At 45.2% G+C, this 72089-nt stretch overlaps 5 pseudogenes; 4 read left to right on the top strand and 1 right to left on the bottom strand.

Moving 5' to 3' along the window:
• Positions 1 to 26396: 26396 nt before the first annotated feature.
• Positions 26397 to 31337, top strand: LOC136531805 (beta-hexosaminidase 3-like; annotated as a pseudogene).
• A 19826-nt stretch (positions 31338 to 51163) lies between these two features.
• LOC136531802 (obtusifoliol 14-alpha demethylase-like) lies at positions 51164 to 54087 on the top strand (annotated as a pseudogene).
• A 1539-nt stretch (positions 54088 to 55626) lies between these two features.
• Positions 55627 to 58648, bottom strand: LOC136531807 (G-type lectin S-receptor-like serine/threonine-protein kinase At2g19130; annotated as a pseudogene).
• Positions 58649 to 60175: 1527 nt separating this feature from the next.
• LOC136531801 (uncharacterized) lies at positions 60176 to 61598 on the top strand (annotated as a pseudogene).
• Positions 61599 to 65388: 3790 nt separating this feature from the next.
• LOC136531804 (beta-hexosaminidase 3-like) lies at positions 65389 to 70329 on the top strand (annotated as a pseudogene).
• Positions 70330 to 72089: the final 1760 nt, after the last annotated feature.

The following is a 72089-nucleotide window of genomic DNA, read 5'->3' as shown; positions in this document are numbered from 1 at the left end:
AAGCAAGTTGCAAATACTCATCCAACAAAAGCTTTCATGTCAACCACAAGAGTGCTAGAACTCCTTCACATGGACTTATTTGGACCAACAACATATAAGAGTTTAGGAGGAAATCTTTATTGTCCTATGATTGTTGATGACTATTCAAGATACACATGGGTATTCTTCCTTCATGACAAATCCGAAGTTGCATCTTGCTTCAAGAAGTTTGCCAAGAGAGCACAAAATGAATTTGAAATGAATCTCAAGAAGATTAGAAGTGACAATGAGAAGGAATTTGACAACACAAACATAGAAGCCTATTGTGATGAAGTTGGGATCAAGCATGAGGTCTCTGCAACATATACTCCTCAACAAAATGGTGTAGTTGAGAGAAAGAACCAGACATTGATCACTCTTGCAAGAACAATGCTAGATGAGTACAACACCCTCGAAGATCTATGAGCGAAAGCTATCAACACCGCATGCTATACATCAAACCACCTATTCCTTCAAAAGTTTCTTGGCAAGACACCTTATGAGTTGCTCAATAGGAAGAAGCCAGACGTCTCCTTCTTTAGGCTGTTTGGTTGCAAATGCTATATCTACAAGAAGCGGCAACACCTAGGGAAGTTTCAAAGACGTTGTGATATTGGTTTTCTTGTTGGTTACTCATCAAAGTCCAAAGCATATAGAGTATTTAATCATGCCACCGGCTTGATTGAAGAAACAAATGATGTGGAATTTGATGAATCTAATGGCTCCCAAGGAGCACATGAGAATCTTGATGATGTATGTGATGAACCATTGAGGGAGGCTATAAAGAACATTCCGGTTGGAGACATCAAGTCTAAAGATGACGAAAATGATATACAAGTGATTGATCCACCTTCTTCATCAAATGTGCCACAAGATGGTGATAAAGATGGGAGAGTAGAAAATGAAGACACTCATGTTTCCCTTGATCAAATGGTGGAACAAGCACAAGATGTTGATGCTCCACAACCTTCTCCTCAAGTGGTCAATAGAAGAAACATACCTTTACTACAAGATCATCCACAAGATCTCATCATAGGGAGTTCATCAAAGGGTGTAATGACTTGCTCATAAAAACTTGCTTCATTTATTGCACATCACTCTTTTGTCTCTTGCTTTGAGCCTACTAAGGTAGAAGAAGCTCTTCAAGATCCAGATTGGATAAATGTCATGCATGAAGAGTTGAACAACTTCACCCACAATGAAGTTTGGACTCTTGAAGAGTGGCCAAAAGGTGCAAGAGTCATTGGAACAAAGTAGGTGTTCCGCAACAAGCAAGATGATCAAGGCGTTGTTGTGAGGAACAAGGCAAGACTAGTTGCAAAGGGGTTCTCTCAAGTTGAAGGTTTGGATTTTGGAGAGACCTTTGCACCGGTTGCAAGACTAGAAGTCATTCGTATCCTCCTTGCATATGCATCACATCATGACATGAAACTATATCAAATGGATGTGAAAAGTGCATTTTTAAATGGCTTTATTAATGAACTAGTCTATATTGATCAACCTCCCGGGTTTGAAGACCCTAGGTATCCTAATCATGTTTATAGGTTGTCCAAGGCATTATATGGACTTAAGCAAGCCCCAAGAGCTTGGTCTGAGCGCCTTCGGGACTTCCTCATTGAGAAGGGCTTCACCATTGGGAAGGTTGACACCACACTATTCACCAAGAAGCTTGATGGGCATATCTTCATTTATCAAGTGTATGTTGATGATATCATCTTTGGATCATCAAATGAAGATTCTTGCAAAGAGTTTGGTGAATTGATGTCAAAAGAGTTTGAGATGTCAATGATTGGAGAGCTTACATTCTTTCTTGGTATTCAAGTCAAGCAAATGAGAGAAGGGATTTTCATCTCTCAAGAGAAATATAAAAATGATCTTCTCAAGAGATTCAAGATGGATGAATGTAAGCCAATCAAGACACCAATGCCAACTAATGGACATCTCGACCTAGATGAGGGAGGTAACACGGTTGATCAAACTCTCTACTGCTCTATGATTTGTAGCTTGTTATATTTAACCGCATCTAGGCCCGACATCATGTTTAGTGTGTGTATGTGTGCTAGATTTCAAGCTAATCCTAAGAAAACTCATTTGATTGTCGTTAAAAGAATCCTTAGGTATCTTAAGCTCACACCAAGCATTGGCCTTTGGTATCCCAAAGGAGCTATATTTGAATTGGTTGGCTATTCCGACTCAGATTATGTTGGTTGCAAAGTGGATAGAAAAAGCACATCCGGAGGGTGCTATTTGCTTGGTAAACCACTTGTGTCTTGGTCCTCCAAGAAACAAAATAGTGTGGCTTTGTCCACCGCCAAAGCGGAATACATTGCCGTGGATGCTTGTTGTGCACAAATACTTTACATGAAACAAACTTTGCTGGACTATGGTGTGGTTCTAGAAAAAGTACCTCTTTTGTGCGATAATGAAAGTGCGGTAAAACTTGCAAATAATCTGGTTCAACACTCTCGCACCAAGCACATAGATATCCATCATCACTTTCTTAGAGATCATGTTGCAAAGAATGATATTTCATTAGAAGGTGTAAGGACCAAGGATCAATTGATGGATATTTTCACTAAACCGCTAGATGAGGCGACTTTTTGTCGATTGCGGAATGAGTTCAATGTTCTTGATTTTAGTAACTTCACTAAAAAATAAGCTTGTGTTGTCCCTTGCATTGCATTGTAATATACAACATGTTTAATCTTTGGTAATGCATATAGGGCTTGTCTAACATGGTTAAGATAACCGCCATAAAGCTAGTGAAGAAGCTTAACCTTGGATCAAACTTGACAAGCAACTAGATTTACTTTCAAGTATTCATTGTATATGCATGAATGTTGCTTGGTTGTTTGCCTTGAATTGCCCTCTTATTGCCTATTTTCTTAAAAAGAATTATAGACTAAGGCAAAATATTTTAAAAAAATTTGAGGGTTTGAGAGAGGTCACTCACATCATTCCCAATTGATGTTTATTTAGATCTTATTGAAGTTGGGACTTGATTGGGAATAGACAGCACGAAGGACTTTAAAGATTTGCTGGAAAAAGAGTGACCGGACGCTGCACCAAACTCTGAAGTCCAGCATCTAGTTAGTTCATAGGAGGTGAACTGCTGCGGAAAATGAGTGACTGGATGCTGAAACATTGCTTTCCCAGCGTCTGGTCAGATGGCGATCCAGCGTCCGATCAAGCGAAGAAGACAAAGTCAGGATCGACCGGACTCTGGCTATGTCCAGTCAGTGGTGATCGGACGCGTCCGGTCACGATTCTAGGGATTTTGGACCTCTCTGGAATCGACCAGATGCTGGGTGGCAGCATCCGATCACTGCCACCGGAGCGTCCAGTCAGTAGAAATCATATGGGATCTGGTTTCTTCTCTGTTTCCTTATCTATTCCATCGGGGGACCCCATATAACCGTAGCACTGCGCCTATTCCGCCGCACCAACTTCGCCGTTCCCGAGCCACCGCACCGTGTGCCCTAGCTCTGCCGCCACCCGCTTGCTGCGTGCCACCACATCTGTGCCGCCACGCCTCTGCACCGCCACGCCTCTGCACCGCTACGCCCACACCGTCGACGACCGCGCCCTGCTCGCACCGAGCGCCTGCTGCACAGCCACTCTTGCTCAAGCCCTAGCTCCATGCCGCCGTAGCAGCGCCGCTTCTCCCCATGCCCGTGCGCCACCTGTCCTCTCGTGTCATCGTGCCACAAGCTCTAGCGCCGCGCCTCCTCGTGCACCAGCGCCACCGCCGTGCTCTCTGCTCCCGTGCCGTGCTCCTACGTCGCCGCCCATGCCGTGCCCTAGCACTGCCTTGGCCCTGCCCTACTTCAACATCGCATCTAGTGCCCTTATTGCATTGCACGGCTGCTGAACTTCATCGCAACCCTAACCCTAGCCTCGCATTGCTGACCCAAGTGGTTCCCCGATTCGTTTCTCTTCTCGTTGATTCGCCAGTTCGTAAGGTAGTAAGCTCTCGTTTCCAAATTCGTATCCATTGCTTGCTTTCTTAGGATTTCATATCTCTAGATATATTGTATTTATTTGTATATCCTATCTATTCTATCGTACAGTGAGTCGATGCCGTTGTGGTCCTATTAGCAGTTGTCAGTTAACTCGGGGCCAAGCTCATGAGTACGGATCGAGGCCAAGCCTTGGAAGTGATAGTTGATCCTTGTCAGCGGTAGTTGTTCTTCTCAGCTTCGTCATATGGCTTGTGTCAAGAATGTCGAAGGTGGTCCCAGCAATGAGGATCCAAGGCCCCCACCTCGTCAGCCTACAGATGCAAAAGGCAAGGCGATGAAGAAGCTAGCAATGAGGAAGCGTAAGTACCCTGATGCAGATATAGCAAGAGCAACCACAGTTGCAGAGGCCACAGAGTGCGCAAAGAGAGGAGGTGCTCGGAGTGGTGTTGTTATTGCAGATCAGCTTTCTCCATCTATGAGGGCTGCACTTGAGCAGGTTGAGCGCCGTCATGGTGGTCCAGCTGGGACTCTCATGGTTGGAAGACGGCGTGTGGCTATTGATGAGAGTCAGTCTTAGGGGGAGCCTCAGCAGCAGCCACAGCCAGTAGAGCAGACTCAGGAGGGAGAGCAGGCCTAGGAGACAGAGCAGGCACCTCAGCCATAGCTTCACCGCTCTGGTCATACCCGTGCTCCAGTCACACCGAGGTCAGAGACATAGCGGAGGGGTTCATGTCCACCGCCTAGACCATAGGGTCCGCCTCCAGTGACTCACTTAGATTTGAGGGCCGCCAGGCTAAGCAGGTTCAGCATCTCAGATTTGTGGACTTTGAGCAGTGGTTCAAGCAGGCTGAGGTGGGATGAGCGTGCTTCAAAGGGTTTCTACACACCTCTATAGGAAGATTTTTATAATGTATATCTTAACAGTGGGACAGTATTTAGATCTCAGAGGGTGTGCAACATTGAGACCATTGTAGCAGCAGCTAGAGAGCATATTCACCCTAACCTATCTTACCTACTAGGGCTGATAGATTTACTTGGACGGACAGGCTTATATGTTTCATCTTAGGTCCGTCAGTTCTATACTACACTTTGGATTGACCCGCAGCATAGATTCATTCACTTTGCTTTCAGAGGCAGAGATTATAGGCTGATGAGCACTAGGGTCAGAGAGATAATCAGGGGCATAGCAGCTATAGAGGAAGAGCAGCTTGATACTCAGCAGGAGGGGATTGTCGTGAGCGAACTCAGTGATAGCTCAGATGATGACTACCAGCCTATTCCTTAGATGTCTCCATGGTGACATGACCATGAGGCTGGTAGCTCCAGTTTAGCTCCACCTGCACCATAGACAAACCTCGCTCTACTTGCCATACTTGAGCGGATGAGGCAGGATTAGGCTCGCTGGCTCAGGAGACAGCTACCACTTTTGTACAGTTTTAGACTAGGCAGGATGAGTTCTAGCGATAGCAGCAGGCGATCCAGCAGCAGCAGCAAGCTATACAGAAGTAGCAGCAGGCCATGCATCAGCAACAGCTTCTCATGCAGCAGCAGCTACTGGGGTTTATGCAGCATGTTGTGACAGCTATTAGGGCTCCACTGCCACAGCCTTCACCTTAGCTTGGTCAGCCTACCACCACTTCTATGACTCTAGCATTACAGTCTAGTGGGCTTTAGAGTCAAGGACAACCACCAGCATAGTTTGTTTCACCTACAGAGCAGGTGTCCTAGTGGTTTGCCTCACTAGTGCTAGCCCCACAGTTCACACCTTTTTAGACGGGCTTCACACCGGCTCGGACTTCTTCACTGCTAGTGCCAGATACCTCAGTCTCTAGGAGCCTTAGAGCGACTTTCAGTGAGTTGACAGGGTAGCCTACTTCACCATATTTACATATCCTAGGTCCTTCTATAGTTGCACCTATTACCGGGACTACAGAGACGCTCCCTTCTTTTGTTGCATCATCAGAGCCGCTTACTTCAGTGATACCTGCATAGTCTATGGCCGCTCTAGTCCCTGAACCAACCCAGACCACTTCAGCATCGCTTCTAGCTACATAGGGTCAGACTGCTCAGAGCTCAGGGTCAGATGATGATGGCACACAGTTCTAGCTCGCTCCTCGTACCTCAGCGCCCGACTCATCTGCTGCGCCCTACCGATTGACCCTTAGGTTTTGGTGTTTGATGCCAAAGGGGGAGAGGGATCGAGTATGTTAGCCTTAGGGGGAGCGACTTAGGGGGAGCTTAGTATTCTATTAGATTTGGTTTTTATGTGTGATACACTATTATGCATTCGTGTGTGTTTATTTTCATGCATCAAACTATATTTATGTGATCATGATATTTGACATGTGTGCTCTCTACTTTGAATCTTTTATATGTCATATCACTAGTGTTATGCTCATTTGCTTTGCTTCCATGTTTTACTCTGATGCAAATGAGCTTTATTACTTGTACTCATGCTTATTTTATATCTTTTGAGTACATCATGTTGGCTTGGGTCATATAAGCTTGCCTAAATCCTTTGTTCTTATTATCAAAAGCTTATATGAACCAAGCATGTTAAAAACCTCAACTCTTTCACATACTCGAGGTGGTATTGTCATCAATCACCAAAAAGGGAGAGATTGAAAGCATCTAGGCCCCTAGTTGGGTTTCGATGATTAATGACAATGCGTGATTACTATGACTAACGTGTGTTTTGTAGAGGCAATTAAGTTAGGTTATGGTAATGGAGATTGATTGGGCTATCATTATGGTCATGCCCCTACGATGGAAATTGTTTTGGTTTTCAAAGGATGAATGACAAGGTTAAGGATGGACTAGTTCTAAGTGTCGATTGGAGTGGAAGAGACACTTAGAGTAGTTTAGGACTTTATTTTTCCTTTGGGCGTACTATTAAGGGGGGTATGGATGGGTAGCTTGACCTAGGTGAGTCTAGTGAGTTAGGTGTGGTGCACACTTGCTAAATCTAGCACTAGGTAGCTCCTAAGAAGCCCTTAGATCCATTGGAGCAAACTTCATTCACACATGATCGAGAGTTGGAAGTGAATGGAGGGTCAAATACTGACCAGACGCTGGCTCCGGGGTGACCGGACGCTGGCGCAGAGTCCGGTCAGTTCATTTGATTAAGGTGAAATTATCTGGTGCGACCGGACCCTGAGAGGTGAAGTGACCAGACGTTGAGTCCTAGCGTCCAATCGACTCCAGTAAGGTTCCAGAGAGGGAAAATCATGATCGGACATGTCCGATCACAACTTTAACACTAGAGTTCGGGGAGAACTGACTGGAGCATCCGGTCACCCCGCAGAGGCATATTGAAAGGTCCTAATGGTTAGAGGGGGGTGAATAGCCTAATAAAAATTTCTACAATAACACTTAACAAAATGGTTAGACAATTATGAGGCGAAGCAAGTGTTGTGCTAGCCTACTCAAAATGCAAGCCACCTACCACAATTATAGTTTAGATAGTATCTATTCACACAATAGCTATGACACTACCCTCTGTTAGTGTGCTCTCAAAGGCTAACTAAAGAGCCACACCAACCAACCAACCAAGCTCTCACAACTAGCTACACTAAAGAGCTTGACAACTAGTTTGCGGTAATATAAAGAGAGTGATCAAGAAGGTTATACTGCCATGTAGATGAAGGAGCCAATCAATCACAAGGATGAATAACAATGAAGACCAATCACCTCGGAATCAATGATGAACACAATGAATTTTTACCGAGATTCACTTGCTTGCCGGCAAGCTAGTCCTTATTGTGGCGATTCACTCACTTGGAGGTTCACACGCTAATTGGCTTCACACGCCAAACCCTCAATAGGGTGCCACACAACCAACACAAGATGATGATCACACAAGCCACGAGCAATCCACTAGAGTACCTTTTGGCTCTCCGCCGGGGAAAGGTCAAGAACCCCTCACAATCACCACGATCGGAGCCGGAGACAATCACCAACCTCCGCTCGACGATCCTCACTGCTCCAAGCCATCTAGGTGGCTGGCAACCACCAAGAGTAACAAGCGAATACCGCAACGAAACACGAACACCAAGTGCCTCTAGATGCAATCACTCAAGCAATGCACTTGGATTCTCTCCCAATCTCACAAAGATGATGAATCAATGATGGAGATGAGTAGGAGGGCTTTGGCTAAGCTCACAAGGTTGCTATGTCAATGTAAATGGCCAAGAGAGTGAGCTTGAGCCGGTCATGGGGCTTAAATAGAAGCCCCCATGAAATAGAGCCGTTGTACCCCTTCACTGGGCTGAACACGGGCCGACCGGACGCACCGGTCAGATCGACTGGACGCTGGACCTCAGCATCTGGTCACGCGATGCACGCCATGTGTCCCTCTCTTCAAATGCTATGCGACCGATCTCAATGGTCAAAAGACCACCGGACACAGCAGCTAACAGTGACCGGACGCTAAACCCCCAGCATCCGGTCATTTCTAGTAAGCATCCAGAAATGATTTTTCCCGACCGGACGCGTCCGGTCATGCTTGACCGGACATAGCCAGCGTCCTGATCACATGGTGTCTTCCTCTGTGCTACCACATCAGCATGGACCGGACAGTAGCCTACCAGCATCCGGTCAGCTGAGCGACCCAGTGTCCGGTCATGTGACCTGAAACGCATGCCCTTTGCTGCCACTGACTCGGACACGTCGGTCCAACCAAGACTAGCTGTTCGGTCACTTATAGTGACCTCTGTCTTTTCTGTTTAGGGCAGCCGGTGGCACCGTCGGACTGTCCATACTCTATGGGCGGACACTCCGCTGGTAAAGTTCCTAACCCTTGCTCAAATGTGCCAACCACCAAGTGTATCACCTTGTGCACATGTGTTAGCATATTTTCACAAACATTTTCAAGGGATATTAGCACTCCACTAGATCCTAAATGCATATGCAATGAGTTAGAGCATCTAGTGGCACTTTGATAACCGCATTTCGATACGAGTTTCACCCCTCTTAATAGTACGGCTATCAAACCTAAATAGTGATCACACTCTCTAAGTGTCTTGATCACCAACACAAAATAGCTCCTACCATTTATACCTTTGCCTTGAGCCTTTTTATTTTCCTCTTTCTTCTTTTCAAGTCCAAGCACTTGATCATCACCATGGCATCACCATCATCATGTCATGATCTTCATTTGCTTCATCACTTAGAATGTGCTACCTATGTTATGATCACTTGATAAACTAGGTTAGCACTTAGGGTTTCATCAATTCACCAAAACCAAACTAGAGCTTTCAATCTCCCCCTTTTTGGTAATTGATGACAACCCTTTCTCAAAGACATGAATTAAAATTCAATTAAATCCATGTTGCTTGCCCAAGCATATTTACCATATGTAAAAGGATATGGACAAGTTTTATGAACCCCAAATGGTAGCAATTGCTCCCCCTACATATGTGCTAAGAGTTTGGATTGTAGCTTGCACATATACTTAGATAGGAAATATAGGATACAATGTCTACCAAATGATGCTAAGGTATAAAAGATGGACCTTTGAAGTGTGATACCTAATCGGAGTGCACCTATTATACCATCTTTAGCATCATGGTTAGCTTGATACCACTTGGAAATGAAAGTTATCTAGTGATTTCATTTCATCATTCAATCTTACAACTAGCATACATCACACAAGCATAGGATATTTTAAATTTAGAACTTATGCCATGCAAGCAAACATATGAAATGCACATTCAAATGCACCATACAAGTTCATGAGCTTGCTCCCCCTACTTGTGTGCTCAAAATTTTAATTGATCCCTTTCCTTTGTCATATCTCTCCCCCTATGTCAAACTCTCCCCCTATTACTTATATCTTTGTTTCTCTCCCCCGTTTGTCATCAATTGACCACAAAGACTTAAATTATAGATAGGTTGAGATTTATCAATGTCAATCAATGGGGTGAGGATCATATTCCTAAATTTGGTCCAATCTAGATCATTTGCCAAAGATATTTAACTCGGTTTGATCCAAGGACAAGCTTCTTCACACCTCCAAATAAGGGTTATCTTGTACCATGTTTAGTTAAACACTTAGAGCTCATTTTCTAGATCAAACACTAGGTTTACAACCCCATAAACATGTCATATGCTACCACTAGATCAAGTCAAGCATAGAAGCAATAGTGATACCATATAAACATCAAAATCATTTGATTTTCATGAATGAGCCTAATAAAATGGAGAGATGACTAGATGCACTAAACATGTCCTTAGCAAGGATGTATGTCATGCCAATCATCTTTTACCTTGGATTGCTTGAAGGAGAGGCATGTCATATGAGTGGGGGTGTATCAACACATATTTGAGAAATCCAATATGTTCAACTCATTCCTTAGCTTGCAAAACCTTTTCTCATCCAATGGCTTGGTAAATATATTGGCAAGTTGATCTTCGGTGCCTACACTCTCAATGCAAATATCCCCTTTTTGTTGGTGATCTCTTATGAAATGGTGGCTGGACATCAATATGCTTTGTTCTTGCATGTTGAACCGAATTGTTGGTCAACTTGATTGCACTCTCATTGTCACATAGCAATGGCACTTTCTTGAACTTGATTCTAAAATCACTCAAAGTGGCCTTCATCCAAAGTACTTGTGCACAACAACTACTAGCGGATATGTATTCGGCTTCGGTGGTTGATAATGCGACACTATTTTGCTTCTTTGATGACCATGAAACAAGTGATCTTCCCAACAATTGATATGTGCCTTAGGTGCTCTTCCTTTCAACCATGCATCCTGCATAATCTGAGTCAGAGTAACCAACTAGCTCAAACTTTGCTCCTTTGGGATACCACAAACCAACATTTGGTGTATGCTTCAAGTACCTCAATATCCTCTTTATAGCCTTCAAATGACTTTCTCTTGGTGATGCTTGAAATCTTGCACACATGCATACACTAAATATGACATCCGGCCTTGATGCGGTCACATAAAGTAGGCTTCCAATCATAGACCGATACAATTTTTGATCCACCATGTTGCCACTTGCATCACTATCCAAGTTACCATTTGTTCCCATTGGTGTGCTAATGACTTTGCTATCACTCATGTCAAACTTCTTGATCATGTCCTTGATATACTTGCCTTGACTTACAAAAGTACCATTCTTCATTTGCTTGATTTGAAGACCAAGGAAGTAACTCAACTCTCTAATCATGGACATCTCAAACTCATTAGCCATCATTTTTCCAAACTCATCACAAAAATCTTGATTGGTTGATCCAAATATGATGTCATCAACATAGATTTGCAACACAAACAAGTATTTTCCAATCTTCTTGATGAAAAGAGTGATGTCAACCTTGCTCATTGTGAACCCTTTAGAGAGTAGGAAATCCCTCAATCTCTTATACCATGCTCTAGGTGCTTGTTTCAATCCATACAAAGCCTTCTTCAACTTGTATACAAGGTTGGGCTTCTTGTCATCTTCAAAACTAGGAGGGACATATACTTCTTCATTGATGTAGCCATTTAGAAATGCACTCTTAACATCCATTTGATAGAGCTTGATGTTGTGGGCACAAGCATAGGCTAGCAAGATTCTAATTGCTTCCAATCTAGCAACTAGGGCATATGTTTCTCCAAAGTCAAGACCTTCAACTTGTGTATAGCCTTGTGCTACCAATCTTGCTTTATTCCTTACTACTATCCCATCTTGATCTTGCTTATTTCTAAAGACCCATTTGGTTCCAATCACATTGTGTCCCTTTGGTCTTTCTACCAACTCCTATACTTGATTTCTTGTGAAGTTATTCAATTCTTCAAGCATAGCATTTACCTAATCAACATTTTTCAATGCTTCATCTATCTTATTTGGTTCAATGGATGACACAAATGAGAAATGCTCACAAAATGAAGCCAATCTTGATCTAGTTTACACACCTCTTGAAATATCACCAATGATAGTGTCTAATAGATGATCCCTTACAACATTGGTTGGTTGGAGGATTGGAACTTGATTGCTTGCACTTGCTTGATCATTGCATTGAGATGATGTACTAGCTACTTGATCTTATTCATTATCATGAGATCCACTTGCACTAACTTGATTTGTATCATCTTGCACATTTGAGTTAGAGAGCACTTGCACTTGATCATCTTCATCATCATTCACTTGCCTAGGCCTCAATTCACCAATATCCATGTTCTTCATGGCATTTGAAAGTTGAATACCTCTAACATCTTCCAAGTTCTCATTCTCTACATTGTGAACCCTTAGGTTTCATCAAATTCAACATCATGAACTTCCTCAAGAGTACCACTATCCAAATTCCAAACTCTATATGCTTTGCTTGTAGTGGAATAACCAAGTAGAAATCCTTCATCACATTTCTTGTCAAACTTGCCCAATCTAGTGCCTTTCTTTAAGATATAATGTTTGCAACCAAAGACCCGAAAATATGCAATGTTGGGCTTTCTACCATTCAAAAGCTCATATGGTGTCTTCTCTTTCAATGGGTGACAATAGAGGCGGTTGCTACAATAGCAAGCCGTGTTGATAGCTTTGGCCCAAAAAGATTAACTCACATTGTACTCACTAAGCATAGACCTTGCCATATCAATAAGTGTTCTATTCTTCCTCTCAACAAGGCCATTTGATTATGGAGTGTATTTGGCCGAGAATTGATGTCTTATTCCAAATTTATCACACAACTCATCAATTCAAGTGTTCTTGAACTCACTACCATTGTCACTTCTAACTCTCTTGATGGTTGTTTCAAACTCATTGTGAATGCCTTTGACAAATGATTTGAATGTTGCAAACACATCACTTTTGTCCACTAGAAAGAATACCCATATACATCTAGTATAATCATCCACTATCACAAAGACATATCTATTACCACCAATGCTAGTGTATTGTGTTGGTCCAAACAAGTCATGTGCAATAACTTAAATGCTTTACTAGTGCTCATTATGTTTTTCTTAGGATGGGTATTTCCAACTTGTTTGCTGGCTTGACAAGAGCTACAAAGTTTATCCTTCTCAAACACAACATCTTTCAAGCCTCTAACCAAGTCATGCTTAACCAATCTATTCAATTGTTTCATTCCAACATGACCAAGCCTTCTATGCCATAACCAACCCATGCTAGACTTAGTGAACAAGCATATAGATAATCTAGCTTCACTAGAATTGAAATCAACCAAGTATAGATTCTCATATCTAAAGCCTTTGAAGATCAAGTTAGAGCCATCTACACTTATGATCTCTACATCATCTACCCCAAATATGCATTTAAATCCAAGATCACACAATTGAGCCACAGATAGCAAATTGAAGTTCAAGCTCTCTACTAGCAACATATTGGATATGCTCATGTCATTGGATATTGCAATCTTACCAAGCCATTTGACCTTGCCTTTGCCATTATCACCAAATGTGATACTATCATAACCATCATTGTCATTGATGTTGATTGAGTTGAACATTCTTACATCTCCAGTCATGTGTTGAGTGCACCCACTATCAAGAACCCAATGCCTTCCTTCGGCTTTGTAATTAACCTACAAAAGAAGATCAATTCTTTTTAGGTACCCAAACCTGCTTGAGTCCTTGAAGGTTAGTTACTAAGCTCTTTGGTATCCAAATATCTTTCTTCTTTGAGCCCATCTATGGTTTACCAATGAACTTAGCCTTCACACCATTTGTACCCTTAGTAAGCATATAGCATGAATCAAGCTTTATGAAGGATACATTAGCTTGTGATTTCTTGTTCATGCATTTTTGCTCTACATGACCAACTTGCTTGCAACTAGTGCAAAACCTGACCATTGTTCTTCACAAAACTAGTCTTGTGAGGAGCAAAGACCACCTTGCCTTTCTTGGGGGTGTAGCCCAATCCCTCTTTGTAGAGAGAAGCTCGTTAGCTACCCAAGCACATAAGCAAGTGGTCCTCACCACCATAAGCCTTAGCTAAGGTGTGAGTGAGCTTGTTGACCTCCTTCTTGAGGTTTTTATTCTCAACCACTAGTGAGGCATCACAAGTGAGACCATCACTACTAGATGAGGTGGAGATGGAAGTACTATAAGAAGGGTTAGTGGGAGCAACAATGATAGGCATAGATAATGATTCATTAATTATATCATAAGTTAAGCCTATATTGTAGGTTTCAACATGCTTCTTTTTATTTTGCTCATTAAGCAAAGAAGAATGAGCTTTTTCAAGCTTCTTGTGAGCCTTGCCTAGTTTCTCATGGGCTTCCTCTAGCCTCTCATGAGTTGCTTTGAGCTCATCAAGGACTTGCTTAAGGGCTTTTACCTCCTTATTCAAGCTCTTGCATTCTCTTCTCTTAATGTCAAAATGTTCTTTAGCATCTTCTAGCATGTCAAACAATTCATCTTTGGTAGGCTCATCATCATCACTATCACTATCATTTTCATTTTCATGTTTGTTTTCATCATCATGTTCTTCATCACTTTCATCATCACAAGATTGTACCTTAGTGGCCTTAGCCATGAAGCATGATGAAGATTCGAAGAGAGAAGGCTTCTCAGTGATAGCAATGCTTGCAAGAACCTTCTTCTTGGTGGTCTTGACATCATCACTATCATCATCATCATCACTTGATGAAGCATCGCTATCCCAAGTGACTACATATGAACCACCCTTCTTCTTCTTGAAGGCCATCTTGTCCTTCTTCTCTTTCTTTTCCTTCTTGTCCTTCTTCTTGTTCTTCTTGTTGTCATCATCATTGTCGCTATTGTATGGACATTGAGCAACAAGATGATCTTTGCTTCCACACTTGAAGCATCTTCTTGACTCTTCTTTGTTCTTGGATGAATACTTCTTTCTCCTAGCACGATAGCCCTTCTTCACCATGAACTTGCCAAATCTCTTGACAAAGAGAGCCATCTTCTCATCATCATCATCATCCCATGAATCATCATCTTCACTTGATGTTTCTTGCTTAGCTTTGCCCTTGGATGATGTGGCTTTGAATGCCATGCTCTTCTTCTTGTCATCCTTCTTCTCATCTTTCTTCTTCTTCTTTTCTTCCTTCTTATCATCATCTCTATATGTATCATCGGTCATTATATCCCCCAATACTTAGTTTGGTGTCATGGTGTCCAAACTGCTTCTCACTAGAATGGTGACCAATGTACCAAATCTTAAAGGCAAACATTTCAAGAACTTATGTGAGAAGTCCTTGTCCTTCACCTCTTCACCAAGTGCTTTAAGATCATTGACAAGCACTTAAAGCCTATGAAACATCTCCGGCACACTCTCATCCTCCTTTTATCTTGAAACTTGCAAACTTCTCTTTGAGAATGTATGCCTTTGCACCCTTCATGGCTTGAGTGCCCTCAAATGATTCTTCCAACTTCTTTCAAGCCTCATGAGCCATCTCAATATTCTTGATTTGCTCAAATGTTCTCTCATCAATTGCAACATGAATGGCATTTAGAGCAATGCCATTGTTTTGGAGAAGCACTTCTTCGGCCATGGTGGGATTCTCCGGATCACCAATCTCAATTTTGGTTTCTACCACCTTCCACACTTTTCTATTGATTGACTTGATATGTGTGGTCATCTTTGATTTCCAATACGGATAATTTGTGCCATCAAATTGGGGTGGCTTCTTGGTGTTGTTGATTTGAGCCATTTTTACACCAAAGGTTGTTAAGCCTTAAATCACGGTGACCTCGGCTCTGATACCACTTGAAAGGTCCTAATGGCTAGAGGGGGGCTAAATAGCCTAATAAAAATTTCTACAACAACACTTAACAAAATGGTTAGACAATTATGAGGCGAAGCAAGTATTGTGCTAGCCTACTCAAAATACAAGCCACCTACCACAATTCTAGTTTAGATAGTATCTATTCACACAATAGCTATGACACTACCCTATGTTAGTGTGCTCTCAAAGGCTAACTAAAGAGCCACACCAACCAAGCAAGCAAGCTCTCACAACTAGCTACACTAAAGAGCTTGACAACTAGTTTGCGGTAATGTAAAGAGAGTGATCAAGAAGGTTATACCACCATGTAGATGAAGAAACCAATCAATCACAAGGATGAATAACAATGAAGACCAATCACCTCAGAATCAATGATGAACACAATGAATTTTTACTGAGGTTCACTTACTTGTCGTCAAGCTAGTCCTCGTTGTGGTGATTCACTCATTTGGAGGTTCACGCGCTAATTGGCTTCACACGCCAAACCCTCAATAGGGTGTCGCACAACCAACACAAGATGAGGATCACACAAGCCATGAGCAATCCACTAGAGTACCTTTTGGCTCTCCACCGGGGAAAGGTCAAGAACCCCTCACAATCACCAACCTCTGCTCGACGATCCTCGCTGCTCTTAGCTGTCTAGGTGGTGGCAACCACCAAGAGTAACAAGCGAATCCCACAGCAAAACACAAACATCAAGTGCCTCTAGATGCAATCACTCAAACAATACACTTGGATTCTCTCCCAATCTCACAAAGATGATGAATCAATGATGGAGATGAGCAGGAGGGCTTTGGCTAAGCTCACAAGGTTGCTATGTCAATGTAAATGGCTAAGAGAGTGAGCTTGAGCCGGCCATGGGGCTTAAATAGAAGCCCCCATGAAATAGAGCCATTGTACCCCTTCACTAGGCTGAACACAGTCCGACTGGATGCACTGGTCAGATCGACCAGATGCTGGACCTCAGCGTCCGGTCATGCGATGCACGCCACGTGTCCCTCTCTTCAAATGCTGTGCGCCCGATCTCAATGGTCAGAAGACCACCGGACACATCAGCTAACAGTGACCGAACACTAAACCCCCAGCGTCCGATCATTTCCAGTAAGCATCCAGAAAGGATTTTTCTCGACCGGACGCGTCCGGTCATGCTTGACCGGACACAGCCAGCGTCTGGTCACATGGTGTCTTCCTCTATGCTGCCACGTCAGCATGACCAGACACAGCCTACCAGTGTCTGGTCGCTGAGCGACCTAGTGTCCAGTCACATGACCGAAATGCATGCCCTCTGCTGCCACTGACTGGACACGTCGGTCCAACCGAGACCAGCATCTGGTCACTTATAGTGACCTTAGTCTTTTCTATCTAGGGCACCGGTGAAGTTCCTAACCCTTGCTCAAATGTGTCAACCACCAAATGTATCACCTTGTGCACATGTGTTAGCATATTTTCATAAATATTTTCAAGGGTGTTAGCACTCTACTAGATCCTAAATGCATATGCAATGAGTTAGAGCATCTAGTGGCACTTTGATAACCGCATTTCGATACGAGTTTCACCCCTCTTAATAGTATGGCTATCAAACCTAAATGTGATCACACTCTCTAAGTGTCTTGATCACCAACACAAAATAGCTCCTACCATTTATACCTTTGCCTTGAGCCTTTTTGTTTTCCTCTTTCTTCTTTTCAAGTCCAAGCACTTGATCATCACCATGGCATCACCATCATCATGTCATGATCTTCATTTGCTTCATCACTTAGAATGTGCTACCTATGTCATGATCACTTGATAAACTAGGTTAGCACTTAGGGTTTCACCAATTCACCAAAACCAAACTAGAGCTTTCACACATAATGGTTCGTTTTTCAGCCATGGTTATAAATACTTCCTCCATTCGTGTGTGAGGCCACTTTTGCTCATTCCAATAGCTGAGAAACACCTTTAAGAGTGCCAAGAAGAGCAAGGTCCTAGTGAGGTGATTGAGATTTGAGAATCCCAAAGAGAGCCCTCATTAGTGAAAGCAATAGTAGCAAAGTGTGCATCCACCCTTCTCATTAGGCTTGTCGTGGTCAAGTGAGAGTTTGTGCTTGTTACTCTTGGTGATTGCTGCCACCTAGATGGCTTGGTGGTGATTGGAAGCTTGGTGATCATCCGGTGGAGCTTGTGGATGACCCAACTCAAGTTGTGAGTGGTTGTGGACGATTCACCATGACGGAGTGTCAAAGAATCAACCCATAGAGAGCACTTGATCCTTGCGCGGATCAAGGGGGAGCTACACCCTTGCGCGAGTGCTCCAACAAGGACTAGTGGGGAGTGGCGACTCTCTGATATCTCGGCAAAACATCATCGTATTCCTCCTTCTCTCTTTACTTTGAGCATTTACTTTGAGCAATTTAATTCTTGTCATTTATATTCATAGAACTGCCATGCTAGAGTAGGATTGGAACATAGGTTGCTAAACTTTTATGCGGTAGATCAATAGAAACACTTTCTAAGCACAAAGGGTTAATTGGGCTAACCATAGGACTTAATTATTGTAAAGAAATTTAGAATTAGCCTAATTCACCCCCCCCTCTTGGGCATCTTCATCCTTTCACTACTATAAAAATTTCAAGACTAAAGCTATCACCAATTTACCACAAAAATTCCTACAATAATTAACTTAATATTATTAAGTATTCTCAAATGATTTAATAGCTCCTAATGTCAACACATATAAACATGAACTAAATACACCAACAGATAGAGCATAATTTTAGGAACCTAACAAAATTTGTTTCATAATTTGTGGACACATACATGATTTTATATTAATTACCAAAGATCAGCTCATAAATTAAATTAGAAAACTATTTCTAATTTCTTAGGAAAACAATCTCCCGCGTGACCCAGCGCGCGCACAGCGGCCCACGCGAGGCCAACTAGCAAGGGAGCATCAGTAGACTACCGTGGACCTAGCTGAGGTGATGGTTGGGGTGGAGGATGGCGGAGGAGGTGTGGCCACGTGCGGCCGAGCCATGCGGCGGCGCACCACGGTGACGCGGTCACGTCAGCGACGATGGGGAGGTCATAGTGGTTCCACTGGCGTGCACAAGGTTGAGAGGGAGGCAAGATGAAGCTAGTGGTGCCTATGAATTGGATCGGAAGGGATGGTAGGAGGGCTACCCTCGTCCACAGTCGAACGCGGCCTTATCGGCACGGTGGTGGGAAAAGCACCAAATTGAAGCATGGCAGCGCCTTCTTCATGGCTAGGTGGGGTCGAGCAGCGAGAGAACTTGACGGTGAAGCCACAGACATGTTGAAATAAATGAAAGTGATCACTCGGTGGCCAATTGGATGGCGCGGCTCAACGGCGGCAACAAAGAGATAGAGAGAGAGAGAGACGAGGCGGCAAGTGAGCTCATCTCGGTCTTGCCATGGTGGGACGTGGCCGGCGTGATCAAGGTGCGATGCGCGCGTAGACGCAATGGATAAGCATGTGCATCCATGACCGGCATGGCCCGCGCGGCCATAGTGCCACAAATGACAAGGCGACGGCGAGCCCAACCACGTGCGCGTGGCAGTGGTGGCATCAAACTAGGCTAGCAGTGGCGCAGAGGTGAAGTGGGAGGCGTAGACATGATGGCGAGGTGACGGCACCGGCAGCAGTTGTGTCATGGCACGGGGCGGATCGGTTGTGCAGCAGCGCGGCGAGGCAGGCTGACAGCATCGCTCGGCCATGCGAATAGCAGCAGCGGCTCCATGCAGCAGAGCCAGTGGTGGCCTGGCCAGGGCAGTTGTAGCCGGACACGCGTGGTAGCATGCATGCGCTGCAGAGCGAGCAGGCGTGGCGACGTCGCGCCCCCGAGACATGGTGACCGCGCTCACCCGCTGAAGTAGCCTAAAATCACGTCTTGCACGGATTTTAAAGTGTCTATAAAAACTAAACGGATTGCTCTAGAACCTAAACCATCTCACCATGCTCCAAGAGGGGATATGAGGCTACCAACCCGAGCTAAAATATGACACCACCTCCTAACTCGATTTCACAAAATAAATCACCAAACATTGCATTGTCTAGCTGACAACATACTTAAAAATATTCCAATTTTTTTGGCTTAACTTGATTCCAAATTGCATTTCTAGGCTATTAGAAATGTTGGCTAGCACTGTTATTTTTCCACGGCAAGTATTTCATTGTCATCTACAAAGTTCATATTCCAAACTTTATTTAGCGCCACATATATATTCTATAGCATTTTTGTTCACTAAATATTAATTTTAAACCCTAATTGATACATATGAGTTATGGAATAGCTTATCATTTAACATTTTTATTGATCATCTAAAGTTACAAAAATGTTATCTACACATTCCATCACATACATTATCACATAAACATGATGCTCATGACATGATTTAGTAGTTTGTTTAGAGCGTAACACCGAGGGTGTTACAGCTCTACCCCCTTAAACAAAATCTTGTTCCAAGATTTCATGTGTGTGCCTAGTGTGGGAAAGAGATAAGAAATAAATTTCAATTTACATAATTACCTTGGTGAACTAGAAAGGAGATGAGGATAATGCTCTAGAATATAACTCTCCTGTTTCCAAGTTGCTTCGTCCTCCGAATGATTTTGCCATTGGACTTTATAGAATTTTACCACTTTGTTCCTAGTGACTCTCTCTTTTTCATCCAAGATTTAGATAGGGTGCTCAATATAAGAAAGGTTAGGTTTGAGAGGGAGTCCTTCAATTTCCACCACTTTGTCGGAAACCCTTAGACACTTCTTTAACTAGGAAACATGGAATACATTATGGGTTGCTGACAAAATATCTAGGAGTTGGAGACAGTAAGCAATAGAACCTAGACTGCTCCAAAAATTTATAAGGTCCAACATAACAAGGAGCTAACTACCCACGGACTCCAAATCGATGCACATCTCTCAGTCATCGAGGATACCTTTAGATACACATGGTCACCTACTTCAAACTACAAGGACCTTCTCCTCTTGTCCGCATAAGCTTTCTGCTAGTTCTAAGCCGCTTTCAAATGACTCTGAATAACACTGACCTGCTCTCTTGCTTCCTTTATGAAATTAGGTCCAAAGTAACCACGATCACCCACTTCAACCTAGTTAAGAGGTGTCCTATATTTCTTGCTGTACAAAGCCTAGAAAGGTGCCATTCAAATGCTCTCTTGATAGCTATTGTTATAGGAAAACTCAGCTAAAGTCAAGCATTTGTTCCATTTTTCTGGATAAGAAATGGCACAAGCTCTCAACATGTCTTCAAGTACTTGATTGACCCTTTCTGTCTGACCGTCAGTTTGCGGATGATAAGCTGAACTTCTGAGGAGACGAGTACAAAGATATTTCTAGGACTAGCTTCTAGAAACAAGAGACAAAGACTGACCCTCTATCAAAAATGATGGTAAGAGCAACTCTATGTAGGGTCACAACCCGATCAAAATACAACTTGGCATACTTCTTGGCTGAATACCTTGTATCCACCGGGAGAAAATGAGCGGACTTGGTGAGGCGATCCACAATGACCTAAATAGAGTCATACCCCTTTGTCATGCGGGGCAAACCCACAACAAAGTCCATGGAAATATCCTCCCATTTCCAAACATGGATAGGCAAGGGTTGTAGAAATCTAGGCATACGCATATGGTCCACCTTAACCGTTCCACAAATGTCACATTCTGAGATGTATTTGGTAATATTCTATTTCATATTTGGCCACCAATACAAGTGACGCAAATCATGATACATCTTGTTACTTCGCGGATGAATGGATAATTTGGAGTCGTGGGCTTCATCCAAAAATTTTCTCCTAAGCTCATCACTTGAGGGAACCACCAATCGGTTCTTGAACTTCACCACACCTTGATCATCAAAACTAAAATGAGGACCACACCCTTTGGCAATTAACTTCTTGATATACAGAATTCCTGAAGCATCTTGCCTTTGCTCTATAATAATTTGCTCAAGTAAATCCTGAGACTAGAGCAATATGGGCTAACACTTCAGAATGGGTGAAGGACAAAGATTCTTCATCAACTTGATGTGACTTCCGACTTAAGGCATCATGTACCACATTAGCTTTTCTAGGGTGATAATGAACTTTTAAGTTACAATCTTTGATTAACTCAAGCCACCTCCGTTGTCTCATGTTCAGCTCGAATTGAGTGAAAATATATTGAGACACTTGCGATCCATGTAGATATACACTTTATTTCCCAACAGGTAATGTCTCCAAATTTTTAGAGCGTGCACAACTGCAGCCAGTTCTAAATCATGGGTGGGATAATTCAACTCATGCTTTTTCAGCTGACGTAAAGCATAAGCTATCACACAGTCCGCCTTGCATAAGCACACATCCCAGTCCAGTCCTAGAGGCATCACAATACACATCAAATAGCCTATCAATATCTGGTTGGGCAAGAACAGAAGCAGAGGTAAGAAACTTCTTTAGGGCTTGGAAAGCTTCTTCACAAGCCGGACTCCATATAAACTTGACATCCTTCTAGAGCAACTTGGTCATTGGTTGAGCTATTTTGGAGAACTCAGGGATGAAGCGCTGATAATAACCAGCAAGACCAAGAAACTGACGAATCTGATGCACTGACTTTGGAGATTTCTAATTTAACACATCTTGCACCTTGCCAGGATCCACAGAGATGCCATCAGGTGTCAGGACATGTCCCAAGAACTGTACTCGATCCAACCAAAACTCGCACTTGCTGAATTTGGCATACTAGCTTGTGTTCCTACAATCGAGTCAGGACTATCGAAGATGTTGTTCATGCTCTTCATTGTTCTTAGAATATATCAATATGTCATCAATGAACACGACTACAAACTTGTCTAACTCCACATGGAGACTGAATTCATGAGATACATGAAGAATACAGGAGCATTGGTGAGACCAAAAGACATGACTAGGTACTCATAGAGCCCATACCTAATAGAGAAAGTTGTCTTTGGTACATCTTATGGTTGGATCTTAATTTGGTGATACCCAGAACAAAGATCAATCTTTGAAAACACCTTGGCACTAGCCAACTGATCGAATAAAGTATTAATACAAGGTAAAGGATACTTGTTCTTAATAGCTTACCGCGTTGAGAGGGCGATAATCCACACACATCCGAAGAGTGTTGTCCTTCTTCTTCACAAAAATAGCTGAACAACCCCATGGTGAAGAACTTGGACGGATGAATCCCTTCTCCAACAATTCTTCTAACTATTTCTTCATCTCAGCCAGTTCTGTTGGAGCCATGTGGTAGGAACGCCATGAAATAGGAGCAGTACCAGGTTCTAACTCAATGGCAAACTCCACATCCTGATCCGGTGGTAACCCAGGTAGATCCTCGGAAAAGACATCCAGAAACTCACAGACCACAGGAATAGAAGCAAGGCCAGGAGAAGCTTCAGCATGAGCAACAACTGGTAGGGTGGAAACTGAAGGCATAAGGATAGATATTCTATTCTCAGAAGAAGGAAGCTTCAACTCAACAATTCTTTGCCTAAGGTTCAAAACTACCCCATAGTTTCTCAACCAGTTCATTCCCAGAATTGCATCTATGCCTTGACAAGGCAGCACCATGAACTGGAGACGATAAGAGTGAGTTGCTAACACTAGTCTCACTGTGTCCGTGCGAGTTTTAACGCACTAACTGCGCACCCGAGGTTCTGATTCTATAGGCAATAGGAATAGTCATAGTAGATATATTATACCTTTGTGTAAACCACATACTCATGAATGAATGTGATGCACCAGAATCAAATAATACATATGCTAGGTGGGAATCAATGGTGAACATACCTAGCCATCATAGGCTCTCCCTACAGGATCTCCTTAGCCTCAGTGAAGTTAACCTGTCTCGAGCGGCTCACGGACACCTTCTTCTTGATGATAGTCCTCTTGACCAAATGAGAGTTGGCTGAAGACTGAGAAGACTCGGGAGGCTGATTCTGAGGGCACTCTCGGACATAGTGACCTTCTTTGCCACACTTGAAACAAGCACCTGGCTTGTTTCCCTGTCCCTGATGAGGCGGAACCTGTTGTCCCTGAGGCTGCTGCACCTGCTGAGTAGGTGCATGGTACTGAGTGGGAGGTGCCTGGTGAGTCTGCTGAGTTTGGCGAGACGACTGTCCACCCGAAGAGTGATAGGACACCCTCCTCACAACCTGTACCTTCTAAAATTGTGGGTGACTAGAAGACCCAGTGATCACCCTCTTACGCTTCCACTCAGCCTGAGAGTCACGCTGAAATCCCTCCATAGCAATGGCAGCATTCATCAAAGCACCAAAGGTTTGATAACCCCCTGTATATAGCTTCTCTTACAAGATGCAAGAGAGACCGTAATTGAAACGATCCATCTTCTTCTCATCAGTATCCACATGAGTCCTAGCATATTGTGCAAGATGGTTGAACTTGTTCACATACTCCATCACAGTCATATTTCCTTGCTTCAGCTCCAGAAACTCAGACTAGCTTCCTGTTTAGCAAACCAACAGGAATATAGTACTTGACGGGAAGCAGTGGTAAACTCCTGCCAAGTCACATGGTGGTCCACAGGCTGCATGGCGTTGAAAGTGTCCCACCAAGCACTGGCAGATCCCAGAAGCTGCTATGCGGTAAAGCACACCTTCTGCTCGTCAATCACATTGAGCAGTTGAAACTTCTGCTCTAGAATATGAAGTCAATACTCCACGTCTAGAGGTTCAGCAGTCGGTGTGAACGTGGGTGGGTGTGTCCACAAGAAGTCCTGATAGGAACAAGGCCTCTCGGGACCGCGGGCACCACCCCCGTTCCCGCCATTGTCACCGGGGCCTCCACGAGCGAAGGCACCAATAACCTGTGCCAGCATCTCCAGGGCACGGGCCGACTCACGACGAGTAGTCAACATCTCAGCCATAATCTCAGCATAGGTCATCGGAGGCGGTGGTGGTGGCGGAGGAGGAGGACCAAAGAGTGGGACCGATGAGGACACTGAAATGGCCCCCGGCAACATCTTCTGCAATTTGCCTTTCTTTCCTACTAAGTTCACCAAGCATCTGCAGAAGGCTGCCGTCAGGTAATTTGGCGATCACTGGTTACACATATAAAATAGTTATTTTGTTCTTCCTTCCTATTTAATAGAGAGAAGTAATTGGTCTTGTGCACCCTGCCCTGGTTGGTAAATTGTTTATCTACCTTTCTAGTTGTAAAACTAGTTTTTTAGGATTTTTTAGGTATCGCTGGAGATGCTCTTAGATGGGTTGCCGCTCTACCCCTGGTTAGGTATGCTTATGGAGGAGTATGCATTATTTGCAGTATCTATTTAGTGTTAATTGTTACTCTATCTCAATATTCTTTTATAAGACACACGTAAATGAAGATTTGGGTTTTAAAATCTTTAACTAATAATCTAGCTAATGATTTCAACTACTACAATACAAATTTAGTACAATCAAATGTACTATCATAATATAAATATAAAATAAATAAATAGTTTAAAGTATATTTTACGAGACTGTGCCATGTGAAGCTGTGCCTTATAAAAGAAAACAGAGATAGCAGGAGATAAAATTAATACTATTGAATCCAAACTAGCGTGGCTTGTTTGCAAATTATATATATCGCTAATAATATATCTGGATGATACATTTCGATACGTACTTTGATGGCACACACGCAGATTGAGTTGACTCCAGATTCCTTCACGTCGACGAGGATGGCATCACGTCCCCGTGGGCCGTGGGCCGTGGGCCGTGGGTCGTGGCAGCATGTGCGCAATGATCTCACCTGGCCCTCGCGCTTCGAATGCAGCAGCGGTAGACAGCAGGCCGTAAAAAAATCATATACGATCGTGGATTATAAATTAGAACAGTGTTTTTCTTTATACTAAATTAGTCAATAATAAATAATCTACGATCCAGCCCAGTCAGCCAAAAAGGCTGAGAGATGGATCTGGACTATTGACTAGACTAGAGGAGGAGTGCTAACTGATTAGATTAGATTATCCGTAATGGTTAATCGAGTATTCATCGGCGGCGCGGCGGCAGCACAAAAGCTGATTGCATTCCAATTTCCATCAAATCTCGCCACCCCGTGAGAGAGGATTAGCCGATTTTAGGACTTGGGACTGTGAGAATCAAACAAAACAACAGCGCTCAATGCAATGCATGGAACAAGGCAGAAGCAGCGGCAACGCAATCCAATGCCAATGCAAATGCGTCACGAGGTTCGGGCAGGACCGTCACGTGTCGGTGGTCTCTAGTGGTCAGCGACACAGGGAGAAAGGACAGATGCATGTGAAGTGAGCTACCACTAGCAGATCAGGCGTCCACACGGCACTGACTGTCACCGCCGCGATATTCATTACGAGTACTCCTGCTGCCACTCCTTCACAGACCTTCCGCTCCAATGCAGTGCAGTGGCTCCCATGCGTTGCTTTTATGTTTCCTTTCATACGAGTAGCATTAAACAAACAAAACGCTTCCTTCAGCGGTAGGAGTACATCTTTGAATTCTCACACTCTGTAACTAGTAGTAGTTTCCAGTTAGCTACTCCACCCTAACACTATAACTTTAGTGCATCATTACCGATAGTTTATATATAGACATGAGACATATAAATGCAATGCAATTCCATTCCAAACCGGCCGGCGTTTGGATCTTAATGCACTTACCCTACTGTAGAATTTGGCAGTAAGCTGCTGGCCTGCTGATGCTGGACCTGATTCCTTCCCCCACTCACTCCGTAGGATGCATGCAGATGGAGCGGTTGCGTGGTGCGCGCATCCGTGCAGCCAGGTCTGCCATATGCACTCACGCTTTTGTCACAGGCCAGGCCAGGCCAGGCCATAAATAAAGGTAGCAGAGGCAAGAACTGCACTACCATCACATTCCTCTCCCGCGCCCGGACAGCGCAAAAGGCCACCTTTCCTTTTTCTTCCTCCGACGAGGCCGGCCGGAGCTTGGGACTGATCGATCGCGGATCATTACACATTAGGTAGGTGTGCGATCTCCATCAATCTCCTTGTCGTCTCCACACATTCCCCGCCGCTGCCTCTATATTTGACAAACCACTCCTGTTCTGCAGCGGGAGGGGTACCGTACCGAGTACCGACACGGTGGTCTGCCACTGCCAGGCGCCACCAGCCTGCAGAGCCAGAGATGGCGTCGGCACTGAGGCTGAGGCTGCTGCTGCTGCTCGCGGTGGCGGCCGCGGCGACCGGGCCGTGCGCCGGCGCCGGCCGCGTCGACCTGTGGCCAATGCCGGCGTCGGTCACCCGCGGCGCGCAGACGCTCCTCGTCAGCAGGGACCTCAAGGCTGTCCACGGCCGGGAGCAGCTACGCCGACGGGAAGGGCATCCTCAAGGAGGCGTTCCAGCGGATGGTGGCCGTCGTGGAGCTGGACCATGCCATCAACGGGACCTACTCGCAGGGCGCGCCCGTGCTCGCCGGCGTCCGCGTCGCCGTCCGTTCGCCCAACGACGAGGTGCGCACCAACTGACTGAATCCTGATGGAGCTAGCCACGGGCACCCAAGCGCCCGGAGAGGCCTGCTGCTGTCCTGCATTCTCTCTTCTATGCGTCTTGCTGATAGATTGGTCTTCTTCGCTTTCGCAGCTCAACTTCGGGGTGGACGAATCGTACAAGCTGTCTGTGCCTGCCACCGGGAATCCTCTGTATGCCCAGATCGAGGTTAGTGAACGAGCCGCGCTCAAATCTCAATGCCCCGTCATAGCAATTGCTAGAATATGCAGTAGAAAGCTGACACGTAACATCATGTCCTGTGCTTAACAACTGTTGTGGCTCATCGGAGGACCGATTATTTGGCAGCAGTGTGCAATGGCACAAATCATTCTTATCACTTCCTGCAATAACTTATTCACTGTAAAAATTGTGACACATAATTGATGCTGTCTGTATCGAAATATTTTGCAGGCTCAAACAGTTTATGGAGCGCTTCATGCCTTGGAGGTAAATGGAAGTGAAACCTATGCGTAAGCTAAAATCCACCCTACTATATTTTCAAGATACCTAACAGTGTATTTTCTGTTAATGCAGACATTTAGTCAACTGTGCAACTTTGACTTCAATGCAAACTTGATTGAACTTCATTCAGCTCCATGGACTATCGTGGACGCTCCCAGATTCCCTTACCGAGGGCTCCTTATCGGTAAGCTAGTCTGAATTTTGCTCTATTCGAAAAAGCAGGGCAACCCCCCCTCTCCTAGCATAGGCGGCGGTTTAGGATTTGATCCAAGGTATGGAAGTGGAACAAATTAGATATGGAAAGAAACGAATTGCGGTCATGGCACTCATGGTTGCAAGATAATACTAAATTCTCTGTTTTAATGTACCAAATTTACAGATACTTCAAGGCACTATCTTCCTGTCCCAGTAATAAAAAGTGTAATCGATTCAATGACCTTCAGTAAGCTGGTACGTTTACGTTTCCACATGCAAAGCAACTTCTTTAATTCTTAGTGCTACTCTTCCCTTTACTGCAAAGTTCTTAAACATAATATCCTTAAATTAGTTCCAGCTCAGCCATGTAATCTGTGTAATCTATCGTCACACAGAATGTTCTTCATTGGCATATCGTGGATGAGCAATCATTTCCGCTTCAAATACCTTCCTACCCAAAATTATGGAATGGTGCATACTCATATTCAGAGAGATATACATTTGATGATGCAATCGACATTGTACAGTGAGTTCTGCTTTTGTCATCGTACTGGAATTATATCTCAGCAGACATTTGACACCTAGACCTAGACTTTTAAGTGCTAAACAAAATATGCCAGCAAAACTGCGAAAAAAGCAACGTTACTATAGTCTGAAAAGGAAACTCAAAAAGAATTCCGAATATTCATCCTTTGATTAGACTCAACTGTAGAGATTACTTATCTATGCTGCTGGATTTCCCCAAGTTAAGATGACTTATCAGGGATTCACAGGTATGCTGAAAAACGAGGTGTGAATGTCTTGGCTGAGATTGATGTACCTGGCCATGCTCTCTCATGGTAATACATTTAATTCTGTGCAATATCACTCTTCTCTAGAAAATGGATACAGAATTTGGAAAATACAAAAATTATTTTGCTTGTGTTTATCATCCGCATACTCGCATTATATTTTTAGTATGTGGAAAGTATATTTTCTACAGATGAAATAATATAATCATATTTAAATTTAACATACCTAATAATTATTAAATTTTGGTGTACTTCTCTTGTTTCAGGGGTGTAGGATATCCATCATTGTGGCCATCAGCTGCATGCAAAGAACCGCTTGATGTCAGCAATGATTTTACATTTCAAGTGATTGATGGAATTCTTTCAGGTTGTTCTCTGTCAAAATGAATTACTCTAGATTTAGGCTCCCATTCTACACTTGAAAGACAACTAATATACACCTTCATGAACCTCATGGTTTTGTCGCAAAATAGAATGAAATAACACTTTATACTAAAGTTCGGCAACTAAAAAGATGCTTCTATGGCCAGAATAATAAGTCAAATCATTGGAGGAAAGAACATATGGAGTATAATCAATGGTACTACCTTTGTTTCCTTTTCAGATTTCAGCAAGATTTTTAAGTTCAAGTTTGTCCATTTGGGGGGAGATGAAGTAAACACAAGTAAGCTTGCAGAAATCTGTACAGTACAGCTGATTTATGTATGTTAGAATCTATTCATTCTTTATTATGATGTCAGGTTGCTGGACTACCACTCCACACATTAAGTCATGGTAAGTAATTATCTTATAATATAGCAAAAAATAACAGGAAATTTTGCGAATTTGATATGACAATTGATAACCTTTCTGTTTGTTGTAATTGGTACAAACAACAAACTACCCTGGCTTGGTCATCTAATCTGATCAGAACTCTTTTTCCGGTTTTGCAGGTTGCTGCAACATGGCATGAATGAATCTGATGCCTACAGATATTTTGTATTGAGAGCTCAAAAGATAGCAATATCACACGGTTATGACATCATTAACTGGTAGGGTGACTGGTGTTACTAGTTTTTTGCAGATTAAAATGTACAAGTAATTCTAACAAACCGTTTCTCATCCTTGTAGGGAAGAGACATTTAACAACTTTGGAGACAAGCTGGATCGTAAAACTGTGGTGCATAACTGGTATTTCCTCACAGCCTATTGATCAGGCACTTCAGAAATATTTACTAGTATCCTTGTTGGAAAATAACATCTGGCATAAGACCATGTACCCCTGGCTGATTTGTACCAACAAATCCATTAGTACAAACCAGACATAATTCTTAATTAAAAAACCGCATTGATTTATATCCACAAAATTAAGAGGGCTATGGAAGTTTTCACCCCCTAAGCCTAAGTAATAGGAGCACATCACATGAACAGATTCATTGTAGTCACATGCTGAAGTAACCGTGCTAGTTCTTCCTCATAACTTGGTAGGCTTGGAAGTGGAGTTGCAGAGAAAGTTGTTGCTGCTGGTTTGAGATGCATTGTAAGCAACCAGGATAAGTGGTACCTAGATCACTTGGATGCTACATGGGAAGGATTCTACACGAATGAACCACTGACAAATATCTACAACCCGGAACAGCAGAAATTAGTACTTGGTGGTGAGGTATGCATGTGGGGTGAACACATTGATGCATCAGACATTCAGCAGACCATTTGGCCACGTGCTGCAGCAGCTGCAGGTATGATCAGCTCAATATGTTTTGACCTAATTTTGCCTGCATTAATACTTTAGCAGATCCATTCTTATAAAATAGCAAAACTAAGTAGACTAGCAGTCACGACGTACTGTCATACATACATTCTTTTCTTGGGTTATATAGTAGCACAAAGATCATCTTGGGTTCACAAGGGACGCAATATCCGCGCCAAGGCAAGTTGATGTTCTCTTCGCATACCCAGAACATAAGTGCTTGATATAAGCAATGAAAAATTTGAGCAGTAATTGGTACCAACCTGTCAGAATGGGGATCTTTCATAACCAAGTGCTCTGATGTGCTTCGTTGTATTGAGAGAATTGGGACTTGGGAGACGCATCACACCGTAGCTAACAAACTGAAACATTTATTCTTTCTTACTTTAAGTGAACATGAATGTATATGCAGACTACAAAAAGACTAAAGCATGCCTGCATAGTATGAATGTACATGCCTGCATAGTATGAAAGGCATAATAAGTTAAGTCTATCAGGTTTCTAAACACTCATAATTACATTTTATTAACAATGTATAGTTTTGTTTTGAGTTATCTCGCCAAAAAAAAGTGAAGTTAAATAACCTGTATGTCTGTATCAAGTTGCCTTGACTCACCACGTCACTTACTGATTTGAAGAGCGGTTATGGACACCAATTGAGAAGATTGCGAAGGACACAAGATCGGTCACTGCAAGATTGGCACGCTTCAGGTGCTTGCTGAATCAAAGAGGGGTTGCTGCTGCACCACTAGCTGGTTATGGCCGCTCAGCACCATCAGAACCAGGTTCCTGCCTAAGGCAGTAGATATTCATAACAGGCGCATACATTATTCATAGAGGAGAATAAACACAATTCCAGGCATCCAGTTTACTTCTCTGAGCAATCAAAAATAGCTCAGATCAATGTAAGGCGAACCCGCAGAATGTTCCTATTTTCTATATCTGATGCGGTGTATTCATTTGGAGATATCTGGTCCTGTTTTACTTTCAGTGTACGGTCATGAATATCAAGATTTGGTTTCATACCCCCAATGAAACAAAAATTCTTAGCATCTGTTCTGAAAAAAAAAAAAAGATGCTTCAACAAGTTGACAAGTGCCACAATGATCGAAGAAGCAGACTAATACATTCAGAAACCCCCCGTTATCAGATAACTACTTGGGCTGGGTAACTGCTTGCAGGCAGTGCAGTTCCCAGACAAGAGGAACTCCTCTATTTATGACGCCAAATACAATTGGCAACTGCCATCCTTAATTCAACGACGCAATATGCTAGTAGCGTTCAAAATTTGTGACTGAATTTATCAACTATCATGAAGTGAAATCAAACCGTGTCTATCTGGATCAGATACGGAACGATGAATCGCCCTCCCTCGACCACCTTCAACCCTAGTCTGCTCCGAACAATGAAAGATGTAGGGGAAAGCGTAGGTCCTCCGCCTCTGCCTGCTTGCGCAACCAGTTACAAGTTCGCAGACCAGGGTGCCTGCCCCCGTTAATGTTAAGGCGTTCGTCTCCGTTAATCAGACTATGCAAATAGCGATAACAGTGACCATTTGTTAGAAGCGGACGGCTTGCATGGCTGTTAGTACCTGACATATGTAATAGCTGGATTAGCTAGTGCTAACAGAAAGGACGACAATCATCCAGAGGTATCGAATTAATGCAGCCACCGTATTCCCGCAAAATAAAATAAAATAAAATGCAGCCACCGTAAGTCACTATCACAACTAAAAAAAAACTTTGCCGGCTTGGTTAATGACAAATCAACTTATTTAATCAGCAAAACTTTGATAGCTTGTATGGAGGATCTATCTCTGCTACTGACTTATGGTGTCTGTATTCATTTGGTCCCTCTTAAGATTGTCGTCCTTTCTGTTAGCACTAGTTAATCCACCTCATTATATATGTGCCGTACTAACTCAGAGTCTCCATATTCAGAGCAATTCAGAGGGAGTAGTTCAGGAAGCGCACATGCATAGCGCGTCCTTCATTTCGAGTTGATTCAGTAGTATTTTTTTTTGTTGAATCAATCTAAAGGTATGCATTATATTCTTGTTTCTTTTTTTTTTGTGGGTATTATATGTTGGCCCCTGATCTCCGGCACGGGTGAGTCGATCGCTCACCATCATTACCGACCAGACATTATGGCTAGAGATAGAAGAAAGGAGGGAGAACAGAGCACACACAGCACAAGCACCAGCGTTGGCCGGAGCTCTGCAGAGGAGATTGCAAAACTGAACTCGCTCTCTTTACTCAGTGGGAAACTATATATACAACTCTACACATCTAATTCTAGTACACAGACATATCAGGCTGTCATGCTACTATAGTGACCAGATGTGACAGCAGGGCTGACTTTGGCGCCTGCCCCTGTTGTGGCTACAGTGCGTCAGGGGAGCCTTTCGGCGTCTGCCCCTCTAGCAGCTACAGTGCAACAGCAGGGAACCCTTTCGGCGTCTGCCCCTGCCGCGCGTTCACACAGGAGAGCAGCAGATTACTTAACAATTTTTTCCCTAATCCTGCTGCTAACCCTAAAACCTCCTCTATGCCGATCATCTTCTTCAGCTCCGTGAACCGAAAACAGCCCAGCGGCTTGGTGAGGGCGTCCGCGAGTTGCCGACTAGTTTCGACGAACTCGATGACGATCTGCCCTCCATCGACACAGTCCCTGAGGAAGTAGAACTTGACGTCGATATGCTTGCTCCGGTCGTGGAGAACCAGATTCTTCGCGAGGGCGATGGCGGGCTGGTTGTCCACCATCAATGCTGGTGGGTGAGCTTCCACACCGGTCAGCTCGCCCAGCAGCCGGCGTAGCCACACAGCTTGGCACACCGCTGTGGCCACCGCCACGTACTCTGCCTCACACGTGGACAGCGCCACCACCTTCTGTTTCAGCGACAGCCATGAGATTGGAGCCGACCCAAGGAAGAAGAGCACGCCAGAGGTGCTCTGCCGTCCGTTGATGTCCCCCGCCATGTCTGCATCGCTGAACACAGTGAGCTGCAGCCCACTTCCGCCGGTCTTGGGGAAAACGATCATCTGATCCACCGTCCCCTTGACGTAGCGCAGCAGCCGCTTCACCGTAGCCCAATGATCCTTTCGGGGATCCTCCATGAAGCGGCTAATGTAGCTCACGGCGAACGCAATGTCTGGCCTCGTGTGGACTAGGTAGCGCAGACCGTCGATGATGCTCCGGTAGAGTGTTGCATCTACCTTCGCCGTGGTACTGGCCTTCGTCAGCTTCAGCCGTGAAAGCATCTAGGCCCCTATTTGGGTTTCGATGATTAATGACAATACGTGATTACTATAACTAACGTGTGTTTTATAGAGGCAATTAAGTTAGGTCATGGTAATGGAGATCAATTGGGCTATCATGGTGGTCATGCCCCTACGATGGAAATTGTTTCGGTTTTTAAAGGATGGACGACAAGGTTAAGGATGGACTAGTTCTAAGTGTCGTTTGGTGTTGAAGAGACACTTAGAGTAGTTTAGGACTTTGTTTTTCCTTTGGTCGTACTATTAAGGGGGGTATGGACGGGTAGCTTGACCTAGGTGAGTCTAGTGGGTTAGATGTGGTGCACATTTGCTAAACCTAGCACTAGGTAGCTCCTAAAAAGCCCTTAGATCCATTGGAGCAAACTTCATTCATGTACGATCGAAAATTGGAAGTGAATGGAGGGTCAAATACTGACCGGACGTTGGCTTTGGTGTGACCGGACGCAGGCGCAGAGTCCGGTCAGTTCATTTGATCAAGGTGAAGTCGTCTGGAAGTGACCGGACGCTGAGGGTCAGCGTCCAGTCGACTCCAGTAAGGTTCCAGAGAGGGAAAATCACGACCGGATGACCGGACGCATCTGGTCAGTGACGACCAGACGCTGTCCAACGTCCGGTCACCATTTGATCATTGGAATTTGGGGTGAACTGACAGGCGCGTCCGGTCAACATGACCGGAGCGTCCGGTCACCCCGCAGAGGCACATAACGGTTCATTTTTCAGCCCATGTTATAAATACTTCCTCCATTCGTGTATGGGGGTACTTTTGCTCATTTCAACAGCTGAGAAATACCTTTGAGAGTGCTAAAAAGAGCAAGGTCCTAGTGAGGTGATTGAGATTTGAGAATCCCAAAGAGAGCCCTCATTAGTGAGATCAAGAGTAGCAAAGTGTGCATCCACCCTTCTTATTAGGCTTGTTGTGGTCAAGTGAGAGTTCGTGCTTGTTACTCTTGGTGATCGCCATCACCTAGACGGCTTGGTGGTGATTGGGAGCTTGGTGATCATCCAGCGGAGCTTGTGGATGACCCAACTCAAGTTGTGAGCGGTTGTGGGTGATTCACCGCGACGGAGTGTCAAAGAATCAACCCGTAGAGAGCACTTGATCCTTGCGCGGATCAAGAGGGAGCTACACCCTTGCGTGGATGCTCCAACGAGGACTAGTGGGGAGTAGCGACTCTCCGATACCTTGGTAAAACATCGACGTGTTCCTCCTTCTCTCTTTACTTTGAGCATTTACTTTGAACAATTCAATACTTGTCTTTATATTCATAGAATTGTCATGCTAGAGTAGGATTAGAACTTAGGTTGTAAGACTTTTTGTGCAGTAAAACATTAGAAACACTTTCTAGGCACAAGGGATTAATTGGGCTAACCGTTGGATTTAATTATTGCAAAGAAATTTAGAATTAGCTCAATTCACCCCATCCCCTCTTGAGCATCTTGATCCTTTCAAGCCGCTCCTCCATCGAAGTCATGCATGGCTTGCACTCAGCCATGCCGCTCCGCTCCAATAGCTTTGAGGCATACGCACTCTGATCGAGCGTGAGTGCCTCCTTCCCCTGTCTCACCTCGATACCGAGGTAATAGGAGAGCGTGCCGAGATTGCTCATTCAAAAACGAGTCGTCATCTCGTGCTTGAAGCTATCGATGTCCTCCGCACGTGCGCCAGTGACGATCAGGTCATCCGCAACACGCCGACGATGAGCTCCTCCTTCCCCCATCGCCATGTTTAGAGCGCGTGCTCGGTTGTGCACCGTGTGAACCCAAGCTCGCCTAGCGTGGCGTCAAGCTTGGCGTTCCATGCTCGTGGGGCCTGCCACAGCCCATAGAGCGCCTGTGTAATCGGAGCACCCTATGCTCCGCTCCTTTGACGGCGAAACCTAGATGTTGCCTGATGAAGACCGTCTCCGCCAGCTCACCATTAAAGAAGGCTGATTTTACTTCTAGGTGATGGACGCGTCAGTCCTTCGCTGCTGCCAAAGCCAGCAGCAGTCGAACAGACTCCATGCGCGCTACTGGCACAAAGACTTCCTCGAAGTTGATGCCCTTATGCTGAACAAAGCCTCAGGCGATGAGGCGCGCCTTGTGCTTGATAATGGCGTTGTGCTCGTCCCGCCTGACCTTGTACACCCACTTCTTGCCGATCGGACAACATTCTGGAGGTGGATCGATGAGCTTCCAAGTCTCGTTTTCTTCGATCGCCTTCATCTCCTCCAGCATCGCTCGTCGCCAATTTGCATCGCGCTTGACCAGCGCGAACATGGGTGGTTCCTCTGAACTGACTAGAAGCAGCTCTGGGTCATTGAGTAGCCGACCCGCTAGGCCTGAGGACCCTGTGCCACCGATGATGTCATCTAGCCTATGGAACCGCACCTCCTCACCGTTGTGGAAAGCATTCATGAACTCAGTGATGTCGCTTGGAGGTGAGGCGAACTCGATCGGCGTCGATAGAGTCCCATGTTCTGCCGGAGTGGTCGGCACAGCACCTGGAGTGCTTGGCACCCCAGCTAGAGTGCTTGGTACTACTCCTGGGCCGCTCATCACCACTCCTGGAGTGGTCAACACCATTGCAGGAGTGCTCAGCACCAGTCTTGGAGTGGTCGGCACAACTGCAAGACCTCTCGGCTCCGCTACGGGAGCGTTCGGCACCCGTCCTGGAGTGGTCGGCACCACTACAGGACCGCTCAACACCACTCCTGGAGTGCTCAGCACCCCTCCCGGAGTGCTCGGCCCTGCCCCAGGAGTGCTCGGCTCTGTTGCTAGAGTGGTTGGCACCTCTTCTCCAGTGTCTCCACCACCGTGGATGACCAAGTGCTCGATGACAAAGGTGCTGGTGAAGCCACCAGCTTCCCCCAAGCTTAGACTGTCCTAGTCCCAAGCCGCCTTCTCGTCAAACACAACGTCGTGCGAGACAACCACCTTGCCTCCATGTGGGTCATAGAGCCAGTACGCCTTGGTACCTTCTGCGTAGTCTAGGAGCACCATCGGTGTGCTCCTATCCTCCAGCTTGGTGAGAATCGGCTTCGTCTTCCTAACATGGCCGATGCAGCTGAATGTCTAGAGAAAGGACACGCTCGGCTTGCGCCCATACCAAGCTTCGAACGGTGTCTTGCCCTTTAGGGCCTTGGTGGGCGTGTGGTTGAGGATGAACACCATCATTGTCACCGCCTCACCCTAGAACCTTGCCGGCATGCTCTTGGCCTTCATCATGGATCAAGCCATGCCGACCATCGTCTGGTTCCACCGCTCCACCATGCCATTCTGCTATGGCGAGTATGACGCGGTGTGGTGCCGCACCACACCCTGATCCACACAGTACGCAGCGAACTCCACTGAAGTGAATTCGCCGCCTTGATCAGTCTACAACACGCACAGCTTCTTGCCGCTCTCCGCCTCTGTGCGCGCCTTGAACTTCTTGATCACCTCTGCCGCCTCATCCTTGCTTGTCAGGAGTTGCAGCCACATATAGCGACTATAATCATCCACGACTAGGAGGAAGTACCGCCGACCACCGTTTGTGGCTGGCGTGATTGGCCCATAGAGATCATCGTGGATGAGCTCGAGAGCGTCCGCCGCGCGATACTTGGCCTCCTTTGGGAACAACAACCTCCTTTGCTTTCCAACCAGGCAGCTATCATATAGCTCGCCTCCGTGCTTGATGTGGGGCAGCTCTCGGACCATCTTCTCTGGCCAACTGAGCACGTCGAAGTTGATATGGCCGAACTGGGCATGCCACAGCCACGGCTCCTTGGTGTGCAGTGCTACCAGGCACACCGGCTGCCCCACCTTCAAGTCGAGCAGGTACAATCGATTACGTGAGCGTTTTACCTTCACGAGAAGACACCGCTCCCAATCCCTAATCTTTAGGATCCCGCTCTCGATCAGTACCTCGCATCCGCTCCCGATCCTGAATCTTCAGGATCTCGTGAGCAGGTACAATCGATTACGATGCTTGAACGCAGCTATGGAATGTAGTACACATCCGTCAGTGCACGGTGCTCACTGTTCTGGCACCTTAAGATGATGGTGTCGCGCCCTCGGATCGCCACCCTTGAGCCATCACCGAACTTTATCGTGCCGGTCACATTGCCGTTGAGCTCGGAGAAGGCTTCCTTGGAGCCCGTCATGTGGTTGATGTCACCAGAGTCTAGGTACCACCGCTGCTCCTGTTCACCACCCACACGTCCGAGGTAAACTTGGGCATGTGGTTCATCGAGGTAGACAGCCTTCAGAGCCTTGTCGTGCCCTTCCACCGCCATCACCTCTCCCTTATCCTTTACCTCAACATCATGCAGTGCACAAAACGTCACCATCAGAAGAGTGGCCTCATCATCCTCCTCAGCCTGCGCTAAATGAGCCTTAGCCTTCTTCTTCTGCTTGTGATTTGGGTACTCCTTTGCCCAATGGCCCGTCTTCCCGTAGCGCCAGCAGGCGTTGGGGTCGACCTTCTTATCCTTCTTCTCCGAAGAAGCCTTGTCGCGGCGCTTGTCATTGCCACCGTGGCTAGAGGAGGCTTCCCTAGACTTCCTGCGGGTAGCCCACTTCTCTTCTGTCAACAGCAGCTTGCTGCTGTCTGTCGTTGTTGTGGCCTGCTCCATACGCTCATCCACCACCCGCAGATGGCCTGTCACATCCTCAATGGTGAGGGTGGACAAGTCTAGCATCGTCTCTATGGAGAGAGCGATCTGGATGTACTTCACCGGCACGGAGTGAAGATACTTGGAGACCGCTTCTTTCTCGTCGATAGTTACACCGTGGCTCCTCAGCTTGTTGATGAGCATTTGCAGGTGGAGAAAGAAGTCCTCCACCGACTCACCATCCTTGGACTTGAGGTTGGCGTACTCCTGCTTCAGCCGCTGGGCCGTCGTCTTCTTTGCGCTGTCGGAACCGATGCGCATCGCCGCAATGGCCTCCCACGCCTCCTTAGCAGAGCTCTTCGCCCCTAACGGCTCCCTGTACTCTGTTGGCACAGCAGTAAGGATAGCCTCTAACGCTGACATGTCGTCTTGTTCGTTGTCGGTGCCCTTGTCAATGGCATTCTAGAGCCGTCGGGCTCTGAGCTTGACTTTCATGGTCACCGCCCACTCGCCATAGTTGGTGCGAGTCAGCATCGGCCAACTGGTGCCGCTGACCTCCCGCACCATGCGCACAATGACCTCCTATCATGGCTGGGCAGCCACATTAGTGCCGTTGCTGTCGCCCATCTCCAAACTGTCCATCATCGCCCGCGGTTAGTCCGACGACGGCGCTTATACAGCTCCGATATCACTTGTTGGCCCCTGGATCTCCGGCACGGGTGAGCTGACTGCTCACCGTCGTTGTCGAACGCACACTATGGCTAGAGGTAGAAGACGGGAGGAAGAACATAGCACACACACATGAAAGTGCATCTAGCCCTTTAGTGGGTTTTGGATGATTGAATGACAACGTGATTAAAGAACTAACCTGTTTGCTAAGTGTGGACAGGTAATAGGTTATCTTACAGGTACTTAATTAAAGCCAAAATGATGTGTTATTGTATAAACAATCTATTTCAAGCACAAGACAACAATGCAAATGGAATTCATGCAAATGCTTGTTTATTGTGGGATTTCCATGTACTATGTGAAAGCAAGCTCGTGAGTATTAGTTAATGAGACATAAGGGATTGCATATGGAATGGTCTCATATTTGAAGCTTGCTAAATTGAAATGAAAAAGATAACAATACATATGAATGGATGATTCAACACAAGATGTGACTTAATGGCTTGAGATGGTGAAGATAGCAAGGAAAGGCTTCGAGGTACTAAGCAAGGGTGAAGGGCAAGCGACGGCTTGGCGGTCGAAGAACCTAGCTAGGGTGAAGAAGAAAGTACTTGCATTTAGTTGAGGTACTAATCAAGCTAAGATGGTCATATTGATGTGAAGGATCAAATCTATATTGGACAAGTTGATTAAAGTGACTTGATGTATTTGGAGTTATTCATATTTGATGAATGAAATCAAGTCACGTGCTCAAGATGGCTATGCTCAAGTGACAAGATCAATATTGACATGTTGGCACCCTCACTTGATGAAGATTGAAAGACACGGCATCAATTTAAAGAAGATCAACTCAAAAGGTTTAATTTCATTTTTCTTTTGATCTTGAGTTAATAGGTATGCCGTACTATTAAGAGGGATGCAAGTTTAGGTGGTCTAAGGAAGATAGAGTGCTCAAGCATAATAATTAAATCAAAAGAGAGAGACTCTAGCACTTCACGAGCACAAAGAATATTTTTCTATGACTGTCGGTGTTGGAAGTCCCGACGTAAGCCGGAACTCCCGACAGTCGGAAGTCATGACTCTTGCCGGAAGTGCTGACTCCCAGTCACTGCCTGTGCGGTGACTGTGGACGTCGGAAGTCCCGACGTGAGTCGGAACTCCCGACAATCGGAAGTCCCGACCCAAGCCGGGAGTCCCAGCATCGATGGTTCTACTGACCTGCTGACTGTGCACGTCGGAAGTCCCGACGTTCGTCGGAAGTTCCGACCGTCGGAAGTCCCGACGTTCATCGGAAGTTCCGACGTTGGCTATCTTGAGTGGACTTTGACCTCGCATGAACAGTGTTTTCTTCATACGTCGGAAGTCCCGAGATCTGCGTCGGAACTCCCGACGTAGATCTGAACGGTTAGATTTTGCCTTGGAGTATATATACCCCTCTCCTCCTTTCTAACCATGGCCCACTCATTTCATTGCAACGAACACTTGGCCAAAACAGCCCCCAAGCATTCTAGGCTCGCCACTCTTCTCTCCTTTGCCTCCAACTTCAATTCCTAAAGGGTTTGAGTGATTGGAGAGTGGATTGAGTGAGAAAAACACTTTGAGCAAGCTTGAGCACTTGATTTCTTCGTCAAGCCGGTTTGATTTGCATTTGTTACTCTTGGGGATTTTCCCCTAGCCGGCGAGGCGTCGCCCAAGAGCTTCCATCTTGTGGAAGAGCCTTGGGAAGTTTGTATTACCCTTGATTTCTAGTGAAGAAACTCAAGTGACCTTTGTGGTATCCTTGAGTGAGGCAAGGAGGTGGAAGAGACTCCGACCTAAGTGGTCACCTCAACAACGAGGACGTAGGAGCTCCTTTGTGGGGCTACCGAACCTCGAGATAAATTCTTCTCCCGCGTGCTTGTTGTTGTTGTGATTTGCTCGACATTACATGTATTTGGTTGTCTTCCTCTCTCTAGCTATTTCTTAGGGTTTGGGCCTCGATCTACAGAGTGGTGGCTTATCAACGTCAAGAGAGTGACCCAACACCTTACCTTACCACTAGGAAGTGGGTTTGTAAGTTATCGGCATCACAAAGTTCATTTTAGCACTTGTAGTTCATTTCCCGTAGGGGTCGGAAGTTCTAACAGTTTGCATTGGAAGTTCTGACCCAAACTGTTGGGACTTCTGACACATCAGAAGTTCTGACCCTAACGTCGGGACTTCTGACATGTCGGAAGTTCTGACCCAAACTGTCGGGACTTCCGACATTAACTGACTAGTGCATTTTGATTCAACTCTTTGGTTGCCGCTGTTTGGCTCCCTAGGTTTATCTAGTATCTTTTATATACTTTGTGGCTAACTTGTGAGGGGTGGTATTACTCTGATTTGGAGTTTTCATTTTGGAAACTCCTATTATTAATCGTTTCCGCTTTTAAAGGTGTTGATTTTTCAGAAATGCCTATTCACCCCCCCCCCCTCTAGGCGACATCCTAGGTCCTTTCAATTGGCATCAGAGCGAGGTTCTCACCTAAAGCTTCACCGCCATGAGAAAAGGATGTCGACGCCTATCGAGTTGGAGCCGATGCTTCTCTAAAATGATGGTTCAAACTTTCTATCTTGGTCAATTCATGTACTCAATGCTTTTAGAGATATTAGTCCTCTTGTTGAGCATATTGTGTTTGCAAGCATACCTCTTCCTATAGTTGATTGGAGCAACTATAAGAATTTATCAAAAGAGGAAGAAATATGCGTGCAACTCAATGCTCAAGCTATTAATATCATTTTGAGTACATTGAGTGTAGAGGTTCAAGATGAGGCAATATTCAATGAACAACCACCTCCTGAGAGTGCTCATCTCATTTGGACCAAACTCGTTGAGGTATATGGAAAATCCAAATGCGATGATGCACTTGAGGTCGAGTCAATGGAAAATATGTCCATTATGTCTTCGTGCGGCGAAGAAGCCTCACAAGACCTCAAGAGCGTCGAGCCGGAGCAAGAGGTGCAAGCCAAGGCGACTGCGCTGTCTACAAGCACATACCGGACGTGTTCGGTATCCCTGCCAAACGTGTCCGGTATGGCTGAGGCAGCCGGACAGCAGGCAGTCTGTGATGATGAGGCTCAAGCTCGATGGCGGCCAAGTGATGAGTCAACCTTAGTATCTCATGATACTCATCACTTGTGTCTCATGGCCAAGAAAAGCAAGAAGAAGGCTAGCAAGAAAGATCAAGCCAAGGAGATAGCACGAGTAGATGATCAAGAAGAGAGTGATATTGAAATTGAAGATAGCTACACTCTTGATCATCTAAGCAACAAAGACAAGCTCATTCTCATGAAGCTAGTTGAGAAGAATGATGAGCTAGAGGAAGAGAATGAGAAACAAGAGCAATCACTTCAAAATCAAGAAAAGTTTCTCATCTCCAAATTGCAAGAGCTAAAGGCCATAAATGAGAGGTATGAAAAATTATCAATTGAGCATGCTTTAGTTACTAACTCCTCTTCTAGTGTTTCACAACTAGAGAAGGAAAACTTTGAGCTCAAGGCAAAATTAGATGAACTCTCAAGCAAATATAATGTGCTACAAGCAAACTATGTTCATCTCAAGTGCTCTCATGAAGAATTAGTAGAATCAAGCATCATGCTTGAGGTGGCTCATGAGGTTGTGATTACAACGGTAAAATCATCTCAACCTCCTACTCACACACTCACTTGTACACAATCTCAATTGAATATTTCTTGTGCTAATGAGTGTGCTTCTCAAGCAAGCCAATCTTCGATTGAGCAAAAATTTATAGAAAACATAGAGCTCAAAGAAGAGGTGAAAAGATTAAAGAAAGATGTGATTCGATTGAAGGGTAAGGAGAAAGCACAACCTTCTCAAGATAACCGTGATAACATGGTGAAGAAGCTTGAGAAGGGTTCAAACCTTGCTTCCTTCAAAACCCAACAAAGGAATCACATTTCAAGCAAGGCCAACACAACCAAGAGCAAGAAACATGAAAAAAGTATGTGCTATGGTTGTGGATTGTATGGACATGAGTGGGCTACGTGTCCACATAAGAATTGGGCCAACAAAGTTGAAGCCGCCACTCAAAAGGCTTCAATCAAGGAGGCCAAGCAAGTGAAGAGTGATGGACAAAGCGCTTGTCTCATGAGCAAGAAATTGGGGCATCCTACCAAGAAATGCCCAATATATCAAGAGTCAAGAAAGGTAGCCCAAGTTGCAACAAGAAGATGCTATGGATGCAATGAGATGGGCCACAAGGTTGATAGATGTCCATACAAGCAAAACAAGCATAAAGCAAACAAAGGTCGCATATGCTATGTTTGTAAAAGAAAGGGGCATCTAAGCTATGATTGCCCAAATGGTAACATCCCTAAGCCGAACACATTTGTTTATGATAATATGCTTAGGAAGACCACAAAAGGAGTTAGCACTAGCAAGGTGATGTGTTCACCACAAACTAGTACTAAGGCCATTTGGGTGCCTAAGCACTTGTTGACTAACCCAAAAGGACCCAACAAGAGTTGGATACCAAAATGTGCTTAGGTTGATAATGTAGGTACTTGGTGGTGAGATGAAAGCTTCGGGGTGGTTGAGCAAGTAAATTGAAAATATTCACTCAATCTATCAATCAATTCTTATCATAATCTCATATATGGTTGACCCGATGATAAATCAATGACCATATCGTTTACTTCATCTCTACCATTGGTAACAAGTACCTAAAGACCTTATAGGATAGCCACTTTGTGTTTAGTGCTCAATGGCTCACAAATAAGCATATTTGTGAAAGAATTGGAAGTGACTAATTAGTTTTATTTAATCATTATTATATTTGCCATGTGATGCTTTTAATGGCTCTCTAGTAGAGCAATGCATTTGTTCAGATGCAGGCATACAAGAAGTACTAGAGCTAAAACGAAGAATCACAAGCAGCGCTTCAATTGTTTCTGTCCTACGCCTACTAGCCATGTCCGGTATGGCCAGGGCAGAAAGGAAAAGTGTTTATGTTCTTCACATGCCGGACGTGTCCGGTATGTCTACCGGACGTGTCTGGTATGGCAGGAACCAGAGCACTAATTGGAATGCAATTGAGGTTTGATCCATATGATTTCATATATCCTTAATTTGCTTAGAAGCTTGTGATCTATCAAACCTAAGTGGGTTGTGAGTATGTCTCAACGAAATTTAAATATGGCAAATTACTTTGTGTTGGTCAAAATAGAGAATTGACTCCCAAATTCTTAAAAGAATAAAGTGCTTGTTGAAAGTCATTCAAATTACTTGTGGTACTTATTTAGGGGGAGCTCAGTTTCTATTTTGCACCATTGTGGACTAACAAATTTATCTAGCATTACTTGTAGTCCTTTAGATGAAAATTGATTTCATATATGGTATGATTATTTGACAAGTAAGGTCAACATGATGTTGTAATGCCATGTATTATCTTAGTGGTGATACTGTGGACTAACAAATTTATCTAGTATTATTTGTAGTCCTTTGGATGAAAATTGATTTCATATATGGTATGATTATTTGACAAGTGAGGTCAACATGATGTTGTCATGCCATGTATTATCTTAGTGGTGATATTGTGGGCTCAAGGCAAAGGTATGTATTTACATACATGCATTGTAAGTGCATCTAAGGCCCTTTATATGCTAGTGTGTGCATTAGTGTGATATAGGATAGATGTTTTTCAAAATCCCTAACTAGCATGTGTAGGTGGTGTGGTTTTTTGAAAATCATGTGGTTTTTGGGTCTTTATGACCTAGTCATGTTATATTGTGATTATTGCTACCCTTGGTTGATTATTTGCCTAATCACATGTGACATGGTTCTCCCAAGTCCATAAAAATCCCTATGTCCCTCTAAAATCTCTCTCAAGTTTTGAAAATCATAAATTTGCCAAATATTCGAAAAAAAAGAGAAAATCAATTCTTGGCTAATTCATGTCCCCTAAGTGAGAATCCTATGCCTATTTCAATTGATACAAATATTATGCCTAGGAAGGTTTACTATGGTACCTTATTGGTTAGTATTGCAAAAATATTCCGCTATTCATACTAAGGCTATGCCTAAGCATGTTGCGTCTAACATGAGAGGACCCAAACTAGTTTGGGTACCATCGAAAAGTGGATGATCGTTTGTAGGTACCATGGCATTGGAGACTTGGTTCAATGGAATTATTATTGTTCATCATATGTTGAGTCAAGTATTGAAGCCTAGTGCAATTCTATCCCAATGCTAGGTTAAAATTGAGTAAAGTCCATATGCTATCAACATACAAGTGTCATATTCAAGTTGTGGAAATTTATTGATATATTTGAAGGCCTGCAAATAAGTGGAGTTGAAGCTTGTAAAGATGATCATAAGCTATCAAGGTATATCTCTTGTTGATCAAAGTTTATTTGGGTGCATATGAGTTAATTGAATTGGATATATATGCATATGTTGCTTGCTATGAGATGTTTGAATGGATTAAATGCTTAAGTAATCAAGTTTAAAGTTGGTTTGATTGGATATGTCCTTAAGATTTTTTCTAGTAAGTGGTTTGAATGGACATATGTCTTGTGAGAGTATTCAAACAAGTTGATTTCAAGTTTGGTTCAATTTGGAGAAAAATAGCTCAATTATTCAAATCTGTCCAATATTGAAAATCTGAGCTAGCAGTGATCATAGACCTGTTTAAGTAATCAAATCTATTTGTATTGGCTTAAAATTTGGTCTGCATGCTCTACACTTATGGTATTAGTTGCTGTGCAAATTTCATAAGATTTGGATAAGTGATACTTCGGATTTGGAGTAGATCTTGTCAGCTATAGTGCAGAAGTTTTTAGCATGTAGCAGTGTGGAAAGATGTGAAATCTGGTAGCAATATAGAAGTCAAAAGAATCTCAAATTTTTACAGCTACTAGAAGACTTAGTGTGTCACATCTTCACCAAATTTCATGGTTTTTGGATATGTAATTTGGGAGATATGATTTATTCTTTGAAGAGTACAGAATCTGCCAGGAAAGTGACAATTATTGGATTGATCAAAAGTCACTTAGATTCAAAGGTCCTCAAATTAGAATCATATCTATAAGTGATTGAGGTACCTATGTTTTGATTTTGGTTTGAGATAGAAGCATGACAAATGATGAGTACAACACAATATGTTTGAAGAGTGTATCTAGTACACATTTGGTACTCAAGCTAGAGATCAAGACCAAGATCAAGATGAAGATGGAGTTTAAATTCTAGTGATAATTGGAGATCTTTTGATAGAAACAAAAGGACTTAAACAAGTAGAAAGAAAAGGACTTAAAGAAGGATTCAAAGTTATTCATCAAATTAAGTCCAATAATATGGATCAATCAAACAAAATCTTTCAAGTGGATCAAGTGATTCTCTTTCAAGTTATTTCAAGTGAGTATCAAGGATGGTTCTTTGGAGAGGTCACTTCGCCCTAGGCTTGGATGGCTAAAATCGAAGTGGTAATCTAAAGGGACATTTGAGGTACTTGGTCGAAGAAAATCAAGAGATTGGTCTAGAAAGCAAGCAACACCCAAAGAAGAACAAGTTATGAAATTTTAAGTGGCATCATGAAATTTCAAGTGGTATTACAAGTGGTGCATCTTTTAGTTCTCTCAAGCAAGCAATGATCAAAGAAGAAGCAAGCCAACCATAACAAGAAGAGTGCACTTGATCATTAGTGATTCTTAATTCATATGGGTGAAGAATAGGAATTCAAAGAATTGGTATCTATTGGTCTTCACCAAGCTTATAATTGGACTTCATGGTGCTATTGGAGAAATGAATTGAAATCTATATGACTATCTTCCTCTCCAATATAGCAAAGGTATCATTGTATTGTGCATGATCATTTTTCATCCCTTACTAGTATGCGGTTAGTGCATATAGTACATGCTTATAGGATCATGCATTACAAATGAATTTTTTTTAGATTCATAGACTACCACTATTGCTTGAATGATTATATAATCTAGTGGTTAGTGTATGAGTTTGTTCATGAGCTAGTAAACCCATGTATTTGATCTATTTTGAATTGCAAACAAGTGACAAGTACAACCTCTTTAAGATGACAAAGGGGGAGAGTTTAATACAAAGGGAGAGATTAGTACAAAGTTTGAACCTTAAGCACCCTTTGTGCTTTGTGTGACAGCTTGTAGCCCCTTTGTCCTTAGTATGTCATTGTTGAACCTTTGTGGTGATAGATGACAAAGGGGGAGAGAGACTGATTAAAGCTTCAGGATAGTTTCATTTGCTTATCTTTGTACCTGAAGATATGTACTGTAGGCTGTCGATTCTTGTTTTTAAGCTTCATTGATGTATCTTGGATTTGAGATAGATTGTATCATGTGAGAGATGAGACTTACTTATCCTTTATCTATGTATCTCTCGAGACATGATGTTTATTTATATTTTAGTGGCTTGTGGACTTAAGAAAATGCGTAATGAGTGCTATGTGTGAATTACATGTGTTATATTTATTTTCATAAGGACTATGCATGCTAGAATGAAAATATTTGATGTGATGCCTTTATATTTATTCTTGTGTGATATATCTTGTCATATGTATCATGGTTTCACTTTGTCACACACACATGCACCCCACGGATGCAATGATTTAGGGGGAGTCTCCTATATGTTTTAGTATGTGCAATTGACATTTGAGGTCATTTTATGAATTCTAATCATAAGCACATATTAAGGGGGAGCCTCTCATAAATCATTGAACCCAAAAGTTTAAATGTTTATATCATTTTGTAAGCTTTAATCAAGTTGTCATCAATCACCAAAAAGGGGGAGATTGAAAGTGCATCTAGCCCTTTAGTGGGTTTTAGATGATTGAATGACAACGTGATTAAAGAACTAACCCGTTTGCTAAGTGTGGACATGTAATAGGTTATCTCATAGGTACTTAATTAAAGCCAAAATGATGTGTTGTTGTATAAACAATCTAGTTCAAGCACAAGACAACAATGTAAATGGAATTCATGCAAATGCTTGTTTATTGTGGGATTTCCATGTACTATGTGAAAGCAAGCTCGTGAGTATTAGTTAATGAGACATAAGGGATTGCATATGGAATGGTCTCATATTTGAAGCTTGCTAAATTGAAATGAAAAAGATAACAATACATATGAATGGATGATTCAACACAAGATGTGACTTAATGGCTTGAGATGGTGAAGATAGCAAGGAAAGGCTTCGAGGTACTAAGCAAGGGTGAAGGGCAAGCGACGGCTTGGCGGCCGAAGAACCTAGCTAGGGTGAAGAAGAAAGTACTTGCATTTAGTTGAGGTACTAATCAAGCTAAGATGGTCATATTGATGTGAAGGATCAAATCTATATTGGACAAGTTGATTAAAGTGACTTGATGCATTTGGAGTTATTCATATTTGATGAATGGAATCAAGTCACGTGCTCAAGATGGCTATGCTCAAGTGACAAGATCAATATTGACATGTTGGCACCCTCACTTGATGAAGATTGAAAGACACGGCATCAATTTAAAGAAGATCAACTCAAAAGGTTTAATTTCATTTTTCTTTTGATCTTGAGTTAATAGGTATGCCATACTATTAAGAGGGATGCAAGTTTAGGTGGTCTGAGGAAGATAGAGTGCTCAAGTATAATAATTAAATCAAAAGAGAGACACTCTGGCACTTCACGAGCACAAAGAATATTTTTCTGTGACTGTCGGTGTCGGAAGTCCCGACGTAAGCCAGAACTCCCGACAGTCGGAAGTCATGACTCTTGCCGGAAGTGCTGACTCCTAGTCACTGCCTATGCGGTGACTGTGGACGTTGGAAGTCCCGACGTGAGTCAGAACTCTCGACAATCGGAAGTCCCGACCCAAGCCGAGAGTCCCAGCATCGATGGTTCTACTGACCTGCTGACTGTGCACGTCGGAAGTCCCGACGTTCGTCGGAAGTTCCGACGTTGGCTGTCTCGAGTGGACTTTGACCTCACATGAACAGTGTTTTCTTCATACGTCGGAAGTCCCGAGATCTGCGTCGGAACTCCCGACGTAGATCTGAACGGTTAGATTTTGCCTTGGAGTATGTATACCCCTCTCCTCCTTTCTAACCGTGGCCCACTCATTTCATTGCAACGAACACTCGGCCAAAACAGCCCCCAAGCATTCTAGGCTCGCCACTCTTCTCTCCTTTGCCTCCAACTTCAATTCCTAAAGGGTTTGAGTGATTAGAGAGTGGATTGAGTGAGAAAAACACTTTGAGCAAGCTTGAGCACTTGATTTCTTCGTCAAGCCGGTTTGATTTGCATTTGTTACTCTTGGGGATTTTCCCCTAGCCGGCGAGGCATCGCCCAAGAGCTTCCATCTTGTGGAAGAGCCTTGGGAAGTTTGTATTACCCTTGATTTCTAGTGAAGAAACTCAAGTGACCTTTGTGGTATCCTTGAGTGAGGCAAGGAGGTGGAAGAGACTCCGACCTAAGTGGTCACCTCAACAACGAGGACGTAGGAGCTCCTTTGTGGGGCTACCGAACCTCGGGATAAATTCTTCTCCCGCGTGCTTGTTGTTGTTGTGATTTGCTCGACATTACATGTATTTGGTTGTCTTCCTCTCTCTAGCTATTTCTTAGGGTTTGGGCCTCGATCTATGGAGTGGTGGCTTATCAACGTCAAGAGAGTGACCCAACACCTTACCTTACCACTAGGAAGTGGGTTTGTAAGTTATCGGCATCACAAAGTTCATTTTAGCACTTGTAGTTCATTTCCTGTAGGGGTCGGAAGTGCTGACAGTTTGCGTTGGAAGTTCTGACCCAAACTGTTGGGACTTCTGACACGTCGGAAGTTCAGACCCTAACGTCGGGACTTCTGACACGTCGGAAGTTCTGACACAAACTGTCGGGACTTCCGACATTAACTGACTAGTGCATTTTGATTCAACTCTTTGGTTGCCGCTGTTTGGCTCCCTAGGTTTATCTAGTATCTTTTATATACTTTGTGGCTAACTTGTGAGGGGTGGTATTACTCTGATTTGGAGTTTCCATTTTGGAAACTCCTATTATTAATCGTTTCCGCTTTTAAAGGTGTTGATTTTTCAGAAACGCCTATTCACCCCCCCTCTAGGCGACATCCTAGGTCCTTTCAACACAGCACAAGCAGCAGCGTTGGTCGGAGCTCTACAGAGGAGATGACAAAACTGAACTCGCTCTCTTTATGAGTTGCAGTGGAAAACTATATATACAACTCTACTCATCTAATCCTAGTATACATACATGTTAGGCTAACATGCTGCTATAGTGACTAGATGTGACAGCAGGGTTGACTTTGGCATCTGCCTCTGTTGTGGCTATAGTGCGGCAGGGGAGCCTTTCGGCGTCTGCCTCTGTAGCAGCTACAGTGCAGCGGTAGGGAGCCCTTTCGGCGCCTGCCTCTGCCGCGCGTTCAAACAAAAGAGCAGCAGATTACTTAATATTATATTCTTGTTTCTAGAGGAACAGATTTATTATTTTCATTTTGTTGTAAAAATAAACTGAATTATCAAAATATTGTAAATTGTTGCTTGTTTTTGCTTCGGAAAAGCTACCTTGTGTTTCCTATTCTTGTCATCTGCCCATCCATAAGTGCTTGGAAGTTAAACTTTGGAATCATTCTACTTTCATACTATTGGCAATAGCTTGAATGTACTCGAGGAACTTCCTTATTTAAGCCCCATTTGAGAAGGTTTCTTCTAGCTCCAGTTTAGGCTCTATGCTATAATAATACATAAAGAGCCGGATTCAAAAAAAATCATAAAGGAGCCGAAGCCCGTGAAGCTATTTCTTTTTACTTCGTAGAGTTTTAGTTCATTTTGGTAGGAGAGAGAACTCCTCTACAGTGCATAAGATTCAAGTTCTCACACCCCTCCAGTTTCATAAAAAAAAGATTCCTAGAAGTTGGAACTGTTACGGGAGGAGAAGCACATGGCTTTTAATTAGACTAAGGATTCTTCTACTGTACTCTGCAGTCGATAACAAATTGAGCAATGTGTTTAGTTATGTGATTTCCATCATTCCCTGTTGCTTTTGTTAGGCCATGTAAGACCGTTTATTTTCTTTGGTACTACTACTATTATCAACTCATGCTCGTGTTCTTGCAGTTGTCTTCGTATTGTGAACCAGCTGCTTGGCTCCACCAATCATCACTGATTATAGCAATATGGATATAATAACAACTAGTGCTGTGTGGTTCACCATGTCTTTTGTTCTCATCGCTGCCATAGCCACCAAGATTGCAAAAAGGAAGAACTATGTTTGGCCCAAGATGTACCATGCCAACAACTCCACCAGTCGTGGAGGGCACATCTCTCATACGATTTGTGCACACGCTTCTTACAAAAGGTCTACGAGCTACGATCCATGATGAACATAAAAGGATGGGAAGTGTGTTCACGGTTAAGTTTCTTTGGACTACTGAAGACAACGTTCTTGGTGGGGCCAGACATGTTAAATCATTTCTACAATGGGCTAGAGTCAGATATTAATCATGGTAACATGCTTGAGTTCATGGTGCCCATGTTTGGCAAAGAGGTAGGCTATGGTGTAGACTTCGCCACCCGATATGAGCAGAGCAGATCCGCTTCTACTACAGTGATCCACTAAAACGTCCTTCAAAGTTGAGGATACACGTTGATCCCATCATTCAAGAAGTAGAGGCGAGTAGCAAACGCACCTCCGACTTTTATTATGTATGCATATTTATTTATGAAATAAATTCTGAGCTATATTGGGTAGAGGTATAAAAAAAGTATATAAGTAGCTGGCAGATGTTAATTACTAGAACACCAAGCATATATCACTTAATTATTTGAATACATCCATCGAGTGCATGCATTATGCATGTTTTTTCAGTGAGCTTACAGTGTAATCGTGTGTTTTATCATAGGGTAATTTTGCAAAATGGGGACAAGAAGGCATAGTTGATTTAAAACATGAGTTCAGTCAGTTACTCATGCTGATATATCAAGCCGGTGTCTACTCGGTAAGGAGGTTCGGGAGAAGATGTTTGATGAAATGCACACTCTATTTCACGAGCTTCGTTTCAAAAAAAAATTCTCGAGCAGAAAAATGGCATGAGCGTCTCCAGTGTTTTATTCCCATATGCCCCAACTCCAATAAACCGTAGGCGTGACCGAGCGCATGTCAAGCTCTCTTAGGCCTTGTTTGGATTGTAGTAATATCAAAGGAAAAGTACAGAAATTACAAAACGTAGGAAAGGAAGTGAGAATCTGCGTTTGGAACAAAGGAAATGCCAATCGACGGAGGAAAGGAAGTGAGAATCTGCGTTTGGAACAAAGGAAATGCCAATCGTTTTGGAGGAAAAAAAAAGAATCCACTCCGATCTCTGGTTTTCATTTCCTTCACGCTTGCCCGAGGAAACTCACACGAGAAAGAGATAAACAAATAGTTAATCACCATATGAATGGAAGAATCAGGCGCCGCACCACCGTATCCGCTCGGCCTCCCCACGTCCGTCCACCACGCCACGCTTGCCTGCGCTTGGCCGCTGCATCGCTTCAGGCCGCGTCTCCCGCCCCGCTTGGCTTCCACCTCTCTGCGCCGCCCGCGCCCACGCCCGACGGCCTCGCCGTGGTCTCGTCGCGCCAGGCGGCCGCGCCCAGCCGCCGCACACGCTCCAGGCTATGACCTGCCTCTGGAAAAGAGTTGAGAGAGAAACGCATGGGAAAGCAATGAATGGATGAGATTATTTCTGTATTTTTTATTTGCCTCCCACTTGCATGAAGGTCCAATGGCCCCACATACAAGATAGTCATAGATAAAAATGTGCAATTAACATATTATCATTTCATTAAGCACTAATAATGGTCATTTATCATTCACATGTTGATGTTCTATTAGAAATAATCTCATCCATTCACTAGAAAACCAGGCGCGGCTTCGCCCTCGCTAGAGGGGCCATTCCAGTGTTATGAATTCCTGTGTTCCAAACACCCTTGTCTATTTATTTCCTTTGTTTTTCCCTCGCTAGAGGGGCCATTCCAGTGTTACGAATTCCTGTGTTCCAAACACCCTTGTCTACTCATTTTCTTTATTTTTCTTTTCCTCTGCTTTACCACTACTCATCCCTCCTATTCTTTGTTTTTTTTCTATTCCTACATTTTTCATTCCTTCGTTCCTTAGAGATATTAAGTGAGATCGTGAGGTTTTGAAGGAGCATCAACAGAGTCGAGGAACAAGATGGGTTCAAAGCTTGATAGATTCCAAGTACAAGGATGGACGACCGTAGAAGAGGTTACCAGTCTGATCATGCTCTTAGTTTTTGGTGGAATGGACAACAGCAGCCTTGCCAGCACGTGGACCGGAGCTCGCCTACTTAGGGTGTGTTTGATTTGTGGAACCACCCTATACATCGTGAGGTGATGCATCATGAGTTCATTCTATAAATTTTAATGGAATCAACTCATTCATCATGCATATACTACTTATTAGCTTGTGAGGAATGAGATGGTGATGAATCAGCTCATTCTATTCCACATACCAAATACAGAAAGTAAGGAGTGAGAAAAAGATGAACCATCCCATTTCTGAAACCAAACACACCCTTAGCACCCCAAGGGCCTTAGCAGCTGTGGTTGAGGAGCAAAAACAGATTCTCAGGGGCTACGGGGACCATGTTGATTACAATGCATTCCCACCCTGCATTGGAGCATCAAGGATGCACTACGGATGCACCCCTCCATCAGGGGTGTTTCTTCGGAAGGTACACAGCCACGAGTACGAGATCCCGAGAGGGCATACAGTAGTAAGCCCCGTGCTTTTTAATAGTCACCTACCTCACAGGTGCTGATACGATCATATACGATCGTGGATTATTACTGTTGGCTGGTTTGGTGTGAGAGAAAAATACTGTTCTGGCTGGAAATTTACGATCGTTTACGACCAACCGAACATGGTGAAGGACCCTGATGTGTATGACACAAGCCGTTTTGGACCCGGGAGAGAGGAGGACAAAGCCAGCGGTAAATTCACTTACGAGGCATTTAGTTGTGGGCGGCATAGTTGCATTGGTGAGGCTTATGCTTATCTGCAGATTAAGGTGATGTTGAGCCATTTGCTCAGAAACTTTGAGCTCAAACTGGTGTCTCCTTTCCCGGAGACAGATTGGGGGAAGGTAGTGCCAGAGCCTAAAGGAAAAGTAATGGTAACTTATAAGAGGCAGCGCCTGCTTACCTAGTTAGCTAGTAAAACTAGTGCGCAAGAACTTGCGAAATATGCATGGATGCGTGTGTTATAAGTTTGTAGCATGTTGTGTATACTTGCCTGTTTAATTTGGGTCTGTTGACAACGTTCTATGTTGGTTGCGCTGGATCTTGTAAGCTGGTGTACGCTATGCTTTCAGTATAAGCAGGACGAAAGTGCCTTTAGTCTAATAAAATAACTGGATCTATTTAGATCCATGCATTAAAAGTTAGCTGGCTAATAGCTGCTAATTTTTTAGATACACCTATATCTCGTACAGACTAGCTATCCTACTTGCCTTCGCTAAAGATAGGCAAAAATATGCTCCAACAGCCTCGTCAACCGGCTCTCCAGAATAGCAAACTCGTCATCCCGCTTTTGTCGCTCGGCAGACGAAGCAAGCGATCTTCGCTCGCCATCCTATCCATCGCGCCTGCCAGGCATCGCGACCATCCCATCAGACGGCCGTGGCTATGGAGAGGAGGGCGTTGGCGATGCGCGTGTGTGGCCGCGGGCACAAGGGAGCTGTTGGCACGGGTAAGGCATGCGCCGACGACGACGAGGACTGCATGGGCGAGAGCCAAAAGAGGCGGATGCCGCATGCGGGGCCGCCGGCGCGGTTGAGGCGGCCATGTGGTCAAGACATGTGCGGACTCCATCCAGCATGCTTGCCGAGCTGCTGCCCCAACTAGCATCAGTCGAGATGCTGTGAGGGTGTTTGATAACATGCTTCAAAGTGACGCTTTTGTTTAATCTGGCCTGATGACGTGGAGACAAGTTTAAAAAGTAGAAAGCCAGTTTGGAGAAGCGGTTGCGGAACTTTTTGATTGAGAAAGAATAAATTGTTCTAGAGAGCCAATTAACCGATCCAAATTTACCTAATTTGTTAGAGTTGCTCTAATGTGTGGTTAGATGGTGAGTTAAATGCGTATATGAACTATTAGTGCCTATTAGCAACTCCAAACCTGCTAATGTCCTTTTAGTCTATTTTTTTGCCATGGGGATCCAAATAGGTGGGCTAAAAGTGAGCAAATAGGGAAAAAGTGCATTTGCCCATTTGCTCCTCAAGAGACCCTAAACTAGGCTAAAAGTGCATTGGAGGCGCATTGGGCACCCCATATCCCCACCCACCCACCTGCAACCGTCGCAGCAGCATGCATTGAGGGGCAAATTAGTCATTGTAGGATCAAGCCTACCAACAATAATAACATATGACAAGGTTCCTAATTGATGGGAACCGGGCTTGATCATCATGAAGGTAACTATCAATCTAGTGGAGGCGTCCCACATCCAAAAGACGTGGCCTTAGTCTAAGGAACGGCTAAGGATCCTCGAGTGTCCCTAATGAACTCTAACACGATACAGGGTCCAAAAGACATGGCGTAATAGCTTGGCAGATTCTAGACGACCACTTATTTCAATTATTCTTGTTGATTTTAGAAAAAAAAATTAGTAGGAACCGACGCCATTGAAAGATGATCTCTTTTATTTTTCCATGCATATATGATATATAGAACGTGCATACACAGAATGTCGAAAACAGAGTCCATACATGACCTGAGCGATGATTTTAGCAAAGCCTGCTACTATGAGTCTGAGATCAAATTTCAGATAGGGCCTCCAACTTTGATTTGAATACGGAATGCTGACACTGGTCTTCTAAGGTGATGGTCGCGCAATAAGACATACGGTCCGTTACAACACAAAGACATGTTTGCTGCTACTACTAATGCAATATGACATGTGCAGAATGATGCTTGCAATATGCAATGAGACTGAAAGAACAAAAAGCTTATACAGTCAGCTACAAACTATGATCATATTCCGGATCAAACACTCGCGAACTTCTTGTAATCTACTGTATCTGGTGCATCTATTGTCCAGTGAGCGCTTCCATGTACCTCGGCACCGGCGGCAACTCGAAGTCCGTAAGCCCCTCCAGAGCCTGCACCACCTCCGCCATCGTTGGCCGCGCGTCAACGTCGTGCTGGATGCACCAGCAGGCGACCTTGCACACCCTGCTCACCTCCTCGATGTCAGCGTCGCCTCCCAGCTCCTGGTCCAGCAGCGCCTTCACGTCCCCCTCCGCCTCCGCCAGCTTCCTCGCAGCCAGCAAGGGGAAGAACGTCGCCGTCGCAGCGTGGCCGTTGCCCGCGCCGCTAGACGACGAGTACGGCTCGGACTTGCCGTGCTCGACGTTTCTTCTCCCGGACACGATCTCGAACAGCATCATGCCGTAGCTGAACACGTCGGCTTTGGCGGTGATCGCCTCGCCGCTGATCCACTCTGGCGCGAGGTACCCAGATGGTTCCGCGCACGGTGGTCAGGACGCGGCTGAAGTCTCTGCCGACGAGCTTGGCGAGCCCGAAGTCGGCCACCTTGGGAGCGAAGTCGGCGTCGAGGAGGATGTTCTCCGGCTTGACGTCGCAGTGGATGATGCAGTCCCGGCACTTGTCGTGCAGGTAGGCGAGCCCCTTGGCGACGCCGAGCGCGATGTGGTGCCGCGCGCGCCAGCTGAGCGTGGCGCCGAACAGGTGCCGGTCCAGAGAGCCGTTGGGCATGTACTCGTAGACGAGCAACTTCCGGTCGCCGCCCTCGGAGCAGAAGCCGAGCAGGTGGATCAGGTTGCACGTGCTGGATGGTGCCCAGCGTGCTCACCTCCGCGCGGAACTGCTTCTCGCCTTGCCGGAGCCCCTCCAGCTTCTTGACAGCGATGGCAGTGCCGTCTGGGAGGTGACCCCGGAACACGGAGCCGAAGGCGCCGCCGCCGAGCTTGTCGGAGAAGTTCTTGGTCAGGGACTGGAGGTCCCTGTATTTGAAGCTAGTCACGCATCCCTCGGCGGTGGTGAGTCCAGCTTGGGCAATCTTTGTTCGCCGTGCCCTCGTTGTACGGACGATGAGGATGGACGCGATGAGCAAGAAGCAGACGACTGCGAGTGCGCCGCCGATGGCGATCCCAACAGTCCTCCACTTGTGGCTCCTCGCGCCGGGGAACTCCGACGCGGCCAGCCTGAGGTAGAGTCTCCCCGCGCCGGCCTGGCTTCCGTAACCGTCCGCCAGGTTTTGCAGCTCGCTGCTCCACACGACGCAGCTTCCGTTGTACGCGTAAGCAGAGCATGTGCAGTCGCCGAGGCACGTTCTCTCGCATTCGCCGGGATTCGCCGCCCCTGCGACGCGACCGTCATCGGGGAGCCTCATGCCGTCCATGCGGAAGAACCTATCCATCTCCACCACCTTTGTCTTGGAGCCGGCACCGGCGGTGCCATTCTCCGCCTCGCACTGCAACTCAGCGTTCCGGACGCAGCCACCGGTGTAATCGCCGAGGTCCCAGCTCGCGGCGTCCCGCGGCGCGAACCCCCTGGCGCAGCCGCAGGCGCCGGACGCGGCCTGGGAGCAGATGCCGAACGCGCCGCAGCCGCGCGGCACGGAGCAACGCACCTTGGGCTCGGCGTACACCAGGTTCCACTGCTGGAACGCCTCCACCCAGAACCACCCCTTGACCTGCCCGGACACGTCCGTGACGAAGCGGTACACGGTGGAGTTGTCGGCGAAGTCGTACGTGAAGTAGCTCTCCCGCGCGTCGTCCACGAACCGGAAGCTGTAGCCGGAGTCCCCGCCCGACGCGGCGACCTCCGGCGCGCCCGTGAAGAAGCGGCCGTTCCAGTCGCCGGTGAGCCAGTACTCGCGCGTGCCGTTCCACAGCAGCACGTACTGCGGCGCGCCGGTCGGGTCGAGCTGGAGCGTGTACAGCCCCGGCGCCGGGTCCCCGCGCGCCCTCCACGAGGTCATCCCCTGGATGACGCCCGTAGCCTTGTCCCGCCTCAGCTTCGCGCCGGGCAGCCACGTGTCGCCGATGTGGTCGAAGCTCTGCCACAGCACGTCCGAGACGTTCGACGCCGGCGCGAGCACGAGGTTGCCCGTGTCGAGGAGGACGGCGACGACCCTGGCGTTATTGGTTGCGTTCCGCCTGTTGGCGCCGGTGGTGGCGTTGGTGGACCAGACGGGCGTGCCCGACGGGCGGTCGAGCAGGACGAGGTCGCCGTGGGGCGCGATGGTGAGCCGCGAGGTCGCCGGGTCGGAGACGGGCCTGTCGCGGTTGGCTACCCAGACCGGCGTCCGCGCAGCGATGTTGTTGTACCAGATGCCGATGTACGAGCTGCCTGCGACTCCTCCGTCTGCCGAGGACAGAATAGTGAATACCATGTCACGTTACATTCAGGCGCAGCTTACACGCTGTCGTTTCTTTTCTCTACAGCAGTAGGAGGGCATAAAAATGAATAGTCGTGTTGAGTACAGCACATGTGCATAAATACCTGGCTGGAAGAAGCCCAGCGCGAATTTGCCGCCCCGGGAGACGAGCTTCGCGTCGCCGGAGAGCGGCCGGTCGGCGGCGAGCGTGTCCTGCTGGGCGCGCACGAGCACAGAGACGACCAGCGCTAGCACGAGCGTGGCGTAAACCAGCTGGGGAGACGCGCGGGCAGCACCTGCCATCTCGTCGCTCAGAGGTCAGAAATGACCACCCCCCGCCCCACTCGCCGTTGGGTGCAAGTGCAACAGCATCGGTCGAAGCGCACGGAGTACGTACATGCTACTTGTGGCGCCTTTTGACCGAGTGACCGACTCAGCGACGGATGATTCATCCTTCGCGCGCGCGGCGTCAGCGACGACTGCGACCTTGCGGTCGGGGCTGGGTGTGGGTCGGTCCGCGCCATTGACTGAGGTCTGAGGCTGCTATTCGAGTCAATCGTTATTGGGGTGGTTGATTGATGGTTCTACGAAGATACATTTTGTTTGACCAATGACCAATGATCATCTCAGTCGCTCTGTCCACTAATATAATACTTTTAATATATTTAGGAGAAATTAACGGCGTTTGCGTTTTTAGTGGTAGACGACGTTTTCGTGGACAGTGAGGTGTCTGTGGTGACTTTGTCAATCTCGAGGATTTGCCGACTTAGTCTTCGAAGATACTCATAGGGTACAGTTTTGCGTGTGTGCGTGCGTTGGGGTGAGCGTGTGTGCATTGTGAGTATTTGAGTTGCACCGTGTAATCGAAAAAAGAAAACAAAATATATATACCAATTTCCAAATTGAAAACAAAGACTTAACGTGTATATTCCTCATTGTCATCTGCCTTTGCCCTGCTTCATGGATGGGCATCAACGACCGACACACTATAAATGCAAAATCTTCGTTTGGATTCTAGTACAAAACAAAATTCTAACGGTCGACAACTTGCAGCTAAGAAATTGGCCTCGCCAAGATCATTGTGTTGAGCAATGACGGACCATTGGAATCAGCCCTCCATCTGTGTCTGTTGTGCCCTCTAGCTAAAGAAATGCGGCGCCTAGTGCTGGCATGGGAACACTTTGATATTGACTTAATTCAACCTTAGGTCCAACCAATGGACACAAGGGCGTGGTGGGAGGAGGGGGCGACAATGATCCCAAGACAGCGCCGAAGACGCTTCAATGGAGTGGTCATCTACACAATGTGGAACATATGAAAGAAAAGAAACAAAATGATTTTTCAGAACTCGGCGATGCCTGTCAGGTGGCCTCCGAAACAAAGAGGAGATTGACCTACGCTCTAGGGTATTTTCCAACATGACTTATATCTTTGTAATGTGTGCCCCACGACATGGGGAGGTGTGTGGTTTGGTTTCCTGTCCCTTTGGGCGCCGAGGACCTATTGGCCGTTACCTGTATTGAGAGGCAGAGGTCCGTTAAAAGAAAAAAGACCGACACACTAGTATGACCACCCGAGGTTCTGGAATTCGGCCTATTTTTTCTGACAAAACGGGCGTGCAGGTGAAAATTGTCAAAGACCTGACCTGAAATCAAAGAACCAGTGTTTCACTATATTATTACTCCGGCAGTTGAAAAAAAAGAGTTAAATGCACCAGAGATCCATTAACTTGTGAAGAAGTTTCAGTTGAGTCCATCAACTTCTAAAGTGACTTTTTAGATCCATAAACTTTTAAAATAGTTCACTACAATTCATACATATTTATTTAACCTTAAATTCAAAGCACATTTGCAGTAAACCTCTTCCCACACGTATACAAGTGCATGCATGGCTCTATGCGCAGTGCCCCAGGCAGGATTTTCACCCGGGTGCATGCATGGCTCTCCGCCGCTCTCTTCTCCGCGCTCGGGTACGACGGCGTCTTCAACCCGCACGCCTCCGTCTATCGTCCCTGGGCGGCAGTCTGCGCTCGGCCCGCCGCTGCCCCCGGCTTCGCAGCGCGGGGCGGCAACGCCACCAGCAACGACCCGAACACCTCCGCCCGTGTGATCGGTGCGCGTCGGGGCCCAGTGGCTGGCGCTCCAAACCGTCAGGCGCTTCAGGATGTCGCGACGAACCCGGCGAGCTCGGATTGGTTGGCCTTCCTGCTCGATCAAGACAACGGCGAGCTCAGAGCTCATCTGTGTGTGTTTGCTTTGCTGTTGTTTTGCTTTTGCATGGTGCAGGGAGACAGCTCTGAGGGTGCTCGTCAGGGTGGCGGCGCGGAACTTCCCCGAAGTACTGCAGCAGCTATTCAGGTGCCTAATCGAGGGATGGATGATGGAACAGAGCAAGGGCCCGGAACTGCTTGAGCATTTCTTCGCCACGTTGCCTTACAGCTGTTGCTCGGTATGTAATGTAGCTACCCACAACAGCCCTGGAGGACGACATACGTATTGCTACTGATGGGGTTTTTCTGATGAACTTCCGTTTAGATTTTCACCCGTGATGCTATGCCTGGAGAACGCGCCGAAGCATGAGCTCGGCCATGATCTCGAGGACACCATCTTGACCCATGCCGTTGAGACCTCCAAGAAACAATACGGGTGAGAGCTGAGCATATACCATTACAACATGAGTTCATTCACTGCGTGGTTCTTCTCGATCGTCACTCCTAACGTTCGTTCTCAATCTGGAGAAACTAATGGGCGGGCCGGGAAACCTCCTTCTGGCCGGCATTCGCATGCCGCAGCAGCGTCTTCTTGTAGGAACTCTTCAAGAGAGGCCATCACGATCAGCTCGAGGACCGCATCAGGGCGTTCATCGTGGACGATCTCGTGGCGTGGTCCACGGACACATACGGGCACTTCGTGGTACAGGCATGCTTTGGCCCCCGCGCTAGTCCATCTCCGGTGCCTCCGTTGCAGCGCGGGCTCGAAGCGTTCTTGCGCCTGCCCGACGAGCGGCTCCGGGAGTTGGTGATGGACTGCAATGCTTACCACGTCCTCGGTTCGCTGCTCCAAACCAGCGTAGACGTAAGTATTCGCATATCCTTCCTGTCACGCCAACAGTGGGCCCGCGCCGGCCGGCCGCTCGGTCGTTCGTTAGCTGAGACTGGCGTTTCATCTGTGCGGAACGTGCCATGCAGCACGGAGCGGCGCCGGCGGAGGCGATGCAGCTTGCAGAACGGATCTTGGGGATGCCGCGGACGAGACGGATGCTGAACTCCATCGTCCGGCGGGTGATCGACAAGAGCAAGCCGTAGCTATTTTGCACTAGTAGTCGACGATTTGCTCCGCTGAGTCCGAGCACGCCACCATGCCTTAGACTGTACTCCGACTGCGAATTGTGTGTTTGACTTTGATTGATTGGCATTGCTTGCTGACGTACACGGCCAAATATCTCTGGTTTCTCTGTACAATGCTACAGGTCACTACTGTACATCTCTAAACATTTCGACAGCTTAGGCTTGTGTAGTACGTACTACTACTACTCCGTAGCCAGCATCTCTGCTTGTATCCATCCGCTAATGTTGTGTCAGATTAAAAGTCGTTGCAATTTGTGCATGCATGTACCCGAGCGCGGAGAAGAGAGCGGCGGAGAGCCATGCATGCACCCGGGTGAAAATCCAGCGTGGGGCACTTGCACAGAGAGCCATGCATGCACCTGTATGCGTGTGGGAAGGGGTTTTCTATAAATATGTTTTGAATTTAAGGTTAAATAAATATGTATGGACTGTAGTGAACCATTTTAAAAATTTATGGACCCAAAAAGCCACTTTGAAAGTTGATGGACTCAACTGAAACTTCCTCGTAAGTTAACGGATCCTGGTGCATTTAACTAAAAAAAAAAATAACGCAGAGAGGCTTGACAGTCGCAGGCTATATGTTTCTTTTCGACGTGAACGGAGACCATGGCCATCAATTTGCTGCTGCTGACTGCTGATGGGAAAAGGTCATATCTGTACCTGATTTTTCCTAGAAGTTTTCCTGTACGGGTCCGAAGTCTTGAAGCATACTCCATAGAGTGAAGTTAGGTGATTATCCATATTGTTAAAGAGATGCTGCGTATAAATAATAGGGACAAATTAAATGAGATGTAGCACCCCTGGCCAAGAATTCAAGTTTCTCTAAGTTTGTTCTTACCTAAAATTAATGGCAGGCCAGGTGAGGTCATGTTGTAAGAAAGCTTCAAGTTCACCTGTAGGCTGTAGCACTTGGTGTTACTGTCCACGCAGAGCACTTGGTCTTATGTCTGGGCTTCCCATCCAGCGAGCTGAATTCTACGGCTCTGGGGGAAAACCTTGGCCCAGCCCCCCCTAGCTCAACCTCACTAGTCACTAGCCAATAGGCCTATGGACGCAGCCTGTTAATGCTTGTTTCCCTGTCCCTGATGAGGCGGAACCTGTTGTCCCTGAGGCTGCTGCACCTGCTGAGTAGGTGCATGGTACTGAGTGGGAGGTGCCTGGTGAGTCTGCTGAGTTTGGCGAGACGACTGTCCACCCGAAGAGTGATAGGACACCCTCCTCACAACCTGTACCTTCTAAAATTGTGGGTGACTAGAAGACCCAGTGATCACCCTCTTACGCTTCCACTCAGCCTGAGAGTCACGCTGAAATCCCTCCATAGCAATGGCAGCATTCATCAAAGCACCAAAGGTTTGATAACCCCCTGTATATAGCTTCTCTTACAAGATGCAAGAGAGACCGTAATTGAAACGATCCATCTTCTTCTCATCAGTATCCACATGAGTCCTAGCATATTGTGCAAGATGGTTGAACTTGTTCACATACTCCATCACAGTCATATTTCCTTGCTTCAGCTCCAGAAACTCAGACTAGCTTCCTGTTTAGCAAACCAACAGGAATATAGTACTTGACGGGAAGCAGTGGTAAACTCCTGCCAAGTCACATGGTGGTCCACAGGCTGCATGGCGTTGAAAGTGTCCCACCAAGCACTGGCAGATCCCAGAAGCTGCTATGCGGTAAAGCACACCTTCTGCTCGTCAATCACATTGAGCAGTTGAAACTTCTGCTCTAGAATATGAAGTCAATACTCCACGTCTAGAGGTTCAGCAGTCGGTGTGAACGTGGGTGGGTGTGTCCACAAGAAGTCCTGATAGGAACAAGGCCTCTCGGGACCGCGGGCACCACCCCCGTTCCCGCCATTGTCACCGGGGCCTCCACGAGCGAAGGCACCAATAACCTGTGCCAGCATCTCCAGGGCACGGGCCGACTCACGACGAGTAGTCAACATCTCAGCCATAATCTCAGCATAGGTCATCGGAGGCGGTGGTGGTGGCGGAGGAGGAGGACCAAAGAGTGGGACCGATGAGGACACTGAAATGGCCCCCGGCAACATCTTCTGCAATTTGCCTTTCTTTCCTACTAAGTTCACCAAGCATCTGCAGAAGGCTGCCGTCAGGTAATTTGGCGATCACTGGTTACACATATAAAATAGTTATTTTGTTCTTCCTTCCTATTTAATAGAGAGAAGTAATTGGTCTTGTGCACCCTGCCCTGGTTGGTAAATTGTTTATCTACCTTTCTAGTTGTAAAACTAGTTTTTTAGGATTTTTTAGGTATCGCTGGAGATGCTCTTAGATGGGTTGCCGCTCTACCCCTGGTTAGGTATGCTTATGGAGGAGTATGCATTATTTGCAGTATCTATTTAGTGTTAATTGTTACTCTATCTCAATATTCTTTTATAAGACACACGTAAATGAAGATTTGGGTTTTAAAATCTTTAACTAATAATCTAGCTAATGATTTCAACTACTACAATACAAATTTAGTACAATCAAATGTACTATCATAATATAAATATAAAATAAATAAATAGTTTAAAGTATATTTTACGAGACTGTGCCATGTGAAGCTGTGCCTTATAAAAGAAAACAGAGATAGCAGGAGATAAAATTAATACTATTGAATCCAAACTAGCGTGGCTTGTTTGCAAATTATATATATCGCTAATAATATATCTGGATGATACATTTCGATACGTACTTTGATGGCACACACGCAGATTGAGTTGACTCCAGATTCCTTCACGTCGACGAGGATGGCATCACGTCCCCGTGGGCCGTGGGCCGTGGGCCGTGGGTCGTGGCAGCATGTGCGCAATGATCTCACCTGGCCCTCGCGCTTCGAATGCAGCAGCGGTAGACAGCAGGCCGTAAAAAAATCATATACGATCGTGGATTATAAATTAGAACAGTGTTTTTCTTTATACTAAATTAGTCAATAATAAATAATCTACGATCCAGCCCAGTCAGCCAAAAAGGCTGAGAGATGGATCTGGACTATTGACTAGACTAGAGGAGGAGTGCTAACTGATTAGATTAGATTATCCGTAATGGTTAATCGAGTATTCATCGGCGGCGCGGCGGCAGCACAAAAGCTGATTGCATTCCAATTTCCATCAAATCTCGCCACCCCGTGAGAGAGGATTAGCCGATTTTAGGACTTGGGACTGTGAGAATCAAACAAAACAACAGCGCTCAATGCAATGCATGGAACAAGGCAGAAGCAGCGGCAACGCAATCCAATGCCAATGCAAATGCGTCACGAGGTTCGGGCAGGACCGTCACGTGTCGGTGGTCTCTAGTGGTCAGCGACACAGGGAGAAAGGACAGATGCATGTGAAGTGAGCTACCACTAGCAGATCAGGCGTCCACACGGCACTGACTGTCACCGCCGCGATATTCATTACGAGTACTCCTGCTGCCACTCCTTCACAGACCTTCCGCTCCAATGCAGTGCAGTGGCTCCCATGCGTTGCTTTTATGTTTCCTTTCATACGAGTAGCATTAAACAAACAAAACGCTTCCTTCAGCGGTAGGAGTACATCTTTGAATTCTCACACTCTGTAACTAGTAGTAGTTTCCAGTTAGCTACTCCACCCTAACACTATAACTTTAGTGCATCATTACCGATAGTTTATATATAGACATGAGACATATAAATGCAATGCAATTCCATTCCAAACCGGCCGGCGTTTGGATCTTAATGCACTTACCCTACTGTAGAATTTGGCAGTAAGCTGCTGGCCTGCTGATGCTGGACCTGATTCCTTCCCCCACTCACTCCGTAGGATGCATGCAGATGGAGCGGTTGCGTGGTGCGCGCATCCGTGCAGCCAGGTCTGCCATATGCACTCACGCTTTTGTCACAGGCCAGGCCAGGCCAGGCCATAAATAAAGGTAGCAGAGGCAAGAACTGCACTACCATCACATTCCTCTCCCGCGCCCGGACAGCGCAAAAGGCCACCTTTCCTTTTTCTTCCTCCGACGAGGCCGGCCGGAGCTTGGGACTGATCGATCGCGGATCATTACACATTAGGTAGGTGTGCGATCTCCATCAATCTCCTTGTCGTCTCCACACATTCCCCGCCGCTGCCTCTATATTTGACAAACCACTCCTGTTCTGCAGCGGGAGGGGTACCGTACCGAGTACCGACACGGTGGTCTGCCACTGCCAGGCGCCACCAGCCTGCAGAGCCAGAGATGGCGTCGGCACTGAGGCTGAGGCTGCTGCTGCTGCTCGCGGTGGCGGCCGCGGCGACCGGGCCGTGCGCCGGCGCCGGCCGCGTCGACCTGTGGCCAATGCCGGCGTCGGTCACCCGCGGCGCGCAGACGCTCCTCGTCAGCAGGGACCTCAAGGCTGTCCACGGCCGGGAGCAGCTACGCCGACGGGAAGGGCATCCTCAAGGAGGCGTTCCAGCGGATGGTGGCCGTCGTGGAGCTGGACCATGCCATCAACGGGACCTACTCGCAGGGCGCGCCCGTGCTCGCCGGCGTCCGCGTCGCCGTCCGTTCGCCCAACGACGAGGTGCGCACCAACTGACTGAATCCTGATGGAGCTAGCCACGGGCACCCAAGCGCCCGGAGAGGCCTGCTGCTGTCCTGCATTCTCTCTTCTATGCGTCTTGCTGATAGATTGGTCTTCTTCGCTTTCGCAGCTCAACTTCGGGGTGGACGAATCGTACAAGCTGTCTGTGCCTGCCACCGGGAATCCTCTGTATGCCCAGATCGAGGTTAGTGAACGAGCCGCGCTCAAATCTCAATGCCCCGTCATAGCAATTGCTAGAATATGCAGTAGAAAGCTGACACGTAACATCATGTCCTGTGCTTAACAACTGTTGTGGCTCATCGGAGGACCGATTATTTGGCAGCAGTGTGCAATGGCACAAATCATTCTTATCACTTCCTGCAATAACTTATTCACTGTAAAAATTGTGACACATAATTGATGCTGTCTGTATCGAAATATTTTGCAGGCTCAAACAGTTTATGGAGCGCTTCATGCCTTGGAGGTAAATGGAAGTGAAACCTATGCGTAAGCTAAAATCCACCCTACTATATTTTCAAGATACCTAACAGTGTATTTTCTGTTAATGCAGACATTTAGTCAACTGTGCAACTTTGACTTCAATGCAAACTTGATTGAACTTCATTCAGCTCCATGGACTATCGTGGACGCTCCCAGATTCCCTTACCGAGGGCTCCTTATCGGTAAGCTAGTCTGAATTTTGCTCTATTCGAAAAAGCAGGGCAACCCCCCCTCTCCTAGCATAGGCGGCGGTTTAGGATTTGATCCAAGGTATGGAAGTGGAACAAATTAGATATGGAAAGAAACGAATTGCGGTCATGGCACTCATGGTTGCAAGATAATACTAAATTCTCTGTTTTAATGTACCAAATTTACAGATACTTCAAGGCACTATCTTCCTGTCCCAGTAATAAAAAGTGTAATCGATTCAATGACCTTCAGTAAGCTGGTACGTTTACGTTTCCACATGCAAAGCAACTTCTTTAATTCTTAGTGCTACTCTTCCCTTTACTGCAAAGTTCTTAAACATAATATCCTTAAATTAGTTCCAGCTCAGCCATGTAATCTGTGTAATCTATCGTCACACAGAATGTTCTTCATTGGCATATCGTGGATGAGCAATCATTTCCGCTTCAAATACCTTCCTACCCAAAATTATGGAATGGTGCATACTCATATTCAGAGAGATATACATTTGATGATGCAATCGACATTGTACAGTGAGTTCTGCTTTTGTCATCGTACTGGAATTATATCTCAGCAGACATTTGACACCTAGACCTAGACTTTTAAGTGCTAAACAAAATATGCCAGCAAAACTGCGAAAAAAGCAACGTTACTATAGTCTGAAAAGGAAACTCAAAAAGAATTCCGAATATTCATCCTTTGATTAGACTCAACTGTAGAGATTACTTATCTATGCTGCTGGATTTCCCCAAGTTAAGATGACTTATCAGGGATTCACAGGTATGCTGAAAAACGAGGTGTGAATGTCTTGGCTGAGATTGATGTACCTGGCCATGCTCTCTCATGGTAATACATTTAATTCTGTGCAATATCACTCTTCTCTAGAAAATGGATACAGAATTTGGAAAATACAAAAATTATTTTGCTTGTGTTTATCATCCGCATACTCGCATTATATTTTTAGTATGTGGAAAGTATATTTTCTACAGATGAAATAATATAATCATATTTAAATTTAACATACCTAATAATTATTAAATTTTGGTGTACTTCTCTTGTTTCAGGGGTGTAGGATATCCATCATTGTGGCCATCAGCTGCATGCAAAGAACCGCTTGATGTCAGCAATGATTTTACATTTCAAGTGATTGATGGAATTCTTTCAGGTTGTTCTCTGTCAAAATGAATTACTCTAGATTTAGGCTCCCATTCTACACTTGAAAGACAACTAATATACACCTTCATGAACCTCATGGTTTTGTCGCAAAATAGAATGAAATAACACTTTATACTAAAGTTCGGCAACTAAAAAGATGCTTCTATGGCCAGAATAATAAGTCAAATCATTGGAGGAAAGAACATATGGAGTATAATCAATGGTACTACCTTTGTTTCCTTTTCAGATTTCAGCAAGATTTTTAAGTTCAAGTTTGTCCATTTGGGGGGAGATGAAGTAAACACAAGTAAGCTTGCAGAAATCTGTACAGTACAGCTGATTTATGTATGTTAGAATCTATTCATTCTTTATTATGATGTCAGGTTGCTGGACTACCACTCCACACATTAAGTCATGGTAAGTAATTATCTTATAATATAGCAAAAAATAACAGGAAATTTTGCGAATTTGATATGACAATTGATAACCTTTCTGTTTGTTGTAATTGGTACAAACAACAAACTACCCTGGCTTGGTCATCTAATCTGATCAGAACTCTTTTTCCGGTTTTGCAGGTTGCTGCAACATGGCATGAATGAATCTGATGCCTACAGATATTTTGTATTGAGAGCTCAAAAGATAGCAATATCACACGGTTATGACATCATTAACTGGTAGGGTGACTGGTGTTACTAGTTTTTTGCAGATTAAAATGTACAAGTAATTCTAACAAACCGTTTCTCATCCTTGTAGGGAAGAGACATTTAACAACTTTGGAGACAAGCTGGATCGTAAAACTGTGGTGCATAACTGGTATTTCCTCACAGCCTATTGATCAGGCACTTCAGAAATATTTACTAGTATCCTTGTTGGAAAATAACATCTGGCATAAGACCATGTACCCCTGGCTGATTTGTACCAACAAATCCATTAGTACAAACCAGACATAATTCTTAATTAAAAAACCGCATTGATTTATATCCACAAAATTAAGAGGGCTATGGAAGTTTTCACCCCCTAAGCCTAAGTAATAGGAGCACATCACATGAACAGATTCATTGTAGTCACATGCTGAAGTAACCGTGCTAGTTCTTCCTCATAACTTGGTAGGCTTGGAAGTGGAGTTGCAGAGAAAGTTGTTGCTGCTGGTTTGAGATGCATTGTAAGCAACCAGGATAAGTGGTACCTAGATCACTTGGATGCTACATGGGAAGGATTCTACACGAATGAACCACTGACAAATATCTACAACCCGGAACAGCAGAAATTAGTACTTGGTGGTGAGGTATGCATGTGGGGTGAACACATTGATGCATCAGACATTCAGCAGACCATTTGGCCACGTGCTGCAGCAGCTGCAGGTATGATCAGCTCAATATGTTTTGACCTAATTTTGCCTGCATTAATACTTTAGCAGATCCATTCTTATAAAATAGCAAAACTAAGTAGACTAGCAGTCACGACGTACTGTCATACATACATTCTTTTCTTGGGTTATATAGTAGCACAAAGATCATCTTGGGTTCACAAGGGACGCAATATCCGCGCCAAGGCAAGTTGATGTTCTCTTCGCATACCCAGAACATAAGTGCTTGATATAAGCAATGAAAAATTTGAGCAGTAATTGGTACCAACCTGTCAGAATGGGGATCTTTCATAACCAAGTGCTCTGATGTGCTTCGTTGTATTGAGAGAATTGGGACTTGGGAGACGCATCACACCGTAGCTAACAAACTGAAACATTTATTCTTTCTTACTTTAAGTGAACATGAATGTATATGCAGACTACAAAAAGACTAAAGCATGCCTGCATAGTATGAATGTACATGCCTGCATAGTATGAAAGGCATAATAAGTTAAGTCTATCAGGTTTCTAAACACTCATAATTACATTTTATTAACAATGTATAGTTTTGTTTTGAGTTATCTCGCCAAAAAAAAGTGAAGTTAAATAACCTGTATGTCTGTATCAAGTTGCCTTGACTCACCACGTCACTTACTGATTTGAAGAGCGGTTATGGACACCAATTGAGAAGATTGCGAAGGACACAAGATCGGTCACTGCAAGATTGGCACGCTTCAGGTGCTTGCTGAATCAAAGAGGGGTTGCTGCTGCACCACTAGCTGGTTATGGCCGCTCAGCACCATCAGAACCAGGTTCCTGCCTAAGGCAGTAGATATTCATAACAGGCGCATACATTATTCATAGAGGAGAATAAACACAATTCCAGGCATCCAGTTTACTTCTCTGAGCAATCAAAAATAGCTCAGATCAATGTAAGGCGAACCCGCAGAATGTTCCTATTTTCTATATCTGATGCGGTGTATTCATTTGGAGATATCTGGTCCTGTTTTACTTTCAGTGTACGGTCATGAATATCAAGATTTGGTTTCATACCCCCAATGAAACAAAAATTCTTAGCATCTGTTCTGAAAAAAAAAAAAAGATGCTTCAACAAGTTGACAAGTGCCACAATGATCGAAGAAGCAGACTAATACATTCAGAAACCCCCCGTTATCAGATAACTACTTGGGCTGGGTAACTGCTTGCAGGCAGTGCAGTTCCCAGACAAGAGGAACTCCTCTATTTATGACGCCAAATACAATTGGCAACTGCCATCCTTAATTCAACGACGCAATATGCTAGTAGCGTTCAAAATTTGTGACTGAATTTATCAACTATCATGAAGTGAAATCAAACCGTGTCTATCTGGATCAGATACGGAACGATGAATCGCCCTCCCTCGACCACCTTCAACCCTAGTCTGCTCCGAACAATGAAAGATGTAGGGGAAAGCGTAGGTCCTCCGCCTCTGCCTGCTTGCGCAACCAGTTACAAGTTCGCAGACCAGGGTGCCTGCCCCCGTTAATGTTAAGGCGTTCGTCTCCGTTAATCAGACTATGCAAATAGCGATAACAGTGACCATTTGTTAGAAGCGGACGGCTTGCATGGCTGTTAGTACCTGACATATGTAATAGCTGGATTAGCTAGTGCTAACAGAAAGGACGACAATCATCCAGAGGTATCGAATTAATGCAGCCACCGTATTCCCGCAAAATAAAATAAAATAAAATGCAGCCACCGTAAGTCACTATCACAACTAAAAAAAAACTTTGCCGGCTTGGTTAATGACAAATCAACTTATTTAATCAGCAAAACTTTGATAGCTTGTATGGAGGATCTATCTCTGCTACTGACTTATGGTGTCTGTATTCATTTGGTCCCTCTTAAGATTGTCGTCCTTTCTGTTAGCACTAGTTAATCCACCTCATTATATATGTGCCGTACTAACTCAGAGTCTCCATATTCAGAGCAATTCAGAGGGAGTAGTTCAGGAAGCGCACATGCATAGCGCGTCCTTCATTTCGAGTTGATTCAGTAGTATTTTTTTTTGTTGAATCAATCTAAAGGTATGCATTATATTCTTGTTTCTTTTTTTTTTGTGGGTATTATATGTTGGCCCCTGATCTCCGGCACGGGTGAGTCGATCGCTCACCATCATTACCGACCAGACATTATGGCTAGAGATAGAAGAAAGGAGGGAGAACAGAGCACACACAGCACAAGCACCAGCGTTGGCCGGAGCTCTGCAGAGGAGATTGCAAAACTGAACTCGCTCTCTTTACTCAGTGGGAAACTATATATACAACTCTACACATCTAATTCTAGTACACAGACATATCAGGCTGTCATGCTACTATAGTGACCAGATGTGACAGCAGGGCTGACTTTGGCGCCTGCCCCTGTTGTGGCTACAGTGCGTCAGGGGAGCCTTTCGGCGTCTGCCCCTCTAGCAGCTACAGTGCAACAGCAGGGAACCCTTTCGGCGTCTGCCCCTGCCGCGCGTTCACACAGGAGAGCAGCAGATTACTTAACAATTTTTTCCCTAATCCTGCTGCTAACCCTAAAACCTCCTCTATGCCGATCATCTTCTTCAGCTCCGTGAACCGAAAACAGCCCAGCGGCTTGGTGAGGGCGTCCGCGAGTTGCCGACTAGTTTCGACGAACTCGATGACGATCTGCCCTCCATCGACACAGTCCCTGAGGAAGTAGAACTTGACGTCGATATGCTTGCTCCGGTCGTGGAGAACCAGAT

Source organism: Miscanthus floridulus, unplaced genomic scaffold, assembly GCF_019320115.1.
Source record: "Miscanthus floridulus cultivar M001 unplaced genomic scaffold, ASM1932011v1 fs_448_1_2, whole genome shotgun sequence".
NCBI lineage: Eukaryota > Viridiplantae > Streptophyta > Magnoliopsida > Poales > Poaceae > Miscanthus > Miscanthus floridulus.
This window is presented reverse-complemented; position numbering and strand designations above follow the sequence as displayed.